At 41.5% G+C, this 51,121-nt stretch overlaps 1 protein-coding gene across 1 annotated transcript; it reads left to right on the top strand.

Annotated features, from left to right (window-relative positions):
• The first annotated feature begins 656 nt into the window (after positions 1-656).
• LOC139432909 (alpha-actinin-1-like) lies at positions 657-43,337 on the top strand. Its single transcript, XM_071201662.1, has 3 exons — positions 657-1,054; positions 40,766-40,880; positions 43,195-43,337. Exons 1-3 carry the CDS (start codon positions 929-931, stop codon positions 43,335-43,337), a joined length of 384 nt encoding a protein of 127 aa, XP_071057763.1. The 5' UTR covers positions 657-928.
• Positions 43,338-51,121: the final 7,784 nt, after the last annotated feature.

Here is a 51,121-nt window from a genome sequence, read left to right as displayed (position 1 = left end):
AGCTTAGCGGTATTGACATGAAGTCATGTGACCGTGCTGTAGTTCCTTTATAGCCCAACAATGACCGCCTTTAGCTTAGCGGTGGTGACATGAAGTCATGTGACCATGCTGTAGTCCCTTTATAGCCCAACATTAGCCACCTTTAGCTTAGCAGTTGTGACGTGAAGTCATGTGACCGTGCTGTAGTTCCTTTATAGCCCAACATTAGCCACCTTTAGCTTAGCGGTTGTGACGTGAAGTCATGTGACCGTGCTGTAGTTCCTTATAGCCTAACGTTAGCTTTTGGCTTTAAAAATCATAAAGTGGTGTTAATATGTGGAGATTATCCTGCTGAACAAAACGTGAAGTCAGTAGCAAAATTATTAAAAAATAAAACATAAAATAAATTATAAGAAACACCTAATATTAATAAAACAGCTTTGTCAGCCCTCTTTAAACTAAAATATTAAAAAGATCCTGGAAAGTTTCCGGAAGTAACATGTGTTACATGTGTTTTATCCTAATTACACTACTCGACAGTCATACCTCAGACCAACAACATGCAGTCAACCTTGGATATAAAGCCTCAGGACTGACAACCAAAACAGCCAATCAGCTCCCAGAAGGCGGGTCATGTGCTCCCCGAGGCGTCCAATCACAGCGCTCGGTCGGCTATCGATTCAATTTTGTCTGAAGCAGAAGTTTTTTGCGTCTGTCGCTCCTCGCCTTCCGCGGAGAGCTGCTGAAAAACTACCGCAGAGAAGAGAGAGAAAATAGGCAGAGTTCGTGGGGAGAAAGAGAGAAAGAGGGAGGGTGAGACAGACAGAAAGAGAGGAAGAAGAAGCCGAGGGAGGACCGTTAATTTCATCCATAAACCGACTCTGAATGCGTGGCGGAGCCGAGCTGCAGGAAGAAAAAACCCAGCATCGAGATACGAAAACCAGTTTAAATGTATAACATGGATCAGGATCAGGACCAGTACGATGCCGATGGGGAGATTGCCTACATGCACCAGGAGGATGACTGGGATCGGGATATGCTCCTGGACCCTGCATGGGAGAAACAGCAGAGAAAGGTGAGACTCCGAAGCCGTTTTCAGGAGTAAAGGTGCGGAAATGAGGGGGGAGATCTGGAGGAGGATGATCATCAGAGGTGGGAGAAGTACTTAGATCTTGTACTTGCGTAAAAGTAGAAGTATCAGAGTGTAGGAATACTCTGTTACAGTAAAACTCCTGCAATCAAAATGTTACTCAAGTAAAAGTACAAAAGTATCAAAATCTAGTGAAAGTAGCGACAGTAAAAGTAGTCGTTGAGCAGATTGGTCCATTTCAGAATAATATATATGATATGTTTGATAATGATTGATCATTAAAGTGTTCTCAAAGCTGGTAAAGGGGCAGCTAGTTTTAATGACTTGGTACAGGCTACTGCAGGGTAGCTTGTGGATTTACTCCAGGTGGAACTAAAGTCTGATTTAACACTTGATTATATTTCACATCATTCATCCATCTGTAAAGTAACTAGATATATACATACATGTAGTGGAGTAAAAGTACCATTTACGTCTGAACTGTAGTGGAGTAGAAGTACAAAAAAATAAAAAACGAATACTCAAGTACAAGTACCTCACAAAGTACAGTACTTGAGTAAATCTACTTAGTTACTTCCCACCTCTGATGATCATAATGAGCATAACGTTAATTCGATGTGCTTTACGCTCTGTTCGCTTTAATTATAAACCGAATTAAGGCTTTGCTGGTCACCTGTGCTAGTTTCTGGTTGTGCTTCAAAACTTTTCATCCCTTCACATCTCTAAAAACACTCGGTTGGAAGAGTCCCGCTGTAGGGGTCGTGTAGGGGAGGAGGGGGGGGGGCAGGAACATGATTAAAAACTGGACATGACGCCCACCTTTCCAGAGCAACAGATGTCAGCCACGCGCTTCACTGCCCTCCTGTCATCTGATGATGCGACGTGGATTAGACCACGCTTAAGTGTGTGTGTGTGTGTGTGTGTGTGTGTGTGTGTGTGTGTGTGTGTGTGTGTGTGTGTGTGTGTGTGTGTGTGTGTGTGTGTGTGTGTGTGTGTGTGTGTGTGTGTGTGTGTGTGTGTGTGTGTGGCTAACCCCCCTATGGCTCATATTTGCGTCCCCTAATTAAGCTGTTTGGGGATTTTACACGCAGATTTTAAGTTTGGTGCATATATTGGTGATATAGCCAAAGTGTAGTAGTTAATTAATTAATTAATAAAAGTACCTAAGTACATTTACTCAAGTACTGTACTTGAATATTTCCATGTGTTGCTCATTTATACTTCTACTCCACTTTATCACTGTCAACATGAATTAATTTTTTTATTTTCTATTTTGAGATGTTTCTATTTTACGTTTGTTAATTTTCCAGTCTTTTTATTTTCTCATTAGGTGCAATACTTGTAATGAAGTATTTTGACAATAATATATTGGTACTTTTACTCAAGTAAAGTATCTGGATACGGCAATACTCAGGATTCAAAGGCTCTCTTGTCCTCTGCACAGGAGCCAGTGTAGATATGGCAATGAAAAACCTCCCAGGTCCATTCAGCAACATGAATATAATATAAGACAACAAAGTAGTATCAAATAGTGCAAGACTAATGTGCAAGTAATGCAGGAGAAGTGACGTATATAAAAAATACAATAAGCAAAATGTTGCAGAGAAGTACATACTTCTTCCAACACTAGTCGTAGTTACTTGATTCCTGTTTTAAAACCGTCTTCACGTGTTGGACGAACCTGAGCTCCAGAACCTGGTTTAACTCCACGATAAAGGGCTCGTTAAAGACACCCATTGGTCGTCTTTAACGAGCCCTGAATCCCCTCCAGCTGCGGCTCTCTTTCCTGCGCCGTCAGGAGAGCATGAATGGCCTGTTTGGAGAAGGGGTGTTACTTCTTCTCCTCTCTTTCCTCCCTCCACTGTGAGGAATCTGAGCGCGCTGTGGTTTGTTGGGTTGGGCTTGCATGGGAGCGTGAGTGTGCCCAAAAATGGTAATAATCGGCCCCTCTCTCTCTGCTGCTGGAAAACTTTTCCCCCTTTTAAGTTTCTCTGCTGCTCTCAGCTCCTTGTTTCCTGGATTATGTCATCGGCTGCTACCGGTCTGCCGGGAGGGAGGGAGGTGGGGGGGGGAGGGGGGTGCAGGTGTGGAAATCATCTCCTACATGATACACAGAGACACGGAGACACCTGGAGACCTACATCAGGGGGACACATAGTCCGAATTAGAATAGGTTTTATTAACAAGTATGTTTACTCATACGAGGGATTTGCTTTGGTGTAAAACATATTGACACGTGTGTAATGTTCTTCTGTTTAATGCCGCAGATGGTTGAGGACAGGATTATTTAAATAACGTTACAAATATGTTGTGTTAATGAGAAGGATCTGCATAGCAACTAAAGCTGTACGATAACTGGAGTGGAGTACAGAGTAGCATGTTCTCCTCTGGAGTAGAAGTATGTAGTACGACATAAAGTGGAAATCCTAGAGTAAAATGGAAGAACCACAAAATTGTTGAGTAAATATCCGCTCTGATGAGCTGCATACTTCTCCCCTCATTGCTCTGATGATGAGAGAGCGGACATGTTTTATTCATCCTCTCCACATGAAGCGTCTGACAATTGCAGGCTGAGAGTGGACGCACGCACGCACGCACGCACACACACTTCATCAATCAGCTTGGCTGCTGATGAACAGATACGCTTTTCCCATGAAGGAACACATTATTATTAATATAGAGATATTCAAAATTCCGACTGAATTTGCATCTTGGAGTTTGTTCCTTTGGGATACATGTGCTGTACTTCTCTGAAGCCTTAAAGCAATGTGTTTAGATGTGTTTAGATGAGGTACTTCAGTGTATTTCCTGCAGTACATTCATAGAAACGGACATCAGCAGGAAGCTATGCTATGTTCTGCTGTTTATTTATTTTAGACGCCTAAAAACCTATATTACAAATATTTAAGTTGCTTAACCTTGCTGCCAGAAAAGCCCACCAGAGTCCATTCACAAAAAGAGTAATTTAACCTTTAACCTTACGGCTGCTTCGATTGGTTGGTTATTTTGTGTTAGTGTGGGACTTGTGAGATGTAACATGTTTGTATTCAGTAAAGTCCCACTTACTATAACACAGAAACTGATAAAAGAAACAGGAGACACGTCCTATATTATCCAAGCTAAAATGACTGTTTGTCAATGGAGTCTGGTATCTTAGAAGAGAGTGATATGACCTTGAATAGGACACATTCTTCTCATGTGCAGGTGTATGTCAGTATGTAGTGTCTCTACTTTAAAGAGTCCTCTCCTGCTGATGTTCAGGTGTATATCAGTATGTAGTGTCTCTACTTTAAAGAGTCCTCTCCTGCTGATGTTCAGGTGTATATCAGTATGTAGTGTCTCTACTTTAAAGAGTCCTCTCCTGCTGATGTTCAGGTGTATATCAGTATGTAGTGTCTCTACTTTAAAGAGTCCTCTCCTGCTGATGTTCAGGTGTATATCAGTATGTAGTGTCTCTACTTTAAAGAGTCCTCTCCTGCTGATGTTCAGGTGTATATCAGTATGTAGTGTCTCTACTTTAAAGAGTCCTCTCCTGCTGATGTTCAGGTGCATATCAGTGTGTAGTGTCTCTACTTTAAAGAGTCCTCTCCTGCTGATGTTCAGGTGTATATCAGTATGTAGTGTCTCTACTTTAAAGAGTCCTCTCCTGCTGATGTTCAGGTGTATATCAGTATGTAGTGTCTCTACTTTAAAGAGTCCTCTCCTGCTGATGTTCAGGTGTATATCAGTATGTAGTGTCTCTACTTTAAAGAGTCCTCTCCTGCTGATGTTCAGGTGTATATCAGTATGTAGTGTCTCTACTTTAAAGAGTCCTCTCCTGCTGATGTTCAGGTGTATATCAGTATGTAGTGTCTCTACTTTAAAGAGTCCTCTCCTGCTGATGTTCAGGTGCATATCAGTGTGGTGTCTCTACTTTAAAGAGTCCTCTCCTGCTGATGTTCAGGTGTATATCAGTATGTAGTGTCTCTACTTTAAAGAGTCCTCTCCTGCTGATGTTCAGGTGTATATCAGTATGTAGTGTCTCTACTTTAAAGAGTCCTCTCCTGCTGATGTTCAGGTGTATATCAGTATGTAGTGTCCCTACTTTAAAGAGTCCCCTCCTGCTGATGTTCAGGTGTATATCAGTATGAGATATGATGAGAGACTGTAATAAGTGATCGGGGAATCCCTCCGGTGTGGAGTCATGACGACTGGATCTGAATTATGTTTTTGTATTTGGTGGTTTGCGTCCCAGCTGTCGATCAGCTGTGCGCAGCGTCTCCACTGCAGCCTGTGCATCATCTCCCCCCCCCCCCCCCGCAGCAACTCTAGTTAGAGGAAATACAACCAATGTGTTATATTCGCTGTACAATTGACCACATATGGTGTTCTTAGCTTCCATACCTCCTGTGTTTTACGAGCGACTTATCAAGTCTTGGCAAACGGCATAAAACACGATTAAACGTGATAGAATATAAAACCATGCTCGTATCTACAACCTATAGAAATGCAACGGCGTCAGTTTAGACGTAATTCTGTCCTGCTTACCGCATCAATTATGAGAAAACATTTCATAACATTAACACATCATATTCGAGGTGGTTTTCAATAACATATCCGTATTTATTTATTTCTCCAGGTTATGTGTTTGTGACCGAGGAGTCTCAAGCAGGCGTTTGTTTCATCATTTTAAGATTGGCTATAATCAATGTTTGAAAATGAATTCTTCATATATGATAAATGAGAGGTAACATTTTATTTATGGTATTATTTCCACACATTTCTCTCCATTCTTCCTTCTGCCAACGGTGTCGCAGTTTCTCGTCTCTCCCATTTTTGTGCTTAGTGCGTACACATGGGTTAGAGTTTGCGTGGAGGACCGCACGTTTTCCCGTCAAGTTAGTATTTTATAAAAATGAAACATTGCGTAGAAACTGGGGTACGCCATTTTTTGAGCGTATCCCTTTAAAAATGAGGCCCCAGGTGTATATCAGTATGTAGTGTCTCTACTTTAAAGAGTCCTCTCCTGCTGATGTTCAGGTGTATATCAGTATGTAGTGTCTCTACTTTAAAGAGTCCTCTCCTGCTGATGTTCAGGTGTATATCAGTATGTAGTGTGTCTACTTTAAAGAGTCCTCTCCTGCTGATGTTCAGGTGTATATCAGTATGTAGTGTCTCTACTTTAAAGAGTCCTCTCCTGCTGATGTTCAGGTGTATATCAGTATGTAGTGTCTCTACTTTAAAGAGTCCTCTCCTGCTGATGTTCAGGTGTATATCAGTATGTAGTGTCTCTACTTTAAAGAGTCCTCTCCTGCTGATGTTCAGGTGTATATCAGTATGTAGTGTCTCTACTTTAAAGAGTCCTCTCCTGCTGATGTTCAGGTGTATATCAGTATGTAGTGTCTCTACTTTAAAGAGTCCTCTCCTGCTGATGTTCAGGTGTATATCAGTATGTAGTGTCTCTACTTTAAAGAGTCCTCTCCGGCTGATGTTCAGGTGTATATCAGTATGTAGCGTCTCTACTTTAAAGAGTCCTCTCCTGCTGATGTTCAGGTTTATATCAGTATGTAGTGTCTCTACTTTAAAGAGTCCTCTCCTGCTGATGTTCAGGTGTATATCAGTATGTAGTGTCTCTACTTTAAAGAGTCCTCTCCTGCTGATGTTCAGGTGTATATCAGTATGTAGTGTCTCTACTTTAAAGAGTCCTCTCCGGCTGATGTTCAGGTGTATATCAGTATGTAGCGTCTCTACTTTAAAGAGTCCTCTCCTGCTGATGTTCAGGTTTATATCAGTATGTAGTGTCTCTACTTTAAAGAGTCCTCTCCTGCTGATGTTCAGGTGTATATCAGTATGTAGTGTCTCTACTTTAAAGAGTCCTCTGCTGCTGATGTTCAGGTGTATATCAGTATGTAGTGTCTCTACTTTAAAGAGTCCTCTCCTGCTGATGTTCAGGTGTATATCAGTATGTAGTGTCTCTACTTTAAAGAGTCCTCTCCTGCTGATGTTCAGGTGTATATCAGTATGTAGTGTCTCTACTTTAAAGAGTCCTCTCCTGCTGATGTTCAGGTATATATCAGTATGTAGTGTCTCTACTTTAAAGAGTCCTCTCCTGCTGATGTTCAGGTGTATATCAATATGCAGTGTCTCTACAGACAGCTCTTTCTGAAGGGGAACTGAAGTTAAATCTCTTTAAATACATCAGACTCCATTGACAAACAGCAATTTGACCTTACTCCTGTCGTGACTCAGAGACAAAATGCACTTTTAATTTCTGTCAAACCAGACTTCACTTTACCACTGAAAAAATGCCCAAAAAGGTATTGAAGTAGTAGATTTTATTGCACTGGTGGGGGCTTTTTCTTTTGCAATCCATGCTGACGCACACAGACCCAGCGTGTCAGAGACTGCTTCACATACTTTGAGTTGAATGCAAGTCTTAACCTGACTTCCTGCTCGGCTCTTATCTGGCAATCTGTGCAGACCCAGGTGACACACACACACACACACACACACACACACACACACACAACACACACACACACACAACACACACACACACACACACACACACACACACACACACACACACACACACACACACACACACACACACACACACACACACACACACACACACACACACACACCACACACACACACACACACACACACACACACACACACACACACCACACACACACACACACACACACACACACCTTGAGTGTTACCCGCTTATTTTCCTGTTGTTCTTGGGGCTGTAGTGATGCGTTCAGGTGTAATCTGTCCGTGTTTGTCCTTATAAGGTTATGAACTGTAGTACCTTCTCCTCCCGCCTCCCACTTCCCATCAGACACACCCTATCCTCCCAGACACTCCCTACACACACACACACACACACACACACACACACACACACACACACACACACACACACACACACACACACATTCCTGCTCAGACACGCAGTGTCAGATAAGAAAAATCCTTCCTGATCGTCACACCCAGGGTTTCTTCAGTTCTTCTCCAATTAGTATGTTCAAGTCAAACCTCTTTCTCTGACAAACTATGTCGAGACAAATGAGGGATTATTAATTAATAGGGCTGGTACATTTGTGATGAAATAATAATATTGACAGAACTACTAAAAATCTACCATTACGTTTTTAAATGATCAGAATACGTTTATTCTGTTTAGTTATCCTGGGGGAATATGGGTTTTGTAACGATTGCTCAATTTGAACAAATAATCTAAATTAATATGTAAACCTAGGAAATGATAGTTAAAGAATGCAATACATATTTAAAATAAAAAATATATGTATACAAAATAAGAAATGGAAGTTAGAATAAACAATTGGAAATACATAATAAAAATATTTAAATGATAATAAGTTGTTTTTATTTTTGTCGATAATTTCACTTACATTTTTTTCTCAATTTAACGAGATTCAAGAAATGTTTTTCATCAACAACAATCTGACTTTACTGTGTTGTTATGTCATAGTAAATATTTCATGTATTGAATGACAAGAACAACATGCTATTGTGATAATCAGAAGTCCCAGGTTTCTACAGCCTATGATGTTAGAGCCAGTATTTTGTTTTATAAAAAGTCTGTAGTCAAGACCGGACTACAATTCCCACGTCGCCAGCCTAAAAGAGACAGAGATGGGCAACCTGTCTGAAAGACGCAGTCGAGGCACCGTTTTTAACCGTTTAAGTTACCGTTAAAGTTACAGAAGCCTGTATATGATATGCTGAAGAAATAAGAAATTAAAATAAGTATAAGGAAAATTCAGACATAAATGAACAATGAGAGAAGACGCAATAGAGAGGCGAAGTCCCTCCCTTTCCGGGGGAGCTCCATGGGACCTTATTTCGGAAAAGTATGTATTGAAGTCAATGGAGAGAGAAAGATTATCTTTCGATCCCGTTTGAATTGTGCTACGGATTACACACATGATGTTTGTCAATCTAAAAGATAATTATTTTAAGTCAAAAAAATTGTCGTAAAACTGTGAAGTAACACTTTTTGTGTGAAACCGCTCAATGAACTACAACTCCCATCTCGCACCACACACCCAGACGGCCGTCCCGTTGAAAACATTTCACTTCTTTCTCTCAGAACGAGGCGGAAAGTATTAAAAGAGGTGGAAATCACTCCAAGTCTGGGCACGTTGAGAGCTGCACACACACAAGGGGAGTTAGTCGGTTCCTAAGAGCCAGCATGCGGGACCGGGACTCTGGGATTTGTAGTCTTTCTAGTTGCGTATTTTTCATAGTCTTATATTTCAACAGTTTTACGACAAACTGTGACTTTTTTGACATGGAAATTATTTTTTAAGATTGACAAACACCATATGTGTAATTCGTGGCACAATTCAAACGGGATAGAAAGATAATCTTTCTCTCTCCATTGACTTCAATACATACTTTTTTCGAAATAAGGTCCCACGGGTCGGAAGTAGATGGGCGGGACTTCGCCACTCTATGCAGAGTAAATACATTCTAATGTAACACTATATCAATATTAATGTGTTGTGATAAACAAAGTAATGACACTTCCCATAGCTTCACTTTTCAAAATGACCCATTCAGGAAGTTCGGTGAAGTTTAACTACCAGTAAAAACCCAGCAGCTGTTTGCTAGGTTGCATAATAGGATGTGTAATGTCAGCTTCACAAAATGCTTCCTGTCATCAGATTCCTCGGCTCCCATGATGCACCTTGCTCGGCCCTCTTTGAACAAAGCAGCAGAGCGTCACGGGCCGCCGTGCACAAAGCAGGGAATGTGGAAACAGTGAGGAGAAATGTTCTCCGTCTTTCTTTTCCTGCACATAAACCTGCGTCATGTGATGTGTTTTCCATCCTGCAGCCTCACACCGAGCCCCTGATCAAACGCGCATGTCGTTATTAGCTATTTTCAGTCACCAAAATCACATTTCCTGCATGTGTTCATGAGAGGAGACATCTGCAGGTCGTCAGTGGGAGAGTTGAGAGCAGGTTTAACACTTTCTCTTCCCCAAAATGAATAAACCTATTTAGGAAAATCCCACATCAGGGGCGAGTTCATGTTCTCTGCATCAGGTGGAACAAACGTGGGTGCCGTCAGCTTTAATAAAAATATAAAAAATTAGCAAAATCCAATATAGTGCCCGCCTATTTTTGAAAGAAATTGATTCTTTTATCAATAATGGAAGCAAGTAAACTTCAAAAGTATTTCATGTAGCCCCTGACATGCAGTTATTAGCTATTTTCAGCCACTAAAATCTAATCTAGTTTTCATGAGAGAAGACATCTGCAGGTCGTCAGTGGGAGAGTTGAGAGGAGGTGTGCAGTCATCTAAAAGTGGATTATTAGGAAAAATCATACATCCCTATTTTTGATCGAAAATAGTCAATTATATTATTCAGCCCCTGATTACATCACACATAATTAGTGCTGTTATTAGTCATTACATTTCCTGCATGTTTCTATGAGAGGAGACATCTGCAGGTCATCAGTGGGAGCGGTGAGAGCGGGTTTAACGCTGCAGAAACACTTAGTCTTATCTTAAATAACCCTGAGACTTGAACTTGTTCTACCCAATTCCACATCAAGAGAGATTTGTTATTCTCTGCATCAAGTGCAAAACAGTTGGCTTTAACTGGAAATGTCCAAATTGACCAATCAGATTCGAGTATTTAACAAAGCAGTGTAACATTAAACATAACCAACTTGGTGAAGGTAAATGCTCCTTTATAGGAACGTGAGATTGAAAAAGTTAAGCAGTCTCTCTAATGCTTCACTTGTCTGATTATAAGATGCTATAAATTAGCAGCTTTCTGTTGACGTCACTTCTCAGTTATTTGCTGTTGTCTCTTTGAAATGTTGACGATTGAAAGACATCCTAACAGAAGTCTTGAATCCTCTGTGGAGCTAATGTTCTCTCGCTCTCACGGTACGTCCACACAGCAGCTTTTCAAAAATCTCGAAAATCTTGGAGCTGGGCGTGTCTGACAGCTTGGGGATTTTTTGCGAGCAACAACCAATCACATGAATGTCCCGCCCCCGACATACAAAGCAAAAAACCCCGGGGATATTATGCGAGCAATATATATATATATATATATATAAACTCCCCAAACAGGCGAAAACCTACCAGTTTCCCCCACTGTCTCTGCCACCTCCCTCCATGCTGGTTCCTCCGGTTTGTATCCCGTTAATAGTTCTGGTCGTAAAGAACCGGGTGATTTGCTCCCGTAACTTCTCGTTTGGAATATGAGGAAATGAACTGCGGTCTGGCTCTCCCTGCTTACACGCGGTTTGATTGGCTAGCACTTCTACTGTCAGATTTGCATAAACGTGTTTGATTGGCTGACGCTTCCAGCTCAGCTTCAAAAGTTGAACATTGCTCAACTTTTGAATCCTGGAAATCCTGGACATCCTGGAAATCTTCGCTTCGCTCCCCCACAATGCAGTTCGGCGAAAAGCGAGGCAAAGTGACGTCATCCCCATTCAAAGTCAATGGGCAGAGAAGCGTTGGAAGATTTGCCTCAAGCTGCTGTGTGGACGTACCGTCAGGGTTAACTCTGCCGGCTATAAATCAGACAGCAGCTCCCTGGAGAAACGATCATCCCATTGGTCACGCCGTCAGGGTCTCGTTAGTGCTGATTGATGAGTGCTGATTGATGAGGGGGGGGGCATGCGTCTGACAGGAAGCATGCAGCGTCCCCTCGGCCCGTCACAGGAAACTATGTGTGTCTCACGATTAGAGTAGGGATGACAGCGATTATTAGAATATTCGTTACAGTCTCCATAATCGAAAATTATTTTAAAAATTCGATTTTATTTATATATTTTTTTATTATTATTTATGTATATATATATATATATTTTTTTTTCTGGCTTAGTTTCAACCAAAATATAGACTAATGCTAATAATAGTATTAATAATTGTAAATGGCCATTGGTCACGTCGAATAATCGATTATTATTCGCCAGGGCTGTCCGATTTCCGATTTTGATCATGGTCAGTTTCTGGCATCCCTAGATTAGAGGTCCACATTTATTTATCAAAGAATCCTTCACTGAAGACGCTGATTATGCTCAGAGACGGGATTGTTTTGCAGGAGGATGTACTGAGGGCTGCTGGGTGTTAACTAAAGAAAAGTAAGGAAGGAAGTAGTTTTACAACATAAGGGAGGAACTGGCAGATTTTTCCACTGCGTTAACGAGCTAATTAGACTTTTAACCATGTTAGTGGTTTGGCTCTTTTCATGGCAGTGAGTGTGGGTCAGATATCTTAATAACTACCGGATGGATTGTCTTACAGTTGTGTACAAACATTGATGTCAGTTCAGCAAATATACTGAATGCATCAAGGACATATCAAATACATACAAGGCACAATTATTAGTAGACTAACATTAAATAAGGCACACGTTTATACAAGTAAAAATCTAATAAGTACACAGCAATGTTAAAAAAACAAGTAGCAGCATTTTAAAAGTAAGCAAACATATACACATATTGAGGATTTCATAAAAACATTAATACATTGTTAACACGCTAAAATGACATGGTAAGTTACACATTTGGACCTGCTGGAATTAGCATGTTAGCATTTAGCTCATAGCACCACTTTGCCAGGTTTAGCATTGGCGTAGCTTCGAAGAGTTGCTATGGCTGTAGATTTGTAGTCGTGTTAGAAAGTGTAAGAAATTAAAATCAATATTTATATGGCGTAATTTAAATGAAATACACTGTATTTAATTTAAATCTGTTTTATTCTAAAAACCGAATGTTCACACATGACTTCCGGTTCTCCGCCAAGTAAACTCGTCATTTCCGGTTAGCATTAGCATGTGGCGAATGCTACGTTTGAAACCGTGAATTGAAGGTGAAATTACATGTGATGTTGTACCCTAAACACACTGTTTTTAACACTCATTTATTGACGCTGAAATATTGTTATTAGGGAATGTTTAAATAACCATAGACATTAGAATGATGTAATTTAGTAGCAGAAAACGGCAGGATTTGCATTGTACACGCCCCGTCGACGCCGGCCAATAGGAGAAGACTATACAGTTGAATGTTTAATGAAATGCTGTTAACTTTTATAAGCCTCCTTGTACTCTTTTCAGTTTATCCTAGTCTCGGGGCTAAAGAAATCAAATCAAAAGTAAAATAACCTTTTAAACAGTCCTGATGATGTAACACGGATCAGAAAGTAAAAGCCATCTGGTTGTTATCTTTCAACAGGAGAATTATTTACCTAATGCTAAAATCCTAAAATGCTAACAGGTTGTTTTCTAGTATTAACAATTTAATAAGCGAGTGCAACAAGTTGAAGATATTTGACACAACTTTTTATTCTTTCTCTCTTTGCATACTTGCTTCAAATTCTTGTTTTGCACTCCAGTTGTTTTATTGCCAATGAATAACAAAGCAGATCTCAGATTTGAATGTTTGACTGCTAGCACAACGCCTCCTCCTCCTCCTCCTCGGTCTGGAAAAACATTTTCACACTTCAGTTTTCCTTCTTCTCCCCCTCTCTGAACAGTTTCTCTTTTATTTGTTTCAGGAAGCTCATTCCTCCTCATCACGCTGCACAAAAGCATCTGTGCTTTTGTGCAGCATTCACTGTTTGAAAAGTCAAATGTGAGCAATTACAGCCGCCTATCTGAACGGCTCCCAAATGCCAGGGCCTCCGATGCAAATTCTTTCACAGCTTATTTTCTCAGGCTCGAGCTCCAGAATTAGAAACGTGAACAGAAATCAGCTCCGAGCGCCCGGCTATAGGTCATTAAAACCGTTTGAAACGAGGAATTTTAGCTACTTTTCCAGGGCTTTTGAAATAACAATAGCGTTTCTAAGTTATGCGGAAGACGTGGTGTTTGTTTTCAAAGTCTTTAATGTTCCCTTGAGCTTAGTGTCATCAACTCTCAGATAAAATTAATCTTTTGCCTACATAAGGCCGTGTTTGACATCACTTCTTAAAAAAGGGCACACTGTTCTTTTCAACCATGCATGAAAGAAAATGTTTGACATATTTGGAAATACGCTTGTTCACTTTCTTGCCAAGAGTTAGACGACAAAACCACCCTCATGTCTGTAGACTGAATATGAAGCTGCAGCCAGGAGACGGTTAGCTTAGCTTAGCATCCAATCGGCACATTTAAAGACCAAGTGGAAGTCCCTGCTCCCGGCCACAAAATGTGAAAACACAACTTGGTTTTATGCAGATTATGTAAACAAATATAATGTGATAGTTACTGAGGTTTAGAGATGATAGTGGGTGGCTTTTTGTTAATGTTACACAAAGCCAGGTTAGCTTTCCCCCCCCATTTCCAGTCTGTATGCTAAGCTAAGCTAACCTGATAACTAACTAATGAATATCTGCCCTCCAAAAGACTGTTTGACATCACTATGAGAACACCACCCTCATGTCTGTAGAGGTGGGAAGCTTAGTTTAACATTTGAATACACAACTTTGTTTTCCTACAGATTAAATAAACAAATATAAAGTGTTAGTTATGAGATTCAAGAGATGCTAGGTGGACTTTGTTACCCTTGCACTGAGCCAGGCTAGCTGTTTCCTCCGCTAAGCTAACCAGCTGCAGAACGGACGGATAGAGTTTAACTCGGAAAGAGATCGAATATATAAAAAGCCATAATCTACTAACTATTCCTTTTTAAAATGACAAATCATTCACTCTGAGTCTAACAGCCTGGAGACTCAGAGTTTTTCATTAGCAGCTCGGTGGCAGATTTAAGACTCCAGACGGGGTCTTATTCTTTTTTTATTTTGGGATTCCTCATCCACCATGGGATTTAGGGTCAAGGTGCATTTCCTGTGGAGCAAAGAGTGCAGAGGCACACAAAAAAGAAACAACGACTCAATGCTGCAACACGTCTGGATTAGCTACACACTGACCGACACATGTACGAGGAGTAGGCTGTGGCTCAGTGGTTAGTGTGCTGGACTTCAAATCAGGGGATAGCAAGTTCGAGTCCCACTGCATGTCGTTGTGTCCCTGGGCAAGACACTTCACCCCAAATGGCTCCTGTGGGGATTGTCCACAGTACTGAAGGTATGTAAGTCGCTTTGGATAAAAGCGTCTAACAAATGTCATGTAATGTAATGTAGGGCTTCAAGATTTGGAAAAAAATAACTAACTGCAACTATTTCGACTAGTATTGAATTTGCAATATGATTCACGGCACTGGAGGGATAGATTTTTCTGCATCATTAGCTCCACAATATTTCAGTCCTATTTTGCCTTTAACAAATATTGTGCTTCCCGCAATTTGGAAAATGCACAAAAGAACCTTCAGGAATGATTCCTAAAACCATGACGCGACTCAGCGTTTAAGCACTTCCTGTCCCCTCAGTTTTTGATTGTTATCCTGAAATAAGGTCTGTGGTTAACACAAGCTGAAGACATTTGAATTCTGCAGCGTAAAATATGTCAGTAAATACCCCACTGGTGAATTTAAAAACTGCGGTTGCTAACAAGTGTCTAAATGAGACGACCAAACGTCATTACGCCCAACAATAGCCGCCTTTAGCTTAGCGGAGGTGACGTGAAGTCATGTGACCATCAGTAGCGTGGCGTGGGAAAAAAATTAGGGGAAGCCAATAATACGTCCTTTCTTTTGGGTCGGGGGTGTGGTGGTCAATGTAATAACGTAACCAGATGAGTGATTACAGCACCCGGTATCATTTTACACACGTTTGTATCAGATGCAGGACTTACACACGCCTGTTATCTAACCGACAGGTCCGCACACACTCTCCAGCCCAAACTCTAATAAGCATTCATTCACAAACTAAATCAGGAGACCTTTAACGTTTTACGTCCGATTCGCTCCTTTGTTCCTCGCTGTACGCAGCTCCAGTTTGGGCATTGGCCTGTCATCAGATTGTATTTGTTGTTGTTGCTGCTGTAGCGGAAGTTTAGTACAATTATTTTTGATTAAATACTCCAAATCTCCACCCTCCATAATTGCACTTGCTTCAGTTGCTTGCTACTTTCTAACGGTGGTGCGAGTGGTGCAGTGACGCTATCGATTAGATTTATGATTCGAAAATTATAAAAGTAGGGTAGACATGTGGATATTATCCGACTGAACAAAACGTGCATTTATCTAACAGGTTCGTTTTCCACTGACCTTATTTCGAGCTATTTTCCAAAACCCTATGGAGAAATCCCATTGCCTTTTTGTCGAGGGAAACCGAGCGCAGCTTACATCCGGTTTTTAGGACGCGTCACTGCACCACTAAGTTGATTTGATTGGATTGTGAGGCAAGGGAAGCCAGCCGCCTCTGGCTTCCCTTGGCATGGCCCTGACTAATCACAGGTTGGCAGGGGCATGACGTGAGCCTTGTCTGATTGGTCAATCCCTCCATTTTTTTTCACCAAGGGAAGCCAATTTCGGCTGGCCTCCTCTCGCAACAGTGAGTGCAATCTACTGTTTCACCATAACATTTAGAGGGGCGCTGTTTCACTCTTTGTGAAATACTCAATGAGAATGGGAGAGAGACGGGCCGGCAGCAACACGCAACAAAGAACTTACGAAACTAAACGAAGTGTTTTTATTTATTTATTAAAATTATGACTACAATCCGAAAAAACAGGGGAAGCCTGGCTTCCCTTGGCCTCCAGGAGAAAACGCCACTGGTGACCGTGCTGTAGTTCCTTTATAGCCCAACATTAGCCACCTTTAGCTTAGCGGAGGTGACGTGAAGTCATGTGACCGTGCTGTAGTTCCTTTATAGCCCAACATTAGCCACCTTTAGCTTAGCGGTGGTGACATGAAGTCATGTGACCGTGCTGTAGTTCCTTTATAGCCCAAAATTAGCCACCTTTAGCTTAGGCGGTGGTGACATGAAGTCATGTGACCGTGCTGTAGTTCCTTTATAGCCCAAAATTAGCCACCTTTAGCTTAGCGGTGGTGACGTGAAGTCATGTGACCGTGCTGTAGTTCCTTTATAGATTAATTTCCTGCATTAACAGCTAGCTTGGCTCTGTATAAAGGTAACACATCCACTTACCATCATCTCTAGAACTTAATAACTATCACATTGTTTTTGTTTTTTGTACCTGTACAAAAACAAAGTTGTTTTTTCATTTCTCGGCCAGTATCATAGGCTTCCATTTGATCTTTAAATGTGCAGATAGGTGGATGGTTTGCCCTTGATGCTAAGATAAGCTAACCACATCCACAAACATGAGAAAAGGATCCCTTGCGATGCTAACTTCCGGGGCGTCCTACAGAAATACGTCATCACTGAACCACTGTATTCCTATAAAATGCTGATTCATAGCCATCGTCTCATGTCCACAGCTTCACAGGCTCCGTCTGCATGTCTCCGAGGAATTCTCCGGCACCACATGAGAAGGATGTAGCTCCTTCACTAATGCTATTAATCAAACCACATGCATTCTGCCGTGGATGTGCTCTTTGAAGCCGGTTGCAGTGGGGAGGGGGGTCGCAGCAGAGTCTATGAACATGTGAGTGTATTAGCTGTAAGCCTGGTCACAGGAGCAGCTGTGGTGCGTAAGTGAAAGCAGCTTTGAGTAAAAAGACACCATGGAGGTAGAAGCAGGCACACCTTTGCATTCAGTAGCTGCTGGGTGGAGCTGCAGGGGGGGGAGGGGGGGAGGAAAGGGAGGTTCAGACAGAGGAGGTGTCAGGTGCTCAAAGAGAGTGTGTTCCTCCCTTTGTCACAGGACTCAATAATTCATCATCACAGAGATCGGGTGACTCTTTATTCCTCCAGCTGCTGCAGGGAGTTCCCTCCTGACACACACCTGATGTACATTTACTGCACTTTATTCACAATGTTTTTATTTAACAACATGAAATACAGCTTTTTACACTCACATTCTATAAAGCAGGAACAGTAGTAGAAGTTTAAATATCTAGTTGCATGTTTATGAATATTTGTATTCTATTTCCTGCTTCTCTATTACTATTTTCCTTTTAACTTCTCATGTTTAAATACATATTTTTTATTTGACCTTTTATTGCATGGAATGCTCTTAACATCCCTATGGCAATGAATACATAAAAAATATCATCAGTGGAAGCCGTGGCGCTGTAAAAAGCACGACCAATCATCTGAGCCGGCCCGGCTAAAGTAACTGGGGCACAAACTTATCTCGTGCCCTCATTAGCCGGGTTCACACTGCGGTACTTTTCCCACAAAGGTTCATGCGAACTTAGTTCATGCAAACTCTTTAGTTCGCATGAACTAAGTACAGATCGCGTTCACACCGGAATAAGTCCCTGGGGGAGGATTAGGCAAATGAAGCCGCTGACGTCACTTCTTCTTCTTCTGCTTTGGGTTTACTGGCAGGCCGCAAACCACTTCACGGCGTATACTGCCGCCCAAAGTCCCCGGCCGGAAGTCCCCGGAGTTGGGGAAGGCTTCAGTAGAAGCTGCTGGGACTCCCAGCAGCTGCTACTGAAGCCTTCCGAGTAAATCGCCAGAACGCCGACACCTCCTCATCTCCACCGCTCCCATGTTTTATTTTGTGTTGCCATAAGTTAGTCTCTCTGCGTTTCTGCGCTGGGCTAATGCTAATGCTAATGCGAGGATAATAAAATGGCGGCTTCACAAAACTTTTTGGGAGTTTTACGGGGCGTGGTTTGTAATCCGCCCAGCCAATCAGAAATATAGCTCTTTTCTCAAAAAAGAGCCGCTCGAAAGTCCCTGCTCTCTAGCAGGGACTTCCGAGGGGGTAAAAAGGTTCGCATGAACTACTTTTAGTACCGGCTCTTTTTGGTGTGAACGCGATCATGAACTAAGTTCGCATGAACCTTTGTGGGAAAAGTACCGCAGTGTGAACGCGGCTATTGGTCATGTGCGCGTTCGTGTGTGTTGGGGGAGGGGCTCTCTAAGGAAGTCTGAAGGTAGGGGAAGATTTTGTTCGGTTGTGTACTTTCGAATTCTAGCGCACTCGAGCTGGTTTCTCCATTCTTACCTACCCTACCTTTAATATAAAGGGTTTTTTCTAATAAAATATTGTACGAGGGAGATACTGGGTTAGGGTTATATATTTTTAAGTTGTTTTATTTTATATTATATGGTACTTTTTACTTTATATTCATATACATAGTTTTATATAGTATTATTGCACAATCTTACTTTACATATTATATATAAACGTATCTTTTGATTCATTCTTAAATGCCACAAAATCCAATTTCTCACCATGATAAACAACTCCTCTTATCCAGTAGATGTGCAGTATCGTTGTGACTCTGTGTTTGTGATTGTCTTTATGTATTAAAGCCTGCAGCCTTCGCACTATCATTTGCTCTGCGTGTAATAAACACTTTAGCAATGAACAAAGCTTCAGCACAATGCAGAAGGAAGTTACTCCGGGTTTATTTACACTGCAGGGAAATTACGAGTAAGTCAGAGGGAGATAAATGTGGTGCCTCAGCCTTCAGTGGAAGTGTGTGGCTTAGAGTGAGTAATACGTGCAGCCATTAGAGCACATGTTGGAGATCTGGAATTATAGCAAATAAGGGTTTGTTAAGAGAGTGTTTCTGGTGAAATCCGAGCCTCGATTATTTATGTTCTGCTGCACTCTTTCCCACTTGTTTCCCAGGGCATGTATTGAATGTTTGACTTTCAATCAGCTGTTGGTATTGATCGCGTGGCCGCGGCGGGCGCTCGTGATGTTAGTTTGACTTCCTGCAGGCGAGATGCATCACGCACCGATGACTTTGTGCCGTTTACATGTGATTAAAATCCGCAATAGCAGCAACAAAAATGACCAATGGTTGTTTTCCCTGCACTACTTAGGTCTTTGCTTCCTGCTACCTGCGCCTGACTTCACTTGGTTTGAGACGATACACAGATAACGTGCAATTTTAAGATGAATACAATGTAGAACAAAAATAATCAAGTAATTGGGGAGAGAGAAAAAGTAAATATGATTGTAGATTTCATAAATAATCAATTCATTTGAAGGTATATAAAATACATCTGAAACTAAAGTAACGGTAGCATAACTATGGAACAATAGCACTCCCACATATTGTACGTGATAGGCTAAGGGGCGGGACATCTCTAAATTGACCAATCAACACAGAGCTGGCCAGCTAACCAATCAGAGCAGACTGGGCCCTGGTTTCAGACAGAGGGTGAAAAGAGCTAGACACTAATACTGATATGAACCTAAACATGTGGAGAATATGGCCCCTGTCTGTAGAATAGGATTTGTACGCCGGGATATCTCCGCAGCTCCACAATACTTCATTTTGAACCCCTCCGTTTCCTTTGGTCCCACTCAGTATGTTGTCATTGATCTGACTTTATAAATTCCATTTTGTCTGTCCTGTAATCACTTTAACCTTAATGGAGAAAAGGAACTTATTGTAAGGATGTGATGTAGCTCTGTGTAAAGAAATGTAGTACAGAGGCGTTAACCTACAGTACAGCTGATGTGTTGAAAGCACTCTTTGTTTAAATTCACCCCCCCCCCCCCCACACACACACACACACACACACACACACACACACACACACACACACACACACACACACACACACACACACACACACACACACACACACACACACACACACACACACACACACACACACACACACACACACACACACACACACACACACACACACACACACACACACACCATGTATACATCACTTCAGGGGACATTACATTGACTTACATGCATTTCCTGGAGACTTATCCCAACCTTAACCAACACATGCCTAATCCTAACCCAGTCTTCACCCTAAAATTAATGATGCCCCTCATGGGGACCTCCAATTTGTCCCCATAAGGGAAGCCAGTCCCCACACGTGACTATGTAAACAGATTTAGGTCCCCACAAGTATAGTAATGCTAGTCCACACACACACACACACACACACACACACACACACACACACACACACACACACACACACACACACACACACACACACACACACACACACACACACACACACACACACACACACGACCCCCCCCAGTCAGCTGACAGTCAGCAGTGAAAAGCGCTGTGCCGCACATTTCCCATAATGCCGAGCTGCAGCTGACTCAGGGTTCCTGTGTTCTGACTCCACTTCCCATCATGCCGTCTGGCATCTGCCTGCTAAGGAGCTCAGGCAGACTTAGCCGTTATTCAGTTGCTGAGTCGCTAGGAAAATGACTTTACTGATGTGGAGTGGAACAAATAAATCCTCTGTCCGCTTTTAAATACAGTTTTATAGAAATGTGTTTATACTGGGAGTCCACAGTTTAATTCACTTTCTTATCAACCTAAAATACTTTCTGTAAAATGTAATTAAAGGTTGCTTGATTATGACAAACTATATAAATTGATATATTAAATGTAATCATGTACTTTGGAAATACTATGATTTATTAAACTTATTATTATTAATAATAATATTAACAAGTATTATACTTTTATGCAAACAAAAAAGAATACAAACATTTATTATAAATAATATATAAATACATTTAAATCAATAAAAGATCTGATTCAATAATAATATGTTGCACTTATTATTATTTTAAGAATGATTTTATCCATTTAACTGACTTTTAAATATATTTCCACCGAAAAAAAATACAAAAGAAAATTAGATAAAGAAATAATATAAAAATAAAATAAACATTTAAATAAAAACAAATAATAACATATCAAATAAATTATATATAACCTTTAATTAACTTTATTGCACTTCTAAAAGTGGCGCAATACATTTTTTATTGCATCTATTTTGTTTTTCTTATCGTTTAAAGACAAACATGTACTTGTAATAATCGCCCAGCCGTAGTTAGTCCATAAAATATAAATACATTATCTTTACTGTGCTGATAATATTTAAATTAAAGTGTCCCTGCAGCTGTGTGAACGTCCCTGTTAGTTTAAAGAAGTCTAGTTAACTGCAGGCTGTAAATGACTCGCTTGTCTCTGTGATGCCGGCTATATTTGAATAGCATGTGCACGGTGATTTGCATCCTGTTTTGCATTCTTGTTTTCTATGAGATCATCAGAACAGAAAGGCTTCTTCTTCTCTGTCTATCACCTTCAGCTGGACTTCTGTCATCTAATATGCAGGTTAAATGCAGGAGAAGTAACTGAAGCTTAGAAATACTTGAGGAAGTCAAATAATGCTGCATATGTTTTTAGATGAATGTTGTTCGCTGCAACACAGTGACATCACTATGGAACACTTGCGCTCCTATTGGCTAGCGCTCCAACACATTGCACGTGATAGGCTAAGGGGCGGGACATCTCTAAGGTGTTGACCAATCACAACATAGTCGGCCAGCTAACCAATCAGAGCAGACTGGGCTCTGGTTTCAGACAGAGGGTGAAAAGAGGTGCTGCAGCACAGGCAGTATGAGAAAAATAAAACCTGAACATCAGCAGGAGAGGACTCTTTAAAGTAGAGACACTACATACTGATACACACCTGAACATCAGCAGGAGAGGACTCTTTAAAGTAGAGACACTACATACTGATACACACCTGAACATCAGCAGGAGAGGACTCTTTAAAGTAGAGACACTACATACTGATATACACCTGAACATCAGCAGGAGAGGACTCTTTAAAGTAGAGACACTACATACTGATATACACCTGAACATCAGCAGGAGAGGACTCTTTAAAGTAGAGACACTACATACTGATATACACCTGAACATCAGCAGGAGAGGACTCTTTAAAGTAGAGACACTACATACTGATATACACCTGAACATCAGCAGGAGAGGACTCTTTAAAGTAGAGACACTACATACTGATATACACCTGAACATCAGCAGGAGAGGACTCTTTAAAGTAGAGACACTACATACTGATATACACCTGAACATCAGCAGGAGAGGACTCTTTAAAGTAGAGACACTACATACTGATATACACCTGAACATCAGCAGGAGAGGACTCTTTAAAGTAGAGACACTACATACTGATATACACCTGAACATCAGCAGGAGAGGACTCTTTAAAGTAGAGACACTACATACTGATATACACCTGGACATCAGCAGGAGAGGACTCTTTAAAGTAGAGACATTACATACTGATATACACCTGAACATCAGCAGGAGAGGACTCTTTAAAGTAGAGACACTACATACTGATATACACCTGAACATCAGCAGGAGAGGACTCTTTAAAGTAGAGACACTACATACTGATATACACCTGAAAATGAGAAATGATGGAGGTTTGAAGAAGCAGCAGTTTTAAAAAAGGATTTCTGCAGAATCCTTAGAAATCCTTAACTTCCTTCCCTCCCCTCCCCTGTGAATCGTGGACTTTAAACTCTCACATTTTATGTGGTGTGTGTTTGTCGGGTCCTCGCTGCAGCCGGGCCGTTTGTTTGTGTGTCTCTGGGCATGTTGTCATGGTGACCGCCCAGTGTTCGCTGCTCTGCGGCATCTCAAACGACGATCGCTCTCTCTCTCTTTGTGGCGACGAAGCTCGGCTGCAAGAGAAGATCTACTGCCACTCTGTCACTGTGACGCACACACACCCACACCCACACACACACACACACACACACACACACACACACACACACACACACACACACACACACACACACACACACACACACACACACACACACACACCCACCCATGAATATGCATAACAGCCACCACACTGTAAATATCAGTGACAGTGCACGTGATGAAATAAAAAAATTATATACTTTTTACATTTGAAGTAAAATGTCTAATAAAATATATTTAAAAAATGTGTTTACAAAAATAAGAAGTAAATATAATAATGTGCACTAAAAATATACAATACAATTATTTCTAAAAAGATAAGAAATTAAAGTAAGAATAACATTGAAATTAATAAATAAAATAACATATTTATACAAAAGAATCTTCACATTTTACTTCAATTTAGGTAAAAGATCTGAGGACTTCGTCCACTGGTGCTTTACTGTACAGTCTCTCTATTCAGACAGAGTGTGTGTGTTTGTGTGTGCATTTGGCTCCACGTGCGCGCCCCTCGTGCACGCTTGGTTCGCTGAAGCAGCAGCGAGCAGAGAGATAAGTGTAATGGGATGAAGGTGCTGAGTCGGCGGTCTGCATTAACTGCCTGTTTGCTGCACCTGAGTGTGTGTGTGTGGTGTGTGTGTGTGTGTGTGTGTGTGTGTGTGTGTGTGTGTGTGTGTGTGTGTGTGTGTGTGTGTGTGTGTGTGTGTGTGTGTGTGTGTGTATCTGGAGTTAGAATAAGTCAACAGGAAGAAAACTGCAGAGGAAAATAAAAGCAGCATCATCAGCTTCATTGAATTGTATTGTTTGCACCATGAAACGAATCAGCAGAAACACATTGCCAGTGCTGGGTGTGAAACATCCTGAGGACCAATCAAGGGACAGTGTGTCTTTAAGCGTCTTTAGCCGCGTTCACACCGCAGGACTTTCCCTGGTACTTTAGTTCCGTTAGTACCAATAATGTCGCGTTCACACCGCCGGGACTACTCAGTGCCGGGAACTCTTTTGGTACTTTTTAGTCCCTGCTAGAGAGGTGGTACGAACCTGGTGACAAAAGAGTGCCAATTTCTATTCTATTTCTATTGGCTGGGCGAATTGCAAACCACGCCCCGTTAGACTCTGAATTTGTTTTGTTAGGCAGCCATTTTTTTCCTCGCTACAAAACCACATCCACACCTGAGCGAGTGGTTTTTTTGTACTTTAAAGCAGTTATGACCACACGTACTACAACACCGGAGCGGTGGAATGATGAGGAAGTGTCGGCGCTTCTGGCAATTTACTCCAAGGACGGGATGCAGCAGCTTCTACAGAAAGCAGTTCCCAACTCCAAATGTTTTGAGCGATGTTCGCTACTTGAGCTGGGAATCGTGCACAGTGCACACGGATGCCGGGTAAAAATAAAGAAACTCAGGCAGGACTATAAAAAAATTGAAGACCACAATAATAAGAGTGGTAACGATTTTCTATTGTTATTATATATATATATATATTGCCACTGTTTTTTAATACTGACACCTAACTTGCACTAAGGCGTGTCTGCTGCTATATATATTGCCACTGTTACATTGTTTTGAAACTACTTACACTTTATTTTACATTGCACACTGTTATTTAACTTCAATTTACATGCATACGACACACCTGGAACAGCATGATGCCGTTATTGTTATGTCTTGACTGTGCAATAAAACAAACAAACTGGCGAAGCTTTATTTATTGTGTCCCACCCCAAATTTGCAGAATAGAAGAATGTGAGAGCAGACAGGTGTCGGTGGTTGAATTGATCAGAAACACAAGTCTTACACACATAAACACAAGTAATTTATCATGTCATTTGTTTTAGATAAATAAGGGAAAAACACCAAACAAGGGTTGATTTCCTTTTCCAAGATCAGCCTGAGGGGGTAATATATAATAAATACATAAAGATAAAGTCCATTGTTATAATGGAGTATTTTATTTGTAAATTACCCTTATGAACTCCATCATGTCTGAGGTCGGAAAGTAAACAAACGCCTCATACAGCGGATGGGCTTTATACCCCCTCCCCCCCCCCCGTGTAGTTCTTCTTCTCTCGTTTTTTTGTTGTACTCGCCGTGAAGTGGTTTTGCGGCCTGCCAGTAAACCCAGAGAAGAAGAAGACGAAGTGACGTCAGCGTAATGGTACCTCAGGGAAAGTACTGCGGTGTGAATGCGATTGGCACTAGCCCCCTGGCGGATTTAGTGCCGTGGTACTTTTGTGGTACTTTAGTGCCGGCACTAAAGTACCGCAAGTCCTGCGGTGTGAAAGCGGCTTTTGGGTTCAAGAAAAGCGCCATAGAAATAAAATGTATTATTATTATAACATGAACACAGAACACTTGGCGTAGACTGTAGATCTGAAATGAGTAGTTAATCTGGAAATAATTAATTGGCATCATCAACATGCCTGAAAAAGGCTTCTTTATGGTCCTCTAATGTGAGGAAGTCTTCTGTTTTGTAACTTTGCAAACTTAGTATCCAGTGCGCTTTAGAGGAAGGAGTCAGAGGGGGCTGAGCGAGGAGCCTTTTAGCCCTGTTCTGACTTTTGGGGGTTTCTTAGAGTTGTTTTTGGTGTTTTATAGGTTTTTGTGCATGTCTTTGAAAGGCTAACATCCCAAAGTTCCGCAACAGAGCGAAGTCAATATGTTACACTCACGCTCCTATTGGCTGGTGCTCCAACACTTTGTACGTGATAGGCTGAGGGACGGGCCATCTCTAAGTGGTTGACCAATCACAACAGAGCCGGCCAGCTAACCAATCAGAGCAGACTGGGCTCTGGTTTCAGACAGAGGGTGAAAAGAGGTGCTGCAGCTTTTTGAACATTAAAGCATGGAGACATGTCCCAGTAGAGACACCACATACTGATATATACCTGAACATCAGCAGGAGAGGACTCTTTAAAGTAGAGACACTACATACTGATGTACACCTGAACATCAGCAGGAGAGGACTCTTTAAAGTAGAGACACCACATACTGATATACACCTGAACATCAGCAGGAGAGGACTCTTTAAAGTAGAGACACTACATACTGATATACACCTGGACATCAGCAGGAGAGGACTCTTTAAAGTAGAGACACTACCTACTGATATACACCTGAACATCAGCAGGAGAGGACTCTTTAAAGTAGAGACACTACATACTGATATACACCTGGACATCAGCAGGAGAGGACTCTTTAAAGTAGAGACACTACATACTGACATACACCTGAACATCAGCAGGAGAGGACTCTTTAAAGTAGAGACACTACATACTGATATACACCTGAACATCAGCAGGAGAGGACTCTTTAAAGTAGAGACGCTACATACTGATATACACCTGAACATCAGCAGGAGAGGACTCTTTAAAGTAGAGACACTACATACTGATATACACCTGAACATCAGCAGGAGAGGACTCTTTAAAGTAGAGACACTACATACTGATATACACCTGAACATCAGCAGGAGAGAACTCTTTAAAGTAGAGACACTACATACTGATATACACCTGAACATCATCAGGAGAGGACTCTTTAAAGTAGAGACACTACATACTGATATACACCTGAACATCAGCAGGAGAGGACTCTTTAAAGTAGAGACACTACATACTGATATACACCTGGACATCAGCAGGAGAGGACTCTTTAAAGTAGAGACACTACATACTGATATACACCTGAACATCAGCAGGAGAGGACTCTTTAAAGTAGAGACACTACATACTGATATACACCTGAACAACAGCAGGAGAGGACTCTTTAAAGTAGAGACACTACATACTGATCTACACCTGAACATCAGCAGGAGAGGACTCTTTAAAGTAGAGACACTACATACTGATCTACACCTGAACAACAGCAGGAGAGGACTCTTTAAAGTAGAGACACTACATACTGATATACACCTGAACATCAGCAGGAGAGGACTCTTTAAAGTAGAGACACTACATACTGATATACACCTGGACATCAGCAGGAGAGGACTCTTTAAAGTAGAGACACCACATACTGATATACACCTGAACATCAGCAGGAGAGGACTCTTTAAAGTAGAGACACTACATACTGATATACACCTGGACATCAGCAGGAGAGGACTCTTTAAAGTAGAGACACTACATACTGATATGAACCTGGACATGAGTATAATCGGCCCCTTTTACATTACAGTGCAGTCCACCATTTTGTGTCTCATAATTTGTCTTTTATTTTGGTTGTTTCCTTTGTTGTCATTTTATATCAGAGCTCATTAGCGCTTCTTAAAAAGTACAGATATGTTCCACCGTCTGTCTGACACTTCCTCACAGACTGTAGTTTTCCTTCTCCCTCCCATCATGTCTCTTACCTCCCACTCACAGCCGAGGAGTGTTTGAGTCTCTCTGTCCTCGTTCAACTCTCAAGTCTGTTCTGGATCGCAGTCGGTTTTTATTTTTAGGATATTACACACATCTGATATCAGCCGAGAGCACGGAAAGAAATGCATCATCGTCATCACACCGTCTTTATTTACTCCTGCCAAGAGTGCGTGTTTGATATAAAAAGTGATGGACAGATCGTTCAGGGGGGTTTTCTGCAATTCTACACAATAAACTATATATTTTTAAAGTCTTTTAAAATCTCACACTCCTGTCCTCTCTCGAACCGATGGCAGTTATATTTGATTTAATCACACATGCAAGTCATATCAAATGAATGGCGGGGATAATTGTAGGTTCCTTCCTATCATGAATAACGCAATCTTCTTGAAGTGTTCTGTACATGTCTGTCCTCAGTCTTGTGCAGTAGGTGTTGAAGTTACAACAGATGTTTTCAAGTGATTAAAAGAAGAGTTATTGTCAATGCAACACCAAAAAAATGTGCAGATTACAAGGGGTTTTCACATCGGTTCCACGCCCTGGAATATAAATGTGTACCATGTATTCTCTACGGCTATAAAACATCAGATGTATGCAGGATTTAAGAGGGGTAAAAGGTTAATGTTCACAACAATTACAGTTAAAAGTATTTAAAGTAAAGATTCCAATGTTGTGTTCAAGCCTCCTGCATGCATTGTACTTTATCAGGAGAGACGGTTTTGATGTAAGAATACATGTTTATTGCCAGGAATACACAAATGAATGTAATGGAATTTTGGCGATTAGGCCCCGTTGTGCAGGAAGTATCATTCGGGAGGAGAGAACCGATCCGATGAAACCCCCCGAGGTCTAGACCCTGGTGGTGGTGAATAGATGGTTCGGTCTGAAGGGGAGGGGCTTAGCTTGACACTGGTGGTGAATAGATGTTTGGGTTCGGTCTGAAGGGGAGGGGCTTAGCTTGACCCTGGTGGTGGTGAATGGATAGTTGGGTTCGGTCTGCAGGGGAGGGGCTTAGCTTGACCCTGGTGGTCGTGAATGGATAGTTTGGGTCGGTCTGAAGGGGAGGGGCTTAGCTTGACACTGGTGGTGGTGAATGGATAGTTGGGTCGGTCTGAAGGGGAGGGGCTTAGCTTGACCCTGGTGGTGGTGAATGGATAGTTGGGGTCGGTCTGAAGGGGAGGGGCTTAGCTTGACCCTGGTGGTGGTGAATGGGTAGTTGGGTTCGGTCTGAAGGGGAGGGGCTTAGCTTGACACTGGTGGTGGTGGATGGATAGTTGGGGTCGGTCTGAAGGGGAGGGGCTTAGCTTGACCCTGGTGGTGGTGGTGAATGGATAGTTGGGGTCGGTCTGAAGGGGAGGGGCTTAGCTTGACCCTGGTGGTGGTGAATGGATAGTTGGGGTCGGTCTGAAGGGGAGGGGCTTAGCTTGACTCTGGTGGTGAATGGATAGTTGGGTTCGGTCTGAAGGGGAGGGGCTTAGCTTGACCCTGGTGGTGGTGAATGGGTAGTTGGGTTCGGTCTGAAGGGGAGGGGCTTAGCTTGACCCTGGTGGTGGTGGATGGATAGTTGGGGTCGGTCTGAAGGGGAGGGGCTTAGCTTGACCCTGGTGGTGGTGAATGGATAGTTGGGTTCGGTCTGCAGGGGAGGGGCTTAGCTTGACACTGGTGGTGGTGGATGGGTAGTTGGGTTCGGTCTGAAGGGGAGGGGCTTAGCTTGACCCTGGTGGTGGTGAATAGATAGTTGGGTTCGGTTTGTGAGAATAGAGTGATTGATTAAGCTAGGGAGTGACGCCCCCGATCACTTATTGAGAGGTAACATAGAAATAGTAAATTAATCATGAAAGACGGTCCTGGTTGAACTTGCGCTGAGCTTCATCTGTTCCTGCTTCTCCTTAATGTAAAGGTCAGCTCTGTTAAGGAGCTTTGTTTTTGTCAGTCTCCTTTGTGTACTGGTCAGACGGGTTGAAGAACACTTCTGTAAAAAACCTTCTTTCAGGCGTGAATCCACTATTTGCAGTAATGTTATTGAAAATAGATGATTTTCCGTGAAATTTAAGCTCTTTTTAAATGTTTCAGAAAATAGTTATGACACAAGGATTATGAGATGATGTTTGTGTTGCTTTATGATTATGAGTCTTTATTTTGGCGGTTTGGCTGTTTTCTGTCCATTTATGGTAATTGAGTGTATATTTGGGGCCATTTTGTTACTTTTTAATGACCTGTTTGTATATTTTTCTGTAGTGTTTTTCCCTCTTTGTTGTCATTATTGACTCTCTTCCTTATATGTGTCTTTGAGTGACAGTTTTCAGTTTTAGGCCAGGGGGGAGGGGACACGTTCATGTTCGGAGATGACTGCGAAACAGCTATTCAACTCTAGAACAGTCCTTTTAATCTTATTAACAGAAATACATTTGGAAAGTTGTCTTCTTCTGTATCATTGATACAACCTTGAGCAAGGCATGCCTCTGCACCACTCCCCCTCTTGGGGGTGGAAGCACAAGATTTGTTTTGTGTTTGCAATTTACACTCCTGTTTTTTGGGGGGGTTTCATGGGGACATGAACTTGGAGATGTCTCTTCCTGTGTCTGATGCTTCAGATCCAGCTCTCTGTGAACTCGCTGGAGTCTGATGCCGCTTTCACACCAACGCGGTTCCAGGGCCGGTTCAGAGCTAGAGCCTGATAAGTACCGTTTTTTCCTGTTCACACCGCAGCGGAGCCGCCTCTAAGCACCAAAAGATTGTCGGCCTTGAAGCAGGAACCGCATACGTCACGCTTACGTCGGAGGGGGGCGGGATCAACCTGAGCAATAACAGTTTATGGCGAATAAGGCAAATGAAAGTTGTAACACTTTATAAAGTCAGGCAACGCTAACCAGGCTTCGTGTGATTCTGTTTATTTGTACCTTACTTTGACCATCCGTTCGCTGTCATTGATCATTGTGGAGAGAGGCAGACGTGTTGTTTTGTATTATAGCAGCTATCGGATGGAATCAATACGTGGGCTGCACAGGTTGTCATGTCCGACTATCACAAGTAGAATCATAATGAAAGATACGCAGGTAAAATGTTCCTGTAGAAAACGGCTTATGCCACAATAGGATAGCAATAAGTAGTCAATATAGTCAGTTTAGCTTCGGTTGCTATGGTAACATCACCTATTTTATACCAGAGAAACCTTCATAACAGCGTTGTGATGCCAAACCGGCAGCGGTCGCTAAATGCCGCTGAAACATATTAATAAGATAAGATAAGATGAACCTTTATTAATCCCCGAGGGGAAATTCAGTTGTACAAAGCAGCAACAGGGTAAGCGTGAAAAAAAACAGTACAGCAAAGATTCACACAGATCAATAAAATCTAAAATAAATAACATAAAATCAAGGAAATAATGATAATAATAATAAAAGACTATGAAAATAGGAGATAAATAAAAATAAGAGTAAAATAACTGTCAGCATATATACATATTTGGTCATCATCTAAGTTATAAAGTGCATAATAAGTTAAACAATGAACCACGGCACAAAAGTATAAGGGTTGAGAAGTAGTTATTTAATTCAATCTGGCTTTGTGTGATTAAAAGCAACGCGATCATCGACCCGACGTCGTTGGGGAGAAAATCAGCTACGTAAACGGCGAGGTCATGACGCAGCCGCGGCAGCACCGGTCGGGCTCTGGGCGGTGTGAACAAAACGAGGGGCTGAAAAGAAAAACCGGTTCCGAACCAGAAGAGCTCTAGCACGGAGCTAGAACGGGAACCGCGTTGGTGTGAAAGGGGCATGAGAGGAGGAGGAAGGTGATGGAGTTTACTTTTCCTGGCACCACAAACTATTTCCACCCTCACTCTGTCTGTTAGCCGCAGAAATAAACTCAGTGAAAAGACACTTCCACTTTCCTGCAGAGGCCCGATTCCCCCCGACTCTTTCTCACTCAGCTGGAGCCGGGGAGGCTTTAATGCTCAGGGTTTGATTCCTCTCTCCTGCTTTATTAACCGTTCTGTCGGCTGGAAACACATTTATAACAACGTTTTTCTTGTATTTTCTCCGTCTGTTTCTGGGGTTTTGTCGGGACACGAAGCTTTGTGGCGTTGAAAGCGTCTCCCTGCTCTGCCTCTCGTCTCCTTGGGGCTCAGATATGGCTGCTGGCTTGTTTCAGACAGGATTGTACTAACATGGAGCTGGCAGAGAGGCAGGACATATTTTCCTAAGTGAGGTTGATTAATGGAGTGAGGAGAGAACAAGGGGGGGAGAAACGGGAGCGAGGAGAGGGGCAAATAACACTAAATGTGATTGCAAGGGGTGGGTGATAAATCTAATATCACAGTATACGTTATTCTATCACAGTAACGGTTTATATTATTATACAGCAATTGTTCTGTACATTTGAACTCTCTATGACAGTAAACTGGATATCTTTGTCGATAAAACAGGACATTTGAGGACATCATTTCTGGCTTTTATCTCAAGAATGTCTAGTAATTGGATCTTATTTTGGGTTGCTGAGCCAAAGTCAAGAGCATAATGGTGCACGATGCATAAAAGTTTGACATCTTGTAAAAGAGATTGATGTCCCTTTAACCACACGGTTTATGGTAGTGGCTTGTTATATCAGCCTTTGGTGGTGGTTGCTCGGTGAGTAAGGAAACACTACACATGTTTATGTGTTAGTTCAGGTTAATAGTAACTATAGATTGTATTAACCAGACTGCACACTCTTACTGTGAAATGCAGAAACGTCATCAGCAGGACATCACATGCTCTCCAATACGGAAGAGGATTAGGGCCACATGTTTTCTGAATTTTAACTTAAAGGGGACCTATCATGCAACATTCACTCTTTGATGTCTTTTATACATAAAGATGTGTCCCCGGTGCGTCGGGGAACTCACACAGCGTCAGAAAATAAAACTCTTCTCCTCCGTACCCAAATCTTTTAAAAACGGGGGTACAACGAGCGGATACAGATTTGCTGCCGGTATTACGTAATTTCCAGTGGCGAGCCGTGACTTTTATACCTAGGCCCTCTGAGGCCTACCTTTTGATGATCAAATCACTCAAACACAAAGTCCATCCTCGGGTCCTTCTGGATGAAGCACTTGATGGCGGGTCATGCAGCTGATCCTTTGCCACTCCAGTTTATCATTGTAACTCAATCTTGAAAATGACTCTGTTAATAATTTCGCAACGATGTCATCACTATCACTGAAGTGAGCCATCATGAACGAATTTATGCTAATCATAAATCTATCGATTAGATTATAAATTATAAAAGTAGGGTAGACATGTTGATATTAATTATCCGGCTGAACAAAACGTGCATTTATCTAACAGGTTCGACCACCCTGTGGAGAAATCCCATTGCTTTTGTGTCGAGGGAACCCGAGCGCAGCTTACTTCCGGGTTTTAGGACGCGTTGCTGGCGTCGCTCGCTTCAAAAGTTGAGCAATGTTCAACTTTTGACGCCTCGGCAGAAGCGTCAGCCAATCGAATCATATGTCAGTACAAGCTCTAGCCAATCAAACCACTGCTTGTGTGTCAGGGGCGGGAGATTCATGGGTTGGTTGTTGGTCGAGTGTCAGACACGCCGCTGTGTGGACTCGCAGAGACGAGCTTCTTGCATTTAACCCTTCACATTCAAACAAACTGAACAGGCAGATTGGAAAGATTTATTTATTTATTTGGAAATTTTATTTTAAATCCAATTAAATCAAGTTATTTTGGTAAAACTAATGAAAAATATAACTAAAAGTTGAAGTTTGAGAAAAAAGTCAAAACTGAAGAGTCCTGAAGAAAGTCAGGATTTCTAGAAAAAAGTAAACATTTAAAAAAAATCTGAAAAAACTATACATCCTGAAAGAAAGTCAGAATAATTTTTATTCTTAAATTATAATCGCAAAACATTTTGAGAAATAACATTTTATTTCTGAAAAAAATATAAATTGTGGAAAAAAAGGCAGAATTCTGAACAAAATATCAAAATTCTGAACAAAATGTCTAAGAAAAGTTTGTTTCCCTTTTTATATCCTATGTAGGAGATCCTCCTGCAGTCAGTTTCACTTTGACGCGCTGCACTCAGAGCGAAACAGACAGAGTTTAAATGAGAATATTTCTGGTTGCTGGCGAGCAGGAGTCGATCTCACAGCTCTCAGAGATTCACAGCACACATGGCTCTGACACAAATTGTACGAGGACAGCAGGATCACACATACAGTACCCACTATACACCGAGAAGTAGTGTATTTATACTGCAAACTGCCTGTAAGCTGCTCCACTGCTTTAGCTAATGATGCTTCAAGAAACACTTTCACTGTGAAACAGCTGTTTACATCACATGCTGGGGTCCGTGAAGCTGTTTTAAGGCCCTCTCACAAGCCAAGTCTGTTTTAATCAAATGACATACTTAACACGGTGCAGAAGATGTATATTACAGAAGTATTACAGCATATGACGCCTGCTCTTTCCTAGCTTGTTTTGGATGTCTTTCTTTAAGGCATCTTTTCTGCTTCGAGTCAAGATTTTTCTGTAACTCTCTATTGTCGGTTCTGTCTTGCTGCAGTATGTGTTCCAGTTGCAACAACTGTTTTAAATTTCACGTCACAGCTAATCCCTACAGCCTCATGCATTCATTGTAGATTCTCCTGTTCTTTATTCCAGTAAAGGTGAGCATATGTGTGTTATGATAACAGAATATCCCTCTGCCTCTTCCACATAAGTCACCCATGACTACTACTTCTTTGAGGTCGATTTGTGTCTTAAGTGGTTATATTGTGCATTTCTTTCTAGTGTCTTTGCAGGCATATTGTGCAACTCCATATTTAGATATGTGGCCGTATTGCCCTGCCGTAACCTGAATACTCTGTAATATTCAAATGTTACATAAATCTGTTTTCTGTTGGTTCGGTTTCTCACAGTATTTCTGTCCACGCTGGACTTTCGGCCCCTTTTTCCCTTCCTTTTTCCACTTTCCCACCACTTACTGTAGTTCAACGCATCCAAAAAATTACCGAAAGGAAACCCAAATGCTTTTAGGGAAATGTCATTTCTCCAAATTTTAGCAAAGGGTAACTGAGAACGATGACCTTTAATATACCTATTATAATTCTGAAAGCTGGACACAGACAAAGGATCTTAATATATTGTGTGATCGAAGGAGAATGGCACACATGTGTTTTAAGCAAATAAGACATTTTTATTGAGTAACTCAATAAAAACAGGACCAGACAGCTGAAAATGTCAGAAGGCTTTTGAGTCGACCCATGAAGAAGTCTGGGAGTTCACAGGAGGAATGTGGGCTTGTTAAATGTGCAGGAAGGAGGGTATGAGTTTGGCTCTGAGGCTGAATTAGCCTCCTGCAGCTCCGCTAACTCTCCGGGTCACGGTGCAGCCTGCCGACACCTGCGAGTCACATGACCTCTGAGGAGTGTTTGGTCAACACTGCTGACCCTTCAGGTGTTCGGGGGGGGGGGGGGGTGCTCTGCGGTTCACGACCTGGAGTTATTGCTCCACTGGCTGCAGCTGCAAGATTAATGCATTGAGTGGGTTTTTGTTCGTTAGACTGAAATAAGGTCTGTGGCTAACACAAGCTGAAAAGATTTAAACGCTTTGTTCCACGACATAAAATACGCCTGTAAATACTCCACTGGTGAATTTAAAAACTGCGGTTGCTAGCAAGTGTCTAAATGAGACGACTAACCGTCATCACGCCGAACGTTAGCCGCCTTTAGCTTAGCGGTGGTGATGTGAAGTCATGTGACCGTGCTGTAGTTCCTTTGTAGCCCAACAGTAGCCGCCTTTAGCTTAGCGGTGGTGACGTGAAGTCATGTGACCGTGCTGTAGTTCCTTTATAGCCCAACATTAGCCACCTTTAGCTTAGCGGTGGTGACGTGAAGTCATGTGACCGTGCTGTAGTTCCTTTATAGCCCAACAGTAGCCGCCTTTAGCTTAGCGGTGGTGACGTGAAGTCATGTGACCGTGCTGTAGTTCTTTTATAGCCCAACGTTAGCCGCCTTTAGCTTAGCGGTGGTGACGTGAAGTCATGTGACCGTGCTGTAGTTCCTTTATAGCCCAACAGTAGCCGCCTTTAGCTTAGCGGTGGTGACGTGAAGTCATGTGACCGTGCTGTAGTTCCTTTATAGCCCAACATTAGCCACCTTTAGCTTAGCGGTGGTGACGTGAAGTCATGTGACCGTGCTGTAGTTCCTTTATAGCCCAACAGTAGCCGCCTTTAGCTTAGCGGTGGTGACGTGAAGTCATGTGACCGTGCTGTAGTTCTTTTATAGCCCAACGTTAGCCGCCTTTAGCTTAGCGGTGGTGACGTGAAGTCATGTGACCGTGCTGTAGTTCCTTTATAGCCCAACAGTAGCCGCCTTTAGCTTAGCGGTGGTGACGTGAAGTCATGTGACCGTGCTGTAGTTCCTTTATAGCCCAACATTAGCCACCTTTAGCTTAGCTTAGCGGTGGTGACGTGAAGTCATGTGACCGTGCTGTAGTTCCTTTATAGCCCAACATTAGCCACCTTTAGCTTAGTGGTGGTGACGTGAAGTCATGTGACCGTGCTGTAGTTCCTTTATAGCCCAACAGTAGCCGCCTTTAGCTTAGCGGTGGTGACGTGAAGTCATGTGACCGTGCTGTAGTTCCTTTATAGCCCAACATTAGCCGCCTTTAGCTTAGCGGTGGTGACGTGAAGTCATGTGACCGTGCTGTAGTTCCTTTATAGCCCAACAGTAGCCGCCTTTAGCTTAGCGGTGGTGACGTGAAGTCATGTGACCGTGCTGTAGTTCTTTTATAGCCCAACAGTAGCCGCCTTTAGCTTAGCGGTGTTGACGTGAAGTCATGTGACCGTGCTGTAGTTCCTTTATAGCCCAACATTAGCCGCCTTTAGCTTAGCGGTGGTGACGTGAAGTCATGTGACCGTGCTGTAGTTCCTTTATAGCCCAACAGTAGCCGCCTTTACCTTAGCGGTGGTGACGTGAAGTCATGTGACCGTGCTGTAGTTCCTTTATAGCCCAACAGTAGCCGCCTTTAGCTTAGCGGTGGTGACGTGAAGTCATGTGACCGTGCTGTAGTTCCTTTATAGCCCAACATTAGCTTTTACTTCAGAAATCATACAGTGGTTTTAATATGTGGAGCTTATCCTGCTGAACTAAACGTGTAAGTATCATAAACGTTTGTTTGACTCAGAGATGGTTTTCTGAAATCACATGGAGAAATCCTATTGAACCAGGGAGATGATGCATTCAGGTTCAGCCTGTAAAAAAATGTCATCCTTGACACTTGAATGCCCGATTTAAAATTGTTTAAAATCACTAAATTGCAGGAAATGTTCTTATAAAATGCATGTGTTTTGTGTCCTTAATCACATGAATGTGTTAGAGGCGACTGTTGGCTACCAACTGGCTTGGGATGGACAGTGACATCAACACTATACAATTCATACATGACTGCAGTTTGTCTTACTCAGCACAACATAATAGATTGTTGAGGTGGAAAGTTGTCATGTCAACGGTTGCTATAAAACAAATAAAACTGTACACTAAAGATCGTTAAAGGAGAAAGTAATTTCCCTATGTGGAGTAGGTAATACACAGAGTACAGAAATAGGCTTTTAATATGGTTATTTCATATGAAATATTAATATATTGTACAACATAAAAGTTACATGACTGATATCGTGATGGAAGATCTTTTGGCGTATCTCCCAGCGCTAATTCACTTTAACTGCTGACACCGCAGCTCCTGGCCGAACAGTTTAAGTCCTTGGCAGGCCTCTAAAGGCACTATTGATCAGGCCTAATTGAAATATCTATGTGCCTGTTGGAGCTCGCATTAAATCATGACAAACTTCAGAGAAATACAGAACATCTTGGGCGTGTGTCGGCACATACATATCCAGCGCTGCGCTAACCGGTGCAGATAAAACGCCATATAATAATCTTCTGCAGGATCCTTTTTACTCCACCACACGCCAGCACACATCTGAAACCAGGCTCTGGTCGTTATTGATAGCCGTGCAAACCTCATGCCACTTTATTTTTAAAGACTGATCTCATGGAGGAAGTTCCACAAGTGCGCCAAACTGGTGGCTTTTAAGTGGCTTTTGTTCGACGTTAGCCAGCGAGAGGACAGTGCGGGCTTTCATAAACGCCAGGCTGTGCTCCTGCAGGTCCTCGGGTGGAAACATGGAAGTTTCAGGGTGTAATCAACCCCTGGAACCCATAAAGAGGCGTTCACTGCTGGGTGCACGGCTCGTCATGCCAGCTTCTGTTTGGGCGGCTTGTATCCGGCTCCAGATGTTTTCCGTTAGCATGTTTGTATGCAGCAGAATCCGAGACACGCTACACCTACTGTCGACAGTTTACAAAGCTCCAGTGTGAGGACAGAGCTGCACACACGCTTGTTAGCATGGCAGGGAAAGGGTGGGAGTGTGTGAATAAAGCAACAGGAAGCATGTTTTATTAGTCAACAGGTCTGGTGTAGATACAAAACAACACACACCGTGCTGGCAGCGATTCGGTGTCTCGCCAACACACATTCAACACTGGTTTGAGATGTTAGCATGAGCGCTAACCACAGCCATCTGCTGCTCTGTTAGATGTTGGTCCACCACTTTGGAAATATCTCAACAATTATTAGACGGATTGCCATGACATTTTGTACAGACATTCATGGTTTTCAGTGGATGAATCAAAGTGAATTTGTACTAGTAAAGTATCTCCTTAGTTGTACTCACAGTTTGGTTGTGTGTCTGAGCCGTTCCATCGATCTGTTTAAAGCATAGGTTTAAAGCTAATATTGTTTAGCCTACTACTGGAACCAAAAGCCTAATATGTTTTGTGTTGAGTAATGACTGTATGCTCAAGGACCTGTCTTGGTTGCTCTGATTAAATCCGTTTGAAAAACCTCTTGTATTCACTGTTAGACATCGTCGACTGCTTCAGTAGCAAAATACAAACAATGAGCCTTACGTCGTCTGTTTTTGGCCACATTTTGGCCTTTGTTGTGTCTCAAAAAGTGACATCGGTACAGAAGTTTGGTCTTATTTAGAAAGGGAGTACTTAATTAAGTTTATACATATATATATCATTCATACACACACATTATTAGGAAGTTGGGCACGATACAAGATTAATAAATCCTGTTTTTTTGTTGCCGTTGTTGGCCACCATTTTGACTGTAGGGAGTGGAACATAAAGTGAGATTCAACTCAATCTGCGGGATCATTTCACATTCAATTCTGGTTTACTACAATTCTGGTTTACTACAGTGGTACGAACCTTAAATAAACACATTTCCCCCTGATCTAATTGCGATATATGGATGTGACGAAGGTAACTTCGTCACTATGGACTGACGGCTTCAGGCCGGGTAATGGGGCACTTTATTAGCGTGATTGCACAGTGTATGTTGTCTGTGGCTGATGATTGTGTGCACCTGGTGTCCTGTGTTGTCTCCTCCCCCCTCACCTGGTGTCCTGTGTTGTCTCCTCCCCCCTCACCTGTGTCTTGTTGTGATGATTGGAGTGTGGGTATTTAGGCTCTGTTGCCCTGTCTGTTGAGGGGGCTGGGGGTGTGTGTGTGAGATCTTTGTGGCTGCAGGATGTGGACAAAGAGAACAGCAGGATTGGGACTGTGAACTTTGTGCCCATGGTTTTTAATAAATGCCCACGCCGGGTTATATTTTTGGACGTTCTGCCTCTGCCTAGTGATGGCGAGATGAAGCTTTGAACCTTTCCAGCCAATTGGTTCGCAAAAGGCTTCATTTGAACACAACCCCCCTGCTGGTCAAAGTGTGTAAAACAGGCAGATTGGACATCTCAACAGTGTGCTCTATCTCATACCGAGTTCCCAATGAGTACAGCCTTAGAATAACTCTAAACAACGAACATTAAATCATATTTTCATGTTAACAATATTGTATTTATTCCAGTTTAATTATTGTGATTGAAAATCCTAAGGACGCTGGTAAACATTGCAAAGAGGGATTTGTATTCCTTAATAATATTCATAAACGTAACCATGTTGTAGCCTGAGAAATGCTAAACCACATCAAAGAATACATTTATTAACTACATTATCTCATTTAGCTGTAGCTTTTATAAACATCAAAAAAGACGTATTGTTCAGTCGTTGAACCAGGGACGCTGCGTCATGAGTCAACTGCTTTCCAGCTGAGCCACAGCACACACACTAAAGCTCCCTGAAAACACTGTAAGATATGTATTCCTGTATTTATTGATGTTTTTATTCCTACATTTATTTATGCTTGTATCTATTTATACTTATGACATGTTCCGACCTCTATATGAGTGAGGGTCTGAGCGCTCTTGATTCCATCGTGTCACCGGGCCCGGGTACAGGAGGGGTAATATGGTTCTTATTATACATCCATGGGTATTATGAGCGTTGTGGTTCACCGGTTCAACCGATCTGAATCGCTTCGTGAAGCAGTCACGTGGTATCGACAGGCAGCGAGGCTTCGTTTGTCATCTATGACGTCACTGGCCCAAAACGATACGAGCCTCGATACATGCTTCACAAAAAGCTTCGGGATTACTCGACATGCGCTCCGAAGCCTCGGCGCAATACGTAACATCACTACCTCTGCCTCCTTGCTTGGTCTGGGCCGCTCAACGGTCAGCTTCACACTGGATCAGAAGGATGCCTAAATATCATGTTCATGATGCTGGTTTGTGGAAGTCTAAAACTGTGATGACATGCAGAGACTCTGTTAGCATCACAATCCAAGTGGCTGAACACTTCGACACCACGGCCTGCTGCAGTGTTTGATTAAATGTCCGAAAATACAGTAATTGATGCCATTTGTTCTCTCGTTTCTGCAGACATTCACAGCGTGGTGTAACTCCCACCTGAGGAAAGCAGGAACGCAGATCGACAACATCGAGGAGGACTTCCGGGACGGACTGAAGCTCATGCTGCTGCTGGAGGTCATCTCAGGTAATCAGAGGTTTACTTAACCGGATTACTGGGAGCAGAACGGTCCCCTGCTGGGTCTGGAAATCAGGAGCAGTTTGACTTTTGGGGAAATGTTTTCTGAAAGTTAGAAGAAGAGTTGGATCCAAACCGAACGTCTGTTTCCATTAAAGTGAAGTCAAAACGTCTTCATTTGTTTTACTATTATGTATTTTCAAGTTGATATTTGGGCAGTAGTGATATGCTTCTTCTAATCTAAGGGTGTTTCTCAATGTCCAGGACGCTTCCTTGGTAGCACATGTACTGTACCTCTGAGTCAATTCCTTCAGAAGCGAGGCAAGAATCCTTCCTAGCCTCGGAAAATGAAGAATTGTGGAACAGGCTAACAGGTGTGCAGGCATACTTGCCAACCCTGCCGATTTTCGCGGGAGACTCCGCGGTTTCTCCCGGTTTCCTCCCGGTTTCCTCCCGGAGTCATATTTCTCCCGCATTTCTTCCGATTTCTGACTAAATCAGATTTACACACGACTGTTTCCACTCTGACTTTATTACATCTACACCATTGTTTGGTTTCCATGGTAGCGCGTCTCTTTAGTAGCGTGTGCAACTAGAAAAACAGAACAAGAATCGACAACTTGACCCTCTGCCCACTCCTTTCCTGGTCCAGCCCACACGCTCCATGAAGAGGATGGTGCTACAGGCCGCAAGGCAGTGCACTCAGATCTACAATAAGCATGTTAATGTTAATCTAACAGCTCCGGCGATGATCCACTAGCACCCCCCCCCCCCGCGGTGGTTTTGAAATGCTCCCGATTTCTGAAGTCTCAAGGTTGGCAAGTATGTGTGCAGGTTTGCGTCATGTGCGAGGCCCCGCCTTAAATGGAGCGTGATTTCCGCCAAAGATTTTGGAAATTGCATTGTGGGGATTTTAAGACCGCGGAGGACACACATGTGCAGCCTCAAAATGTCCCGCAACGAAGGACGCCGGCCTCGGTAGAATTCCAAGGATCCTGGACATTGGAACAGTCCTTCGGCGGGACTCGATGACGTAGCATCCTTGAAATAGTGTTCCTCGACATTGAGAAACACCCTGACTCTCTGCAAGGAGGCGAAAAATAGTACTGCCAAAAATGACAAACTACTGCTTTAAGGCAGGGGTGTCAAACTCAATTTCATCACGGGCCAAATCAGCGTTATGGTTTCACTCAAAGGGCCGGTTGTAACTTTAAGACTATATAAAAATACATATATAAATATTTAATATATAAAATAATGTATTATATGACATCATTGCCTCTGCATTGGATTATTATCGGATAGGGTAATAACTTCATAATTAACTACGTCTGAAAGCAGAAGTCTAGGGCAAATAATTGCAAGTCTCTTCAGTGAGAATGTTACAACATGATTTAAAAAGAAATGACATTTTGAAATAAAAAGTAACTTTAAAAAAAAAATCTAATTCTGAGAAAAAAAGTCTAATTTGAGATGCATTGTGGGACATGTAGTTCATGGGCAACATGCTTCTGTAAAGTAGCATGTAACCGTATAATAAACATTATTATATTTTTTGCAAGCTCTTGCGGGGCCACATAAAATGAAGTCGCGGGCCGCATTTGGCCCCCGGGCCTTGAGTTTGACACCCCTGCTTTAAGACAAGAAATATCACGTTTTGTTAAAACAGTTTTACTCATAATGAGGAAAGTTGTGCACGAGCAAAACCTGTAACCTTATGCAGCGTTAATACCAAACCTTTCTCATGCAAGTTTAACCTCGGGATCATTTCTATTCTGTCACATTCACGTAACTTCACACAGCTGAATTAATCTGCTCTACCACAGCAGTATTTACCGAAATAAACAGTTTGCTTGGTTTTAATTGCAATAAAATGTATCAAAAGGAGGCCGACAAACTACATCATGATGCTAATTTGATACTAAGTCTGATTCATGCTTTGTCATGTCTGTCGAAAGACTTTGAAAATGCTTTCTTAATGGAGTGTGGAGGAATCAGGGCTATGCTAACACTGTAGCTACACTAACAACACTCTCAATAATGTAATTTAAACTACCAACGACTAAGTTAATACACAGATGTCTACAAACTGTGTTACTTTAAGACTCGAACAGCATTTAACACGTTTCATATTATTGTCAATTGTGACTTTATCAATAACCTTTTTGAGTCTTTTATGATTCAACAACGCCAGGAAAATCGAAACGCTGACAGCCATTTGCAACATACTGTAGCTTCGCACACATGTCTTACTTAAGGTGAACATTTAAGTAAGACTTACCCATGATCCTCTCCGTCTGCATCCTTGTGTTTTCCTCTGCAGGTGAACGCTTGGCCAAACCAGAGAGAGGCAAGATGAGAGTCCACAAGATCTCCAACGTCAACAAAGCGCTCAACTTCATCACCGGCAAAGGAGTGAAGCTGGTGTCCATCGGAGCCGAGGGTGAGTGGAGGATCTCTCTGTGAATCTCTCTATGAATCTCTCTATGAATCTCTCTATGTTTACATCTCAGTGTCACCGTTTGATTTCAATTAGGCCCAAAGGCAAATCTCAACATTTAAAAAAGAGTTCACAAAATAAAAAAAATACATATTGTGTTTTTTTTTCAAACATAATGTGAAGATATTTTAAAAAACAGTAATAACATTTCTGAAAAATAAACAACAGTTAACAAAACACTTAAACGGTAAAACACAAAAAGACCATTTCACTTTTTTTTTTAAACAAACATTTCAGAAAATATTATTTAAAAAATACCAGAAAATAACATAAAAAAACACAAAGAAATACAAAAAGAAATCTGAATATAATATAAAAGAAATACAACATTAAAAAAAAGGATAGAAAATAATGTAAAAACGTTTTATAAAGACTTTCAGTCAACAACACAACTTGTTTTTGAGTTTTGACCTTCAGGGCCACCGTATCACCAGCTCCTCTCCTGTAAATAGCTGTGTATATAAACCGCCCCGCTGCGGTTACCATGGCAGCGCCGCTGTCCACTGAGCTCTTTAATGAGATCCTTGCCGCTCTGCTGCGTTCTTTGAGATCTCGGGATCAGCAAAACCCCTCAGGGCTGCTCGTTGTTTAGTCAATAACCGGAGAGAAGAGTAAACACTCTCACTGTCTGTCTGTCACACACACACGCACACGCACACCCCCCTCACACACACACACACACCCCCCCCTCACACACTTCCTCTGGAGTTTCAAATGTGTGCTGCAGGAGTCAAGAATGTTTACAGGCTCTTAAAGGATCAGCTCAAACAAAATGCACGTTTTCCTGCTGATCCCTCGCGGTATTTAGCCGTGCAGATATTATAGGTTTGAGGCATTTGTATCGCCCCAGAACAACACTTTGCATTGTGTTGCTCAAAGCACTGAAATATGAGGTTTTTGGTCAAACCCTAACCAGGAAATTGTCTTTCAAGAAATGTTGTGCTCAGAAACCTCCACTAACGTTACTGTAACCCTAACCTGCTGGAACTACTTTCTACCAAATAAATAGTCCCAATAAAAACTGTTGATAAATGTCTTTTTTATACCCTTGGGTTCCTCCCTTACATAAATTAATGGACAAATCAACTAAGATTTCTATAAATAATTAGTTATATGTTAATGATTTTGTCAGGCAGACATATTTCCAAGATACTTATGATGAACACCAGATTTAAAGTCAGGCTTTTGCATGTTTTTCGGGGGAGAAACTTAGAGGGGCCCGATTCTAATCCTGTAGTGTGTTCTATAGGTCTTACTCTTAGAGCATAAATGGTCTGCAAAGACAACACATCCCTGTTTGCTGAGAGGGCCCCTTTAATTTATACTAATCTATTAGTCAATAACATCTTTTAAGTATTGCTTGACTAAGAGTTTCTCTATTCCCGCTTTATGGAGATGGAAACAGAGATTTCCGAGGCAGACTTTTTTTTTTTTTTTTCACGACACTGTGTCTCAGGGCATCTTAATATTTAAGAACCTGTTAATGTGTTATACCAGATTAACGGGAATAATATCAGCTAACTGACGATACAAACCATGTTTACCAAAACAAAACACAAGTCTCATAAGAAGCATCTAAATGACCCCTGAGCGAAAAATGCTAACGCACTTTGGCACAGAACTCAAGATAAAAGTACCCTTATTACTTATCGTAGCTGCACTTACAAGATATCCGATTAAAGCTGAGGTTCCACAGATTATTCAGGTATATATATATATCATCACTGAGTGATCCGAACTCGCGACAGGGGAAGCAAACGCACACATCACAACACGTACCTTTACGGAGCTTTTACGGGAGATCGTCTCACCGTAGCTGTCAATCTGATCAAAAGACGTGTTCAATGGCATTAAAACGAGAAAAAACGCGGCTGAATCGGTTAATCCATAGGTTGATAATGTTTCTGGGTGATAATTCTTTTTATTTATAATCCATAATTCCATTTTTATGTAAAAATCGGAGAGTAAAAGTTAGCTGCTAATGGTAGCCACAGAGTTATCGCAGCTTCCGGTTTTGGCTATGCGGCAGTCTAACACACACACATTACCAAATAAGGAGTATGTGGGAGTTCCCCTCGATTCCATTGGCTCTGACGGTCAGAAAGAGATGTCAATCAGCAAAATCGAGCAAGGGGGGCCAGAGATATGGAAAATCCACCCAAATGACCCCAGAAGTGGGTTTATTTTGCTAAACCTCTCTAAAAAGGTCAAATGTCACTTGTTTTGCATCGATCTTGATACAGGGTGCTTATTATATGTTGTAGTTTGGATTCCTAAAGCTTTTAGTCTACATCCCATCATCCAAGGGTGGTTTTCACAATAAGTAATTTCTTTTTTTTGGACGGACACTATAATTTTTTACTGTGTTCAATCTGAATTGACTTTAAAATATAAACATCTATATTGATTCTGACACTTCTACATCCAACTCACAGGTGTAGCCTTGCTTTGAGAAAAAAGATTATTAATGTAACCCTTTTAGAAGCGAAGATATGGTCATTTGTTCTGGGAATGCCATTTTCGAGCCTGAGACCTGAAAAACAGGCTTAACTCAACACTTCAGCGCATGATGTCCAGACGCCTCCGCGTGCAGGAGTGAAACAGGGAAGCGTTGTCATTTGACCCTTTAAATAATATAAACCCTGGCAAATTAGTGAATCCATGTTAAACACACAGGGGATCTGACCTCTGACCCCGGCGTTTAACCTCTCTGTGTCTCTGTGCCTGACACACACACACACACACACACACACACACACACACACACACACACACACACACACACACACACACACACACACGTTGGAATCAGGGTTTCCGTTAGCCGGTAAATCTGAACTTTTCGATCTGTTACGATTATAAACTGGGAGGCGTGTGGCGCAGTGGGTTGTGCGTTGGTGTTCCGATCAGGTGGTCACAGGTTCAAACCCCACTGCAGTCAGCATGTCGTTGTGTCCCTGAACTCTTCACCCCAGATTGCTCCTGTGGGGATTAACCACAGTACTGAGTATGTAAGTCGCTTTGGATAAAAGCGTCTAACAAGTGTCATGTAATGTAAACTGAAGCAATATAAAGATAGCCCCATTAACTGAGTTTTAAACATCAGCATATCCGCTCAGAGTCCGGTAATTACCTGCTAACGGAAACTCTGCTCCACAATTCTTATTATTATGATTGAAACATGACACGGTAAGTTTCACATTTGTCCTGTAAAATAAATTCTTTCCGGACATTTGACCGGCAAGAAAAGATCCTAGCGGAAACCCTGGTTGGAATGTATCCTTGGTTAGGAAATGTTTTAAAACCCTAAGCTGTGTGAAATAAAATCAGCTGACTGATGCACAATCCTGCTACACCTCAGATCGATGAAATAATGATTTCACATATTTTACCTCATGATTCACAGCGTGGCTTTTAACGCCCACGCTGCAGAAATCCATCTTTATGATGTCATTACTGTCTGATGGTGAGTTTTAAACTATTATGAACTTTTAAAGCAAGTAGGGCAATATCATGCTTTTCCAAATACAAATCACCCCGCTTCCAAAACTTTCTAAAGTGCCCGTCAGGGTCTTGATTGTTGCTCAGTAGCCAACATTTTCTTGTCCCAACTAACATTCCTATACAGTTAAATGTCACTTAAAGTTGAAGTTGATACAAGTGTGTATTCTTTAGTTTGCTTAAAAAGCTACGTTTATGTGTAAGAGGCGTGTGGTGCAGTGGGTTGTGCGTTGGTGTTCGGATCAGGGGGGCACAGGTTCAAACCCCACTGCAGTCAGCATGTTGTTGAAATATCTTAAGGCAAATATCGTGTTAGTATTGTTACTGAAGCTATACCAAGCTGTAAGAAGTCAAAACTAAGGCTGATAGTTGCCCTAGAATAAATGGAAAATGTAACTATTCCGGACTATATTTTAATAACCAAATAATCTGTAGCATAAATGTAATCTATAAAATCACTAAAGTATTAAATAATGCCCGTCACGTTTCCCAGAGCCAAAATAAATGTCTTTTAAAAAAACGTATTAGCATTCTGATGAAGCTAAAATGAATAGATCTGCTATCAAAGAAGACTAATCTTCTGTCGATCAAAGATGTGTAAGAAGTTATTAAAGTGATCTTACAGAAGATTTTTTTCTAAATTTGTTTTAAGAAAATAAGACACAAAAAATGACCAAACATGGAGATTATTTTTCTTGCACAAGAGTCGGCAGAAAAGCTCTTAAACCAGACCGGCATTCCAGACAGATTATCCCCTGAAATCCCTCCTGGTGGAGCGGATCTCTGCTCCCTGCCGTCAGCCTGCAACCCGGGACTATTTCATTATTTTGTATTTATTTATTTATTATTTATCTTTTTAATTTAAGTTGTGATTCAAGCCAAATATAGTCACTTTCTTCTGTGAAAAAAATTGATCAAAAGGATGCCAAAATAAATACATGATTTTATTTTATTGAACCAGGTGAAAACATTGAGACAACATCTCATTTACAATGCTGACCTGGCCAAGAAGGCAGCAACGTAACACGTTCTTACACATAACACAGACATATACAATACAGAGAACACAACTCGGTCAACAAAAGACGAAAAGCAGTCACTACATTGAGCACATCAGGACAGTAAGAAAGGTACACTACTTATTACTGCAAGAGCAGCTGGTGGTAAGGACCTCAGACAACTTCAATTTAAAACAGGCTATAGGGACAAGTGCCCTCAGTGTGAGGCTTGATTGAAGGTGATTCCAAGACCAAGGACCATCATAAAAAAGACTCCTTTCTCCAGCCTCAGTCTGCACGACAGGAACCTGGACCCGTATCCAGGCACTGATTCTGAGGTTGAAAGAGTCACAAACTGGAGCAAATCTGGCACATATGTACAGTGGAAGCTTTCCTAAAATGGCTTCATACAATAATACAAACCAATGCTGTATCCTACGCGTCTAAGTGAGGACCATCCAGTTAGGATACAGTGTGCAAGGATGAGTCCTATCGGGTGCATCTGATATGTATCGCAGTGCAGCATGGCAGAGTGGGTCGAGTTGGGCAGAAACAGTGGGACAGGCACATCTATAGATGGTATCACTGTAGTCCAGCTGGGACAGGAATCAGCCAGAGACCAACCTTTTACAGGAAGAAGTTGAAAACAACATTCAAGTCTTTAAATTTCTTAGTTAGAACTTCAATGTGTTTAAAGTTTAGAGTTCTGTCCAACCAAAAGCAGGTTCCTGAAGAATCTGAATTCATCAGAGGTGGGAGAAGTACTCAGATCTGGTACTTGAGTAAAGGTAGAAGTACTCAGATCTTGTACTTGAGTAAAAGTAGAAGTACTCCGATCTTGTACTTGAGTAAAGGTCGAAGTACTTAGATCTTGTACTTGAGTAAAAGTAGAAGTACTTAGATATTGTACTTGAGTAAAGGTAGAAGTATTAGATCTTGTACTTGAGTAAAAGTAGAAGTACTTAGATCTTGTACTTGAGTAAAGGTAGAAGCACTCAGATCTTGTACTTGAGTAAAGTAGAAGTACTCAGATCTGGTACTTGAGTAAAAGTAGAAGTACTCAGATCTGGTACTTGAGTAAAGTAGAAGTACTCAGATCTGGTACTTGAGTAACAGTAGAAGTACTCAGATCTTGTACTTGAGTAAAAGTAGAAGTACTCAGATCTGGTACTTGAGTAAAAGTAGAAGTACTCAGATCTTGTACTTGAGTAAAAGTAGAAGTACTTAGATCTTGTACTTGAGTAAAAGTAGAAGTACTTAGATATTGTACTTGAGTAAAGTAGAAGTACTTAGATCTTGTACTTGAGTAAAAGTAGAAGTACTTAGATCTTGTACTTGAGTAAAAGTAGAAGTACTCAGATCTTGTACTTGAGTAAAAGTAGAAGTACTCAGATCTGGTACTTGAGTAAAAGTAGAAGTACTCAGATCTTGTACTTGAGTAAAGTAGAAGTACTCAGATCTTGTACTTGAGTAAAAGTAGAAGTACTCAGATCTTGTACTTGAGTAAAGTATAAGTACTCAGATCTTGTACTTGAGTAAAGGTAGAAGTACTCAGATCTTGTACTTGAGTAAAAGTAGAAGTACTCAGATCTGGTACTTGAGTAAAGGTAGAAGTACTCAGATCTGGTACTTGAGTAAAGGTAGAAGTACTCACATCTTGTACTTGAGTAAAAGTAGAAGTACTCAGATCTGGTACTTGAGTAAAAGTAGAAGTACTCAGATCTTGTACTTGAGTAAAGGTAGAAGTACTCAGATCTTGTACTTGAGTAAAGGTAGAAGTACTTAGATCTTGTACTTGAGTAAAAGTAGAAGTACTCAGATCTTGTACTTGAGTAAAGGTAGAAGTACTTAGATCTTGTACTTGAGTAAAGGTAGAAGTACTTAGATCTTGTACTTGAGTAAAAGTAGAAGTACTTAGATCTTGTACTTGAGTAAAGGTAGAAGCACTCAGATCTTGTACTTGAGTAAAGGTAGAAGTACTCAGATCTGGTACTTGAGTAAAAGTAGAAGTACTCAGATCTGGTACTTGAGTAAAGGTAGAAGTACTCAGATCTTGTACTTGAGTAAAGGTAGAAGTACTCAGATCTTGTACTTGAGTAAAAGTAGAAGTACTCAGATCTTGTACTTGAGTAAAGGTAGAAGTACTCAGATCTTGTACTTGAGTAAAGGTAGAAGTACTCAGATCTTGTACTTGAGTAACGTAGAAGTACTCAGATCTGGTACTTGAGTAAAGGTAGAAGTACTCAGATCTTGTACTTGAGTAAAAGTAGAAGTACTCAGATCTGGTACTTGAGTAAAAGTAGAAGTACTCAGATCTTGTACTTGAGTAAAGGTAGAAGTACTCAAATCTTGTACTTGAGTAAAGGTAGAAGTACTTAGATCTTGTACTTGAGTAAAAGTATAAGTACTTAGATCTTGTACTTGAGTAAAAGTAGAAGTACTCAGATCTTGTACTTGAGTAAAGGTAGAAGTACTTAGATCTTGTACTTGAGTAAAGGTAGAAGTACTTAGATCTTGTACTTGAGTAAAAGTAGAAGTACTCAGATCTTGTACTTGAGTAAAAGTAGAAGTACTCAGATCTTGTACTTGAGTAAAAGTAGAAGTACTCAGATCTTGTACTTGAGTAAAGGTAGAAGTACTCAGATCTTGTACTTGAGTAAAAGTAGAAGTACTTAGATCTTGTACTTGAGTAAAGGTAGAAGTACTCAGATCTTGTACTTGAGTAAAAGTAGAAGTACTTAGATCTTGTACTTGAGTAAAGGTAGAAGTACCAGAGTGTAGGAATACTCTGTTCCAGTAAAAGTCCTGCATTCAAAATGTTACTCAAGTAAAAGTAGGAAAGTATTCTCATCAAAATATAGTTAAAGTATATGTTTATATATATATATATATATATGAGTTTGTTGTGGGTTTGGGATAAAAGAAGAAGGGGGGGGGTAGGGGTAGGGGGGAAGTTTCAAAGGGAATTAGCTGTGTGTGTGTGTGTGTGTGTGTGTGTGTGTGTGTGTGTGTGTGTGTGTGTGTGTGTGTGTGTGTGTGGTGTGTGTGTGTGTGTGTGTGTGTGTGTGTGTGTGTGTGTGTGTGTGTGTGTGTGTGTGTGTGTGTGTGTGTGTGTGTGTGTGTGTGTGTGTGTGTGTGTGTGTGTGTGTGTGTGTGTGTGTGTGTGTGTGTGTGTGTGTGTCCACACGTTGATCAGTCATGTTCGTCAGGGCTGATCTCAACATGGATCTGCAGCTCTTTCTGCCTCTTAA

The sequence above is a fragment of the Pseudochaenichthys georgianus genome, chromosome 22 (assembly GCF_902827115.2).
Source record: "Pseudochaenichthys georgianus chromosome 22, fPseGeo1.2, whole genome shotgun sequence".
Classification (NCBI taxonomy): Eukaryota; Metazoa; Chordata; class Actinopteri; order Perciformes; family Channichthyidae; genus Pseudochaenichthys; species Pseudochaenichthys georgianus.
Note: the sequence above shows the minus strand (reverse complement) of the source record. Positions and strands in the feature narration are given on the sequence as shown.

What these genes read in the sequence shown, in the direction of transcription:
- LOC139432909 (XM_071201662.1), top strand. Translation starts at nt 929, where the DNA reads ATGTATAACATGGATCAGGATCAGGACCAGTACGATGCCGATGGGGAG. An exon ending in GGGAGAAACAGCAGAGAAAG is followed by an intron (nt 1,055 to 40,765) that starts GTGAGACTCCGA and finishes TCGTTTCTGCAG; the next exon opens with ACATTCACAGCGTGGTGTAA. An exon ending in GCTGCTGGAGGTCATCTCAG is followed by an intron (nt 40,881 to 43,194) that starts GTAATCAGAGGT and finishes TTTCCTCTGCAG; the next exon opens with GTGAACGCTTGGCCAAACCA.